Source organism: Pectinophora gossypiella, chromosome 2 (genome assembly GCF_024362695.1).
Source record: "Pectinophora gossypiella chromosome 2, ilPecGoss1.1, whole genome shotgun sequence".
Lineage (NCBI taxonomy): Eukaryota > Metazoa > Arthropoda > Insecta > Lepidoptera > Gelechiidae > Pectinophora > Pectinophora gossypiella.
The window spans coordinates 7,545,252-7,617,340 of record NC_065405.1 but is presented as its reverse complement, the minus strand read 5'-3'; the positions used below and the strand labels follow the sequence as shown (position 1 = coordinate 7,617,340).

The window sequence follows — 72,089 nt, the reverse complement described above, 5'->3', positions numbered from 1 at the left end:
CCTTGGCACCGGCTTCAGATTTATAAAATAATTAACTAATTGAAAATACGTACTAATTACTTTGTGCGAAGTAAATTTATTTATTGCTTTTTAGTTTTGCGTTTGAAGTCGGTTTTTTTTTTGTTAAAAATTTTTCATACCTAAAAAGATACAGAGGAAAATCTGTTCACACTTTTCTGTTCTCTTGTATTTTTAGGCACTGGCTTAGCCGTCCATTGTTCTGCTATGGTTTTTTCTTTTGGTTGCTTAACAAAGGCTTGTTGGAAATGTCAAAGCCGAACAACACAATATGGCTATGATGTAGATACTTATCATAAATGAATTTGATAATAGTACGAATACTATACTATAGAAATCGTTCGGATTACTCCTACACACAAAAACATAATACAATAATATATCTCTTTCATATAAACACCAAAACTAAAGCAAATTTTTGAAGGAACTTTCCCCATTTACCTCATATACTTCGCACGTGTAACTCTACATAGATACTTATGTAGATAAGTTTTATAAAGTAGTGAACCCGTGGAGCACCTCGCATCTACGAAACTGTTCACCTCAAAGGGCTATAGTGAAATTCTGTATCACTTACGCTATCAAGGAACACATTTTCAGGCTTCCAAGATATTCTGTAGAATGGGCGGGTCTTGTAAAATTACTTTCACGAAGACCGCGCGGGTTGTTCGCCTCTTCCTTGATAATATGCGTGATATATGACTCCAAGTGTGCATTGTGATCTAACACCTACTCCCGCTATAAAGTACCCAATTTACTATAAAATATTGTCCTGGGAACCATTATTTGTTTATTTATTATCAACGCGCACGAGCCACTGCTGTGTAAAAATATTATGTGGGCTTTTTAAATTAAATATCAAGGAGATGTAGCTGTCTTTAATGATATTCGCAATCTTCTGAAATCTTACAAGACAGATATGTCAGTGCATCTTCCTACAACTAACGGCTCGAAGCTGCTAAAAATTGTTGACTGTGTATGCTGAGGTCGCGTTCAGAGCAGTGCGGATTTGATGTTCTGTACTGACCGTCCTTGAGGAAAGACACATAAATCACACGAATACTTAGAACATCGTTTCGCCGTAACGACGATTGCTCCGTACTTAGTTCAGCACGCTCCATGCGGAGTCTATGCTCCTCACAAGGATACCTGAGTTTAAATATCTACATTTTCATTCATTGTTTTAATATATCCAGTTAATAGAGCAGCTTTTAAAAGGATTATAAACTTTACGTTTCTCAGAACTAGTAATAAATTCAAACAGAAAAGGCTTAATTCGAACAATAGGATGTAAAATAAAAAGCATTTCTTAATGCGCCGTAAGTCAGAAATTATAGAAAAGTGTAAGTTTCCTAGTAACTAAAGTTTGTTAAGTTTGTATATCTAAATGTACTAGGTATTATAATGTTAACACTGGTTATAAAGGATTTCTGCAGTGTAAAGTGGGGAATGTACCTTCAATCCTTAGCGAGGCATATGTAGAGGTATAAGTAATAAAAAAATGTTTTTTTTTAGTGAGAACCCAATCTCGAACGCGTCTGTGCGTGCATGTGACGCACACATCTGCAATCTGAATTAAATACCTATTTATCTTTCGAACAATATGCACGACGGGCTCTTAAACGTTTTGTATTCATTGATCTGGCCAAACTACATAATGATGTGGCTAACGAGTGCTATTCTATTTCATGAAATGGTCGAGCACATCATGAATTGATCAATTCTAAGATCTGGCCACAATATATACATACATGGCAAGGCATGCGGGGTACGTGGCTCGCAATATGCGTCCGCCGTAACAACCTAACCTAACTCACTCATTATTGAACTCTTACGTCACAACACAAAACTTATTTGTAACCGTGAGCCGAAATTACAATTCATAAGGTTAATTACTTGCAGTCATTGCATATTTGAAGTTCTGAGTAGGATATGACTAACAATGCAAAACAAAAGCTATACGAGTACGTAATTTTGTTGATGTGATTTGACCCTAATGTTAAATGTAAGCTCGTGCAGATTCGGCAAATGCAGCTGTTTGGAAAAGGTTCGCGAACTGCAAGCGTGCATTGTACGTGCCTACGTAGGTTGTGCGATCCGTTCACGGACCGATCGTGCACCGCACGCGCATTGTTTGAAAATCAAAGTTTATAATATATTATAAAAAGATTTAACTGCGTTTGACCTTGATCCAAGCAAGCCTGGTCTAAAGCAGTGATGTGACCTACGGTGGAGCACGCAAACTCAAATAGTGCCTATTCACTATTGCCTTGAAAATCCCCAAATTATATGTATCAGTAAAAAATGACGCAGGAATAGAGTTCCATTCTTTAGCGGTTCGCATAATGAAGGAGGAAGCGAATCTAACGGTTCGAAGAGTGGGAATATCCATATAGGAATATACCATATAATTGGAATTAGAAATAATCAAGTTTACAGAATAATTATAGAGAGCAAAGCTTACGCATGCGCGCAGCACACGCACCGCCCCGACGCGCCACCCGCATGCGTGGATTGCATCAGTTGCGCTAAAGATGCGCACCAAACTATTACCGTATATGCGCGCGTCGCGCGCTGCTCACATGCGACACATTCGCATTGGTTACGCATTTCTCATAGTGTTCAAAAGCAAAAATTATAAGTACTTTGAGTGTAAAAACTTAGGAAATTTTCATTCTACAACGATTTTATTATACGTCACCAAACAATAACGTGTGTAATTTCCCCATGCCAATATTTTGATAATATTAGAATAATATTAGATTAGAATTTCCAAGAAGTTTGTTTAAGTATTAACCTTGGTTTAATAACGTAACAACCGGGCGGGGAAGTTACTAATACAATTACATGATCTTGCTTTTACTTATCAAGCTGTCACTGAAATGGATTATTTTAATATTAAATTACTTCCTGGTTCTGGGTATACAAATAGAATAGAGAGCGTAAATTTTAGCATTTTCGATATTCACACATCTCGGTTTAATCATCACGGATTCATGAAAGCACGAGGATGTTGTGCAGCTAAATATTAGGGTGGATATTATATTTTTTGCATCAATCAACTTATTATGAACATGTTAAATTTACAACTGTAAAGTACTTCCAACTTGTCCAGCTTAAAGAGAACAGGGGGGTTAAAATGGCCACATCGAAGCAATTCATCTAAGAAAGCAATATTGCAATTTGACATTTGCGCATATAAAAGTAAGTGCGCAATGCGAACAAATGTCAAATAGCAATCTTGCTTTTTTAGATGAATTGCTTTGTTGTGACCATTCTAACCCCCCTGATATTAATGGTTACTTTGGAAATGTTCTGTCCCTTCTCAGCAAAATTGTATAATAGTAGCTTGTATAACGTAAACAGCTTTTACCGTTTCGTTATATCTCAAATGAATACGATATAAGTTGACTTCTCTAACAGGTCCGGAAGTATAAACAGCGTGTTACATTGCAATATTTAGTAACTTGAGCAAAATCCCTCTTTGCCTCTATAGAAACAGTCCGCTGGCAACGGAACGTTCACAAATAGCAAAGCACGGACTATGAAACTACAGCAAGTTAAATTGTGATTGAGTGAACTCCACAGCAACCTTAATAACTGATGCTATCAACTGTTGAATATTGCAGCTAGGCTTCATATTCTTGTGAAACTGGTGATCAAGGGGATAGAGCGTAGTGCAACCGACAAAGCGCTCTACAAATTCATGTGAGTACCAGCTTTATTTTAATTGACGTAACCTTCGCATTACAACTGGAGCCTCTATCCATAAATGGAGCATGTACAAATGTCACCGTTACTTAAGAAAGATCTTTCTGACAATACTATTGGATTAGCTCATAACATTAGCTAACATGATACCATATGTTGTCTTAACAAAACAAAGAGCAACACTTTGTAGTTATATAAAGTCACAGACGGTCAGTAGCACCACAACTCCACGATAAACAACTCCACCGAAGTATCGTAACTTTTAAGATCCACAAGAACATTGTACACAACAAATTACCCTGTTTGTAAATACAGGCAATTTGCCTTTATACCTGAAGAGAAAACTGTTTAATAGCATTATCGCGGGGTAGCGTTGATGCCATTATCGAAACGGGACAGCGGCCGGTAATTATAACAATTATGAGGAGCTGCCTCCGTACACAGCTCACGTCTGGCTCGAGCCGTAGGCCCAGCCCGTCAGTTAATAATTCAATCACTCGAGCCCCGAAGGCCCAGCTTAAACGCACAAATATGCAAATTATGCGAGCACACCGCTACATTGCGCCAAACTTTAAAATTAAATTGAGACGAGTTGTCGTCACTGATAGCCGGTGGATATTTTTATTGTTACCTATCGGTACAGCCATGCCCTCCCCTTTCTTTTGTTCGAAACGAGACTTCAGTAAGATTTGTTTCGAGACTGCTTGTGATTGATAAGAATTCGAGGTTCGGTCTTAATCTATTCACAACTTCGTAGAGATAGCTGTGCCCTCACTGGTGCTTGGTTGTATTAAATAGATAAGATAAAACCAACGATGTCAAAAGCGCAAGTCATCGGTTCTAGTACTTGTGGCTTAACATAAACGCTATAAATTATCTATCACACTAGGTATCTCTCAACGTCAACTTGAAAATATTTCCCAGATCCCGGACAATACAAAATACAAAATGCAATATTGATATGCAATTCCGTCAATAACATCTCTCGTAAATATTCCAAACTCTATTGTGAACATTCCGCATAGTAACTCACGGAAAATATAAACTTCAAATTAAACAATAAATCCATTATTAAACACGGCAAGATATCAAAAAGCCATAATATTCTAACGTCTAAAGTTGTTGTAAAATTTTATGTTACGACCCTGTTCGACTAAACCAAACTTTTGTTATGGCAACACCAACATTATATTTGTATCCCTCTTTACATAATACAGGTAAAGTTGCTACGTACATAATTACCACCTACGATAATTAAAGTTATGGTAGGTACCAGTATCATATTTTATTACACCAGTAGTGTTTGTGAAATATGACTTGCTTGTTGGAATTGGCTCTGTTTTCATCACCAGACTACTAAAATACAATTATGAAAACCTTAGTTAGACCAACCGTCGATTATTTATTGTCAGAGCCATTCAATAATTTAATCGTAAAAATGATCCCAACAAAAACATTTTCATGTAAAATGATGCCAAGACGAGATCATATCATATAGAACGCAATATCAAAAATTAACAGATCTCGTGGAGAGCCAAGCTTCTAACTCCACACATCCTAACTATACAAACACTAAGTTCACTAACTCTATACATTAGATTAAACACACAACGACAGTAAGTGGCCATACCTGTACTTTAAGTGAAACTATTTCACAAACACACTCAGTAAGAAAATTAGTAAGTACTGCTAAATAGACGGTGTCTCAAATACCCTAAATGAACAACGTGAGCGGTCAGCAGGCCAGTGTTCGTTTGCGAGCGTGAAACAGGCAATTTTTCTCAACTGCGCACCCTCTTGACTTCCTGGAGTCACCAATTTTCCAAAAGATAGTTCGATTTCACCGTTTACACAGCGTCAAACTACGGCTACAACAAGACAATCTTATCTTTTCACATCGTTCAATACAATTGCTATACAACTTAACCACATTAATAAATTTACCTCTATTTTGGGGATGAAAATTACAAGTTTATAAAAAAATCTTGTTATTGTGTACTAATACTAGCTTACTTACATCCCAAATTTCAGCCTTCTAAGATATCTGGAAGTACCTTATAATTATGATGATCTTGAGAATTTGGTTTTTCTGGTATAATCCAAACCTGAGTTATTAGGATTCAAAAAAATGACGAAACGTTTCGAGAAAAGGTAGGTAGTACTCTGCCCTTTCATTTCGCTTTGTTCATCTTGGCGGGGGCACTCCCGTGCCCCCAGATTTCGATAAATTTATACGCTAAAAGCTTTTCATTTATTTCACAAAATCTTTTGACGCAAAACATTTCCGAAATTTCCGGTCGGCGGTTAATTAAGAATTTAATAAGTTAAAACTAGGTTTTAATTGTATTTTATGGGAAAGTTTAAAAACTGCATAATCAGCGTTTGCCAGGAGGCATCTTGCCAGACTCCTGTAGTGATAAATCTTGGGGGCTTCCATTGAATAGACTCGCGCGAATTGTTAACGCGCCATTAGTCGCCGAACGTCTTTATTTGTACATCGGATCTTATTGAAATACCTATTTCTGTAACTTCTGCAAGTTATAAACGGCTTACGGCAGGGGACTGGCTCACCGGGGCAGGCCGCGGTTTTCCTTGCAAATAAATCAAGTTTCTTGTCCCAGTCAATTGTGTTATAAACTTTGTATATCCAATTTGTTTACTGTTCCTTAAGGAAATATTGATACGAGACCTACATAATACTCATCTATAATAAACAATAAAGAAATTAAATACATAAAGAACACTAAAACACGATCATTTTAGTATCGAAAAATAAAAACAATAGCAGTAAACAGTGGACGCAAAGCTCGATAAATTATCATAAAAGGAAAAAGTCGCTCTTACATCCAGAAACAAGCTACGAGTTCAGCTAAAATAAAAATGTTGTAGGGAAATCGTAAATAAATTTCGCATTTAAAGTGTCGGTAGATTATGCGCGATACAAAGTATATGCAGTCCATAAACTGAACCAAATGTTTACCCGAGGGGCCGGTTGGAACAGGTTGTAAGGATATAAAATATTTAATAGCAGACACTAGTCACAATATAACATAACGTTGGTCCCGCGTATAACAAAATTATTGAAGCGATCGGAATTTATAAAAAATTAAGATCGTAAAAAAATCTGAAGTTAAAATTGTTCGTTCGTAAACTCTAGATAGAAACCGAAACCGAAACCGTGGGTCCGTTGTTACCCACTTTATTTAATATGGTTATCATTTTGCATCTTCTAATTTATTTATTGCGTTGTCTATCAATCATAGCTTGTCAGTTAGTTTCTGAAGCGACAGTGTTCGTTGAACAATGGCCGACAGCTCGTCCCAAAAGACGCTCTGCGCTCTATAATCGACAGTATTTCAGGCAGACAATAAGTGTTCATCCGCCGGGCTGCCAAATAGTCGATGGAATGGAATTATAATTTTAAAATTGTGACTGTAGATCGTCGACGCTATTGGGTTTAGTGTATAAAGCGGTGGTGTGGAACATTTTGTGGAGCCAATGTAATCCGGCGCATAAGACTGGCTCCGTTGAACGCGGCCATTCAGCCCTCGCCCACCACCGTATTTTTACGTTGATTTCTGACCGTCTCGAATAACCACCTAGGGGCACTAACCGTATCCACCGGAATTGATGGCTAAAATAACACTTAGTTTCGTATATGATAACCCAAGAAAAAATGTTCCACATTTATGTGAACGTGAAATAAAGCAAATGAGTAACATCATTATGTTGGCAGTTTGTTTTATAAAATTAATCTGAAATGAAGGCTATTTTAACATTATCGCGTTAACATATTAATCCAATAACTAATTTAGGTCACAATACAAGCTAAAACCCGGAAAATGTAGATTAATTCTAGTTGGTCAATGACGGAAGAGTCGCATTCCATAATTTTGTTTGTTTCGAATTTTACCAAATGAAGGGAAGCATTATCGTAACGTCCCAATGTAATTTGGAATAATGTTTTGTGTAATGGGTCCGCTCAGCAAAGAGATAGCAGTAGGCTTTTGTAGAGTTTCCCACGCCCGGCCGCTGTTACAAGCAAAGCAATCCACAAAAAGATAAATTGAGAGTGAATTTATTACAGCGGAGTGCTCTCAGCAGGACATTCTTAAGAACACTCAGGTATTCCTTTTTATTTTGTAACGTTAATTCTTTTCCCTGATTTTACAAACGTTTCTTTTGTCCTTTAGTACCTATCGAACAACGCATTTTTGCTGTCCCACGATTTCTTTTACAAACGTCTGAACATTTGGAATCGAAATTTTAGGACCGTATCTATCTGAATAAATGGTCCGCTTGATTTGCGAGTGGAGTTGTTTCCAAAAAATTCGGTAGCACTTATACCCGGTGGCGGACGACAGCTATTTTTTAAGAAATCTACACAACGGTATACCATAGAAAGTTATATGTAGAATATATATTGATAAACTATATATGTATAACGGTGAAAGGTTCTTTATCGCCGTGGACGGGATTCATTCCTGTATTAGTACGTTAAGATAAAAGGTATCAATCGCCAATGTTATTACCACTGCGCCCAAATTCTTTATTCTCACTAAAGAATGCTTCCAAGCTTCATTCATTACAGTGTGAATGTAAGAGGACACTGCCACCGGAGATGAGAGTCCTTATTAGAAGAGGATTATCCTTCCATGTGTGGAACTGCTTGTAATGAAAACAATCCTGTGTCTGCTCCATTTCCACTTACAAATATAACTATTTCAGCTGATAGAAACTAACATAAGTAAACAAATAGATAATCAAAACGAGATTTAGAAAATTTAGTGCGGCCTCACACGCGGAGGGTATCGGTGGACATCAATCGCTAGAGTCCTAATAACCGTTTAAATAGGAGAAAGATTTATGGAAAATCCCAACAAAAGGGTCCTCGATCCGCCTGAGCCGATAAATCTACGCACGAAATAATGCGATCCCAGACGATTTGTTCACGGACAAAGAGACAGTGGACGTCCAATAAAAATTAAGGCAAAGAAATTGAGAACATCTGGTGCTTGCAGCCAACCAAGAAGCAAGTGCCCAGGTAAGCCAGGACTAACCTAGGTTTGTCCCTTTATTTTGGCTGCTACAAATAGTAAAAACTATTATTATAGTCATCATCATAAAGTGTTATCAACTTTCAGCACAAACACTTAATAGAAAATATTAAATATATATATATATATATACAAAATCGTTTCATCATCCCCCTAGCATTATCCCGTTTTTCACAAGGTCCGCTTACCTAACCTGAAGATTTGACAGGTCTGGTTTTTTACAGAAATCGCTTCTGTACTTTCCAACCCGCGAAGGGAAAACCAGTCCAATATAGGTTAGGTCACATACCTTCGAAAATGCATTTCTCGGGAATGCATATGTCATGAGGGAAACAGGAACCCAAACTAGGAAAGTCCTGTGTTTTGGGACACCTGGCTTATTATCAATCACATCTCTAAGAAATGGTGAATATAAGTGTTTTTTTCCTTGCCATTCCTTCCAATCCTTCTTTTTTATTCTAATTATTCATAAGATTCTCTTACCACTGTTGACCACCGTCTAAACAAACCGTCAGGTTATCTAACTGTAAACAAACTATGAGCTCAGCTCGAAAACTGAATCCAAAAAAATATACTTATAAAATATTCACAAATTGCCTAATCTTTGAGAGCTTGACAATTCTATTTCCAGACTCAATAACGATTATTTTACCGTCCATGAAAAGTTATATTTTTGTTACCTAGTCTATTTTATTCTCCTTACTCATACGCTAAAACAAAACTTTTTTTTAGATAATGTATGAACGAGGTAAAAATGTAAATGATGTCGGTAGATAGCGTGGCAACCGAAATAGAACCTAAATGATGGCCACTGCGTACTCCCTAGGGACATTCTGGGATTGGAATCGCAAACTAGTCTGTAGTCAGAGCTCCAAGGAAGTTTCTAGAAATAATTTATGACATATGGCGGACTTCGCCCTCTCTTATTCATATTTAAATGTGGGTGTCACATATCGCATAATTGATGCATAAGATAGCGTATTTCTGTACTATTCTGGTCCCACGTGGCGACCTTGGCAAAAACTTCTACGAAATACCTTTCTCCTAATTATATATCCTTCTCGCCGTGAAATGAATATAAAACTGGAGTAGGTATTCTTGGAACAGCTTTGGGCTCACTCTGAAGGTTCGTCAAAATACACGTAAATCCTTTCTCCCTTCAATCAAGCGGAAGAGGTATGAAGCATACTCATCTGTGAATTACTCGTGTTGTCTATCCAGTTGTCAAAGTTTTCAATCCCCTCAAAGGCCTCTGTCTTGGCTAAACGATTATTGACATGGGTCATTCATCGAAACTGGCCGTTTTACCCTACAAAGCACTTAAGTAGTAAATTATTTATAGAATATATTAAATATCATTTATGATATATTTAAATTTTCCTAGAAGGATAGATACTCTTATTAGAAATGACTCTAGAGGCTCAAAAATACGGAAAAAATTCAGCGCAAGAGGAAGTTTTACTTAGATAGCTAACAAATCGGAGTCCACTCACGGCCGACCGACAAAAGAGCTGAGACCACCTTTTTTATCTTCCTCCTTTCGGTTGGACGAGTCTCGGGAGAAGAAAATTATTACCTCGTAGAACCTGTGGAGTTACGGGTCAGTACTGGGAGACAAACCTGCCAAATTGAGGACCCTTCACATAATAAAACGGTCACACTCCACACAGAGTACGGTCCTACGTCCTTCTGAATATATATTATATCACGACGAGTATAAATATGGATAAGTAAATTAAATTTACTTCCTTAATTGATTAGGATTATTTTCTCGAGGACCCTGAAGCTCAATTCTCAGAAATACACTTCTCATCAAAAAAATCGAAACACTTCCGTTTTCATTGTTTCTGTCCGAATTTAACACAAAAAAGAATTCATACGATGAAAAAAAATACATAAATGTATAGCTGGCAGTTTGGCCATTACAGTAATAAGCGAAAATTCTAAATTCAAAATTAGAATTTCATTTGTTTATCTTATAAACGAAATGAATCACTGTTTTGAGACAAATGTGTGTTTAGGGTTGGAGTACATTTAGCGTTTAAAAACTAAAAATTGGCGCCTATCCTTAAACTTTTTGTTTTTTATTTCAATACTGTGACTTTGGGACGTCTGAAAAAAGGTTTTTTTTCTAAAACGTATGGATACTTCGCCCACAGAAGCCGCCCAAGTTGTGGCATTGCTGGATTCTGGCCTTAGTCAGCGTGTTGTGGCTGCAAGACTGCATCTAAGCCTGTCATCTGTTCATAGAGTCTATAAACGTTATCGGGAGACTGGTTTGTTCACGCGCCGTTCAGGATCTGGCAGGAATCGGGTCACGTCTGAGCGAGATGATCGATTTATTGTAACAACTTCTTTAAGAAATCGACGCCTTAACGCTTTTCAACTGCAGCAGCGGCTTCGTGTTGTACGAAGGGTGGCTGTAAGTGACTCTACAATTAGAAGAAGGTTGAAGGATCGTGGACTGGCACCGCATAAGCCAGCAAATGGGCCGAAATTAACTGCATACCATCGAAGAGCGCGCCTTAACTTTGCACGTGAGCACCTAAATTGGTCATACCTACAGTGGAGCAAAGTTCTCTTTTCTGATGAGTGTAAAATTATGCTGTATGGTAACGACGGAAGGAACAAGGTCTACAGAAGAGACAGAGAACGCTATGCACAATGCTGCATTGAAGAAAAGGTCAGCTATGGTGGCGGTTCGTGGACGGTTTGGGGAGGAATCAGCGCCGACGGTAAGACAGAGCTTGCTTTCGTGTCTGGGCCACGTCTGCCTGCACTAAACTGTCATCGGTACGTCGAAGAGTGTCTCGAGCCTCATGTGATGCCCTATGCACATTTTATTGGCAACGGCTTCATATTCATGCACGACAATGCTAGGGCTCACACCGCGGGCGTCGTACGAGATTATCTTAACGAAGTCGATATCTCTATTATGGAATGGCCAGCAAGAAGCCCGGACATGAATCCCATTGAACATCTGTGGGATGAATTAAAGAGACGAATTCGAGCAAGAGATCCTGCCCCAGAAACACTTAGCCAGCTGCAAGATGCAATCCAAGAGGAATGGGACAATATACCACAGCATGTGATCGTGACTCTCATCCGATCGATGAAGAACCGTATGGAAGCAGTAATTAGAGCTCGGGGAGGGAATACAAGTTATTAAATAAACGTTTTTTAGCTTTTTTTTTTCATTTACGTGTGTTGTTTTATCCATTTCCTTTATACTCCATACGGAATAAAAATGACTCATTTAACAAAATACGAAACCTATGAAAAATTCATTTAAATTTAGAACATTAACATTAAGATTTGATAAGCTCATATTACTCACTATTAAACGACATTTAACATTTATTCCTAAATGTACACATTTTTCTGATAATCCTGACAAAACGTAAACTTGCAAGGTGTTTCGATTTTTTTGATGAGAAGTGTATTTTAATGAAATTTTAGCACATTTTTATTTAATAAAGCAGATATACCGAAATAAAAAGCAAGAAGACTGATTTTATCCAATGTACTTACCATCAAAATATGAACAAGCAGAGTGTAGTGCACTTCGCGCATGCAAATGTATTCCAATTGTAACACCATTACACCGGCCCGCAACCCGCAGTTCGCAACGAGCGCTAACTGCGTCTACCTTATCATACTTACACTGGCACTGGAACATATCTTTAGCACGTCTCATTAGGGCTCCGAACTAGCGTGTGGGGTAAACGTACGATTCTCGGCAGTTTAGCAGAAAGCCTTGCCTCGTAATTCGTGGGCGAAAGCTCGAAGGCTCGACGCCCGAAGGCTGCTAACAGAGCGACGGCGGGCATTACTAACGGGCCATTAGCCCTCATTCGACGCTTCGCCGGGATCCGCAAGACTCCCGCACACTATAGACAAGCTCCTATACCATTGTAAACCCGATAATTGTTCGGGCTTTACGTCTTAGTCAGGGCTTTAGCTGTACTTCTAGTACACGCCCTAATTAATTTAGAGCAAAAACCCTTCCCGTTATTTTGTTGCTAAGTGAGAGTCATACACGTTGTAAGAAAAACGGAGACGACTTTATAATTGAAAGTTGAAAACACAGTCTTTACCTGTGTCCATTCCATTTTCTTAAACACAAAAAGAGCAATATAAACAACAAAAGGGGAGTTTAGAGCCGCGAGAATCGGTACTAGATCGAAGAATACACGTTCGCTGGTGTCTCTTTCCCTGTTAAATTGCACAAACAGAAAACTTTGTGTAGACCATCAGCGCCCGCGCGCAATCCTATTCAGCTTCGAATAGAATTCCGAATTTAAAGTTTTCACGCGTCGTATTTCTCTCAGTACTCAACATCCATTCAACACACACCGGTGGTCGTATTCTGTAACTGCGCTAACTTTTATGTAAATACGTCGAAACACATAGCGCATCCCACCTGAGTCTAACATGCTGCTCCCGCTGCCTCCGCTCACTAATTAACGGCCAAAGTTAAGAACAACAAAATACCTAAAGCCATATCTCATTAGGAATTATACGTCGTGAAAAATATAAAACTTTTACTTATCTAGTTTTAAACCGCACTGGTAAAAATATCTGGGTTTTATGGAGTCGAGGTTATTTCAATAATTGTTAAAACATCATAAATCATATGATTTTGAGTCAACAAGTGTGGGGACTATAATGTTCAGTTCTCAGCGGTTCTTGTAGCAACCTGTTTCAGGTAATTCTAGTTAATTACATAATACGGAATCACGAGCAAATTTCTCCAAAATAGCGCCAAGCTCGGTCGCCTTCGTGCACTACAACCTTACTAGGAACATCAAGTTAAGGAGCTTAGTTACCTAGACGGCAACTATTCCTGTTTGAACTTCCACCAACATAACTAAGCAAATTGTTTGTGCACCTCGCCGCGACCGGCCAGTTCGCTCGCTATCTTATTCATTACTTTAAAATTTAAGTTATCTACTTACTTCCATTCCGTGACGTCTGATCTCACGAAACCATTTGGGAAATCAAGAGGTGGTCAGAGTTTCATTTGTATAAAAAAATGCATCAAGCACAGACGATATTCCGAACCTAGAACCAGAATTAGGGGATTAGTTTTCGGGTGAACCACCTCAACGGTCACTTAACAGACACGTAATCTAAGTAAACCATAACTTACATCGATGAAACAAGGGCTTAATTTTGAAGTTTTACCGTATTATATTTCACCGCAACCTCGGTGCCATTACGCAGCAATCTCAATCACATAACAAGGTAACCCCTAACGGGAACAACCCAATTTAGTTGTGTACAAGTTTATTTGGGTATCTGTCCGTAGGGCATTATAATAAATGGAAGGACAAATTCGTGACCTTTCCGTTATTGAAATTTTAGTCAAATGGAAACTTTAATTAATGCAGACACGGCGGCTATTCGGCGTGGATTGAGGAGATAAGCACCGGTGGGCTGATTGCAAGATCAACCTCCCGGAACGGACGTTCGGGTTTTAAAGGAAATTTATTATTTATTAGAAGGAAATTTATACAGCACAGATAGCAATGTGTCCCCACGTACACCGTGAAAATATAATGAAAAACGCATTTAGTATTAAAATCCGATTACCTTTAACAGTGATACGTGGATAGTTTCAAAGCTTGTATCAATGCAAACATTTTCTAATCTGTTTAACACTGGAATCACCTCCGTAGTAAATCTCCAACAGGAAGACATTACAATGATTTACAGGGAAATAAAAGTAAAAAGAAACAACCCTTAAGTATTCTGCTAAGGCGGACACAACAAAATGTTGGCTAAAACAGTTGAGCTATATTCCCAGACAATGCAATATAAACGAGGTTGAAATGAGCATTTCCTTTAATCCAGCTTACGGCTCTATTACCGCCCGAAGAAAACAAGGGATCAGAATTAAAGAAAAGATTAGTAATTCTCCGTCGAGCGACGGCAAAGTGAAGTGGCGCGGACCTGGAGCCATGAAACAACGATAGTGCCTACTACAGGCCTTGAGAGTAACATTATAAAATATACAACCGGTACACGTCGCACTACTGAGCACAGGTGGAGACCTGTGTCAAGTATTAAGGGGAGCCTCAATCAACCAGAGAAGCACACGCTGCTCCACTACAGGTTAACGGAGGTGTATTTTTACTGCTAGTAGCCGTAACCAACAGCTGGTTCAAAGTAAAATAGCAATCTAAAATACATAATCAGTTATCACGCTTACAGTTTCAACAAAGGTAACCAAGCCACATTGCCCATAAGTTATAAAAAACACCTGCAGTTTTTGTGTTACTTTAAGCGTATTCGTATTAAGCAGTCAAGATTATTTCAAACTGCACAATAATTCGAAGAAAGGTATTCAAAAAAATGTTGTGGTAATCAATCAATAAGACAATAACCACAATATAATTGACAACAATCGTTAAGAAAACCGAAAGACTAACTCCACAAAGAAGGCAAGTTGTGACCGCACTGGATGTGGATGAAGATAAAAATTGTAGGTACTTTACCTTCGTAAGGCTATCTGAACAATATGACCTTAAAATAAAATAATATTTTAACCTATCATACTGTGATATTATAGAATAATTCCAGTCCAAACAAAATCTTCTTCCAATTTAAAATTTAAATAAACATTGATTTTACACAATGGAAGATACCCTTTGTGGGTCCATGCAAACTCAAAGAACGTTGGACGTTTATAAATCACGAGAAGCTCCGTTATTTCGGAGATCCGTGGACGCCGACGATAAATCTTGGCCGTTTTCTTCCTGGCCGCTGCAAAAACGGCCACGCGTAATTAATTACTACTCGCCGGTCAGCTTTGGAAAATCCAATCCGTGATTTTGACTTTTTTGGTAACGAGCTAGAACTTCTTCCAGATAGATACTTATATTTGGAAAACATTGCTTTCAAGTCGTGAGTCGGGAAATGTGTTAACATTCAAAGTTATTTATGTAAATAAAAATAATTATTGTAGATAGGGTGACAGCCGTTAGTCCCGGCTATTAGCCGTAAAAACACCTCCACCAACCCGCATTGGAGCAGCGTGGTGGAGTACGGTCACGAGCATTAATATCTATGTACTTTGGTACCACGTCACATTAACATTTTTGACAAATTGAACTGTAAGTCTCACTAAATGTCAAAAATGTTAGTGCGACAGAGTCCTAAAGTGGGTACATTATATTGCTCATGACTGTACGCTCCATACCTTCCCCGGTTGATTGAGGGGAGGCCTGTGCCCAGCAGTGGGACGTATATAGGCTGTTTATGTTTTATGTTATGTATTATAGGTTAGTAAGTGAAGAGTACATGAGTCAATTCGTCAAAAGGTGAAATTATCCAGTGTAAATAAGCATTTAGAAAAAAACGTGAAATATACTAAATATATAAGGTCGGTGGATAAGTAAGTACATATTTTTAAAGAAAAAAATATAAGCAACGAAATACCAACCACCAGCAGACCAAAATATTTTTATATTACTTTCTGAATTATAATAATACCTACTTATTATAAATTGGAACAGTTCACCCGTTGCCCTTTCACGCCCTAGCGAGGGAGACAACGGCTTCAATTTTGACCCCTTGAGGCTAGAGTTGTCATCGCACGACAGAACCCTTCACCAAATGTCAGGCACTCACTTAGCAACCAACAACCCTTACTATTACAATTATAAATATATATTTACTAACAACAAACATTTTATTTTAATATTTGAGAAAAAATACTAGTAAGTACTTAGGTAAAATTCAGTATCTTTACAAATTGTAAAATGTATAAATGTATTGTAAAATGTATGTCGATTACCCGTCCTTCTCTTTTTCAACGGATAAGAAAATGGAAGGTATAACTTAAAAAAATATATATGGTGTGTATAGGATAATTAAAAATATCATAATTAAAACATGATAATTATGATCACGGGATGACTGATCATGGCACTTGCAACAGTGTTGAAATATAGGGAGTCTCATATCCCTGATTTTAACGCAGTGAGAACCCGGTATTACGTGTTTTAATTGAGGCTAAGTATACTTATAAGATTTTATTTATTAAATATGCTCAATGCATTCCACCTGTTTGCTTACCTAGTCTAAAATCCGCTGACTAATATTTAAATTTAATTCATCAAATCGAAGCGTAGCTACTTATTTAAAGAACCCTTAATATCCCGGTATTGCTGCCAGTTTTATTAACTAACTAGGTACCATTAAACCAAGCACGAAAACCATCCCATTACTACGAACGGCATCTGATAGCAAACCGTAAAAAAACTATTAAAACATCGTTGAAGATCGCAGTAATGATCTGCACCGAGCATCGCTTTGAAATTGTTTTCGTTTTCCTTTCACAGTGCCCAGCCTCACAGCGACACGGATTAAGAAGAGTTTTATACTGCAAGTATAAGTCAGTTGGGAATACCCGTAAGTTTCTCTTAAGCTGCGTTTCCATTGACGCGGAGCTGTGCGGAGAGGAGCGGAGATGTGCAAAATGAATCTACCAATCACCGTGAGAGAGAGAGTGACAGAGCGTCTTCCTTTTTCGCTCTCTCGAACGCTGAAATTGGTCAAATCTGCACATCTCCGGTCTTCTCCGCCCATCTCCTCGTAAGTGGAAACCCGGCTTTAACCTGGAAGTCCCTAATTCGGATCTCGTGTGTGAAAATTATTTTTGTACGGATTTACAGGGTTGGTTTGTAAATTACAAGCGATCTATCTTCACTTTGTTAATATCAAAAATATGGCTCGTCCGTTTCATGTATTCTTTTTCTATCTTGTGGGTTATGAGGAGATTCACCAATCTCATCAACCCTGGTGTCAAGGTTATTATTTACCCATCAAACGCGCCTGACATGGCTCACGTAACGACTACTTACTGATGTAAAGTACTTACTTACAAGTACTTACTATCACAGTAGATTTGTTGTAGCTCAACTAAATCCTATGTGACGTGCTTACTGGCTATTTGGCAGAGTAAATAGGAAACACACGCGAACTAGTAACTTGTACTTAATAATTTACATGTACGAATTCTTTACTCACATTTTACCTACCCTACGCGGCGGATACATGCATCACTTATGAATAAAATATGTATTTTTAATATAAATCACGCGATGAGGGTTTTAATACTCTCCACAAATTATATAAGTTTTGCCTTTGTATGAACCACATATCAGGCAATGAATGTGAAACTCGTGCATGTCCCATATATGTATGTCTTTCTTGTTATAGTGTGTCTATGTAAGTACATAAATTCCAATGTGTTTATCGAAAAATAAAAATTAATATCTAATTTTCAGGTACACAGTGAATATACGTTATAGAGCACTGCGGACTATGTGGACACCACATACAAACAATCAACTCAAATACAAATACATACGCCTCGGTCTGAAACCAACCTTAATAAGGTTTCGACTGAAAGTTGAAAATAAATAAGACTTTGGTTGACATAACTCCAGTACGCACGAGTAAGTAAATTACGTGTAATGATAATGTTTGCCAAGGAAATAAACTCGTTCTATCTCCGTACACCTTACTTAAATGAACACAAATGTAAATAATGTATGAAAATTTCACTAATTTGTAACAAAAAATTTCGTCTCAGAAACATAACATAATAAACAAAAAAATAAACGAAAAAACTCAAAATAAAATGTTGCGCCTTTACAAAAACACTAAGCAAATTCAGTATGTTTGCCAAATATTTCTGCGATGCGGACTTTTTAGATTTACTTTACCTAATTTTACGAAAATTATGAGATAAGTTTCATTCGCGCCGGGCCTGGGTTAATTTTGTATAGGCCGTGACCAGTCTCCTTTGTTCGTCCAAAAAAAATAATAAAAAAAAAATATCCCTCGTGGTTACTATTATAAAATATTAGGTTGTCATGATAATATGCGTGCGTTTGTGGCTGTTCGTCCTAGCTTTTATTTATTTAGGTAGGCACCTAAATATTTTGTTTAAACTAGATACACAATGACGTCACGTAATGAACATTCGCATACGCTCAAATAAAAATCAAATATTATAAATATTATTTATAAAAACAATGATTATTGCATATTATACGTAATCAATCAACATGCGCGATCATAATTTCTATTTTTAGTTACAAAAAGATTAATCCATTAATTTTATTTGTAAATGTTAATAAGCAAAAATAATAATTATTAATTATATAAATATATTATTATCATACGTAATATTATCACCTTTCCACCATCTTTTTTTTTTTACTGAGTTTACGTTTTTCTGCGACAATATCTGTGATTCTTACACTAAACGAGGCCTGTATTGTAAGAATCAAGTTCATTACGTTTCAATTAACAACAGGTTAGTATATACTATCTATAATTATCTATTAAGATAATGTCACGATCCAAGAACTCACTTAATTTGAGCTCGTTCTCTCGCTTATCAGTTCTTAACTAACTATACAGTATTCCGTGTACAACAATCATGATTGTCGCTAATTCTTCGCGGTCGTCCAACGACTGTACAGCGCAATAAATTCTCGGCATTCACGCGGCGCATCCATGCGAGAGGACACTGATAAAAACGGGATGACGTGGCTCCTGACACATTTTTTCATAAGAAAACAATTCGGCAGACCTGTGAGGTGTTAAGACGTCAGATATTGATAGGCATTGTCTCGCCGAATTGAAAATTTTCATTGTAAACGTTACTCCGTTGACAAACGTAATTTGATTTTGACACATTTCTTGTGCTTCTGCGGTCTTGTGTTTTCACAAAGAAGGTACCTAATAAACGTGTACTTAACACTTCGCTGATTTTTTGAAACTTGGTAGTTTGATATGAAATATTCAGTGGAAAGGCAAGGAATGTTTAGCGAGATAACACTGTTCTAAGTCTAACTTTAGAAACTTGTAGTTGTTTTGACTAAAATAAAAAGTAAAACTTATTGAGGTTTTTGACGTAAAACATATTTGAAAAGAAAATCCTAATTAGCGTAGTTTCACGCTAAATAAAAGTCGTGTTCGCGTCGTCCGTGACATATTTTGGGCGTAAGCTAATAGTTTTTACCAATAGGTATAATCGCATAGCACATTCCAAATAGAAAAATGTAACAGGAGCCAAATGCCCACACGCTCAATCACCCTTAATTTACTTTTTTTAACATTCACACACAGCATAGAGAGTGATTTCGACTCTTATACATACTATATTACATACCTACACACATATTGGGGAAGGCAAAGATAACGGAATTCCACTAACTACGATCCTAATACACCACTTTCGCTTCATTCCCTCTCATGAAAATGTTAGCTACAATGTGTGTATGTAGCATAACATAACATTATCATAATCATTATCATTAAAAAAATTCACTAGGTAATCTACCTCAAACCCTACATCAACCTTCAAAAATAACCCTCGTTATATGTTTATATTAATATTAAAGTAACATATTTATTTAATCCTGATAAAAAAGTGAAATACAAAAAGAATGTGCAAGTATTCCCGACTTCACTGACAAAGTGTACTTCCCCAAACAATCTTGTACCGTGTCGACCGCATATGAATGTCGGTGGTGGAAATATCAGGACTAGTGCCCATTTACCGCCATCGCGCCCGTACTTCGATAGCCGGTATTTTGAAAGCCGAAAGCGCCCCAATTTTATTTTCACGCCTGCAGCGCGCAGATACGATGAAACTTTCATCGGAGGCTTTCACTAGACGAGCGAAACATAAATTGTGGACGGACGCGAGCAGCCGGGAACGCGTCTTTATTTTTAAAACAACACACATCGCTTTTTTAAAGTGTCTGTCATATTCCGCCCGTGGACAGGCGGTGAATAACTGGGATACTTGCCAGCGGCGAACTGTTAATTATCGTACGCCCCTGGCAAGTGGGTACACCAAGGGTGATGTTAAAGTTTTATTTTTGTATCATCTTTCACAAAATATCTTGTAACACAGAAAGGAAAAATAATATAAGTTGAATTCTGCGGAGAATGTTAATTTCCAGTCTAGTCTAGACTACTATAAGTTAGGTACTTAAGTATCACGACCCCGTAATCGGTTCGATACCTATGCGTGGGATGATAAGCAGCATCAACCATTCTTAATTTATTTTTAACCTCAGGCAGTGCATAAATCGATTAAAATGAATCCTAATTAGTAATTTGGATTATCAAAATAAATAAATTAAGAGTATCCACAACTTCACTGACTTGAAAGAGTTGTCTTCGTCCGAAAGCAATAAAGTATAATGTCCTGGTGGCTACTTCAATCGCGCTCCATCTTATCGAAGGCCCGCAGAGAGTGTTTTGTCATTCTTTTCCCGGAAAATGGACCGTTTTCCTCTCTGTATCGTTTTGTTACACCCGCATCACAGGGTAAACACTTATTTTTTCTGTCTTCAAATTAGGCACCTTCAAATAAAATAAACAAACAAGATGAAACTCTTTGAAATGAAGGTTTTTGGTTAACTTTTAATAGAACAATCCAATTAACAGGAACACAACACTCAAATTATAATTCTGTGGGCACAGTCAATAGGGAGAGCAAACGCAATGAAATTATCATCGTCACAGAATTAATTGAAAATTCGATTACCAAAGCACACACTGCGCGGATGAAGCGGCCGGTGTGCCATAACAAACATTAAATACACACATCATCCGGCCCCCACACCATACACGTCTACTTAACATTCTCATTTTACCAATTCTCAGATATGAAATCCGATTTATTTATTTTAGCTTTTTTAAAACGTGTACCGAAACGCACGCCTATCGTTTTCCCCGTTTATTTACGAAAATATGTAAAAATATCGATTACATCTCTGTTATAACAAAGCCATTGGGGATTCATTCATAAAACCGAGTGTGTAACTCAATAATTTGACTTTAATCCTCATTTTCTCACAGGAAGACATATCCCAAGGGTCACACCGCGGAACAGAAAATAATTTACAGCTTACAGCAACATTGCAGGCTTCAATGATTTGTAGGTTCTCGGAAAGATACAACCGGAGCAAGATGTCTCAGCTTATAAATGTTTCGCGATACTAGACGCAGTGCACTCGAGCACTAGATCTTTTACTTTAAATGTCTTACATCGCATACACGATAGAGGAAACATTGTACTTGGTACCTACTTACTTATATAAATAAATAAGTGGGTAGAAGAAAGGCTACAAATTCACGTCAATAAGAAATCAACAAATGTTTTGTATTGAATTTCACTTTGGTTAAATTACATATCGTCACACTCATAGAATAAAGAATAGTTTATCAATAATAATTGGAAACATTATATTGTACAGCGCCCGCGGCACGGGTTGTGCACCGCGCGCGGCGCGAATTATATCAAGGGCTTCAAACGTTTGTATACGTAGATAGCATTCACTGCATCTACTCGTACTCGTATTGGTGAAAACCACCTGCGCGAAGCGCGCGCGTGAAGTACGCGATGCGCGCGGCGCGAAGAACTTATAAGTAAATTAAAAGTGTACCTAAATACTCTGATGGACTTAATGTGGTGGTTTAGTTACCAGAATTTTGGAAAAATACTCCGCTCTACGCAAACGTCGTATTGTTTTCTTATATTTTCTGACCCTGGGATACCTTCTCCTATAAAATTATACAAGTGTGAGACCGGTATGGCATATGAGTAGGTATGTTTTTCTTTATTCGCTTCTATACCAGACAACAAAACTTGAGTCGAATTTTTTGTCCACCAGTGTATATAGAGATACAAAAGAGCTCATTCAATTTCTTGATTATAAAATACATTGTATTTAAAACTGGGCACAAAATACAAGTTGGTTTAATTTATAGCTTTGCGAGTAGAATGGTAGAAACGTTCTGTAGACAGACACTCGCGGACTAATTCTGTACCGTCCCACCTAATTGAAATGTGTCGCAGGAGTAGCACTCACTCGCATTAATTTACATCCAACAAGAATCCCGAGCCACGAGTGAATTCCCAACTCCCGCCTTGAATACAGTTTATTAGATTACCCTAAAGTTTGCCCCAGTTACATAGTTTACAATCATTTCCCTAATTCTCAAGAAAGGAACCTTACAAATATGTAATGTAAACTTTGTCTATTACAGTTTTTTTTTTTATTCACGTTCGAAGATGAAAAGAAAGCATAGAATGTAGGAACCACATTTGCACCGCACCGCCCCGTAGTCAATGAAATGAGATGGGTCTCATATTATATGAACAAAATAACAGGAAAATAAAGGGTTAAATATTGTATTTAGCACAATATTATTTATTTCGGAGATTTCGAAGTCGGTTTATTTTTAATTTACTTAGTTTTTTACTCTAAGCCAACGTATGTAACGTATTGAGTAGTTTACAAAGTAAAATAAGTAGTTCATTTCCATTGTATTATATGGCTACACTTACCTAGGTATTTAGGCCGTTGTCAGCTAAGCTCCGGCGTCATCGAGATCTCACAGGATTAAGGGATAAGTCTGGATCTATCCCCAATAATCAAGTAATTAAGATGGATATAGAAAATACATTTTTCATTAATTAAATAGATATATAGAAGATATGTGACAGCCTCCGTGGTCTAGTGGTTAGAGCGTTAGGCTCACGATCTGGAAATCCGGGTTCGATTCTCGATGGAGACATTGTCGAAATCACGAAATATGTTAATGTTATTATTAGTAAGATTTTAGCTGCTGAGAAGTTAGCCTCAACAGACTAGATGTTGTTTTCTTTTTATGATAAATGTTGTGTTCACTTGTAATTGGCTTACACTAGTACTGTTTTACTTTGTTTAATAATGTCCTAACTAAATGTTATAATGTGCGTAGCTGTAAGTGATCCATAAATAAATAAATCACTTTGTGAGACTGTCCTTTGTTTGGTAAGGACTTTTCAGGCTTGAATCACCTGATTGTCCGAAGAAATAAGATAATTCCGTGCTTTGGAGGGCACGTTAAACCGTTGGTCCCAGCAATTACCCGTGAAAACACCTCCACCAACCCGCAGTGGAGCAGCGTGGTGGAGTATGCTCCATACCCCCTCCGGTTGATTGAAGGGAGGCCTGTGCGTACGTATATAAGCTGTTTATGTATGAATGTAAGTAGATATGTAAGATCTCACCTGTTAGCTTATTTATCTACGTATATTGATACGGAAAAGCATTATATTTCAGTTTCTAGAGTATTGTAAGAAAACCGACTGTCACGTGAAGATTTCAAACGGCATGTGCCTCCATCAACCCACAATATAACTCGTTGATTGAGAACGGGCTAAAGCTCACTAGGGAGTAGAAAGTAGGTATATACATAGTAGGCTGTATACTCATTTACAAGATATTCATACATATTTACAGTAAAAACCATCAGGCAACCATGGCTATCCACATGCTATAAAATAAATAAAATACGTACAAACATTACAGGCAATGAGCGGATAAGGATTATTTATATAAATAATTGAATATTTTTATTTGTATTTAAGTATTTTAACACACGGATACCAAAAATGAAAAGGCGGCCGGCTTTTTAATTAAGGTTTAGTTTAAGTGTTAATTGATAATTTATTTTATTTTGAGTTTTGTTTATTTGTTTTAGTTTTATTTAATTTTATTTTTGTTTTGTTTCATATTTTTGTTCTGTAACTGTTTTGTGTATGGTGTAAATAAAGTTTTTAAGTATTTTATTTGACAAAAATGAAAAGTGTCAACTTGTTGCTCAGCCTACTGCTATAGAGGTACTGATTTCTACTAAGTAAATCTATTAATTTAGGTACGATAATTATGTTGGTTAAAATACCTTTTGTCATCTTAGTAAGAGAGCGGGCCGTGACATAACCTACGTCATCGACTACCACTATTTACATAACTTGCTCTGTGACAGTTCGAATGTGAACACCAAAAGGTGATACTTTGTAGAAACATGTAGAAGTTATAATTAAATAAAAATAAAATCAATATTTAATCAATATTATATTAATATTTTTATATTTATTCAATGTTTATCTCTAACGGTTCTAATGTTAGCTACAAATAACTGACTAGAAAAAAAATATTCAACTTTATCTTTTCAGTATAGGATTTCAAAAATACGAAGTTGCCGTATTTTCAATTAGTAGGTACACATACATACATAAACTCACGCCTTTTACCCACCGGGGTGAGCAGAGACTATGGAATTACATTCTAAATACTTCGATCCTGACACACTTCTCTTGCTTCCTCCACATTCATCAATCGCTTCATACACCACGCCGGTTCAGAGTAGATCGTACTAAACCTTTTCTAAAGACGTCTCCAATTTGTTCAATGTAAGTCCTTCTAGGTCATCCTCTGCCAGCCCTACCATCAACTAGTAATCCATCAATTAGTAGGTCGGTTAACTATAGTTTATGTATGCACAGAAAATAATATTATAAGCCACTCACATTTACTATTAAGAATAAAGTTAGCTTTCCAACAAATCATTATGAATTCCACGTTGCTGTTAAAAAGCACTTGCATTCATTACTAACTAATGTAGGACTTCTATAAAACAATAGCTGCTAAAATGGTTCCTTTGTACCTTAAGTAGAGTGTGGAATGAACGAGGCGAACTCGAGTTGTATAAAGGTTGAATAACCATTTTTCTAGACCTGAATTTGGCCTTACTTCATTGGAGCTAATGGTGGAGTAAATTAACTGGAATTAATCAATAAAATACTGACAATCAGCATCCTTGACGGAAGGTCAATTTACGATTGCCATACACATCCATGCAATTCATTCAACAATGCTCACATGCGTCCAAGATAAAGCTGCAATAACCATACCAGAGTAGAAAATGTAAGTATTTTGTTTCCTTTTACCTTAGGGTTGGTAAATAAGTATTTATATCAGATTTCACGCTTGTAAGTAAGACCTTTAGTATTATCGTAGTATTTAACGTAGGTGTTAACAACGCCCCAGCAGCCCAGCAGTGGGACATATATAGGCTGTTTATGTTATGTTGTTATGTTAACAACCCAAGTTAACACACCTCTAAGACGTGAGAGGGGCCGGAAGCCAGGCGCGGGACATCACCGCGCTGCCTGCCACTCATACATTACGACAGACGACGTACGGAGAGGACGCGTCATTTACTTGTTCATTCATTGTATTAAGTTTACGCGGTTATTATCATAATTAAAGCACATAATAACGGGTTCTTACCGCGTTTAAATGGGGATATGAGACTCCCGATATTTCGACACTGTTGCAAGTGCCATGATCACGGGATGACTGATGAGATTGGAGTGGAGTAGGTAGATCCATAATTTTCTACGGGCAGACATATCTGTCTACCCTCTTTCTCTGCCGCTTGTTTATGTTTTTGATACCGGAATGTTCGGAACCATCTGAAGTCGCACGAAACTCACTACGACAAACCGCACTCACTGTGTCCTCACGTTTTTTCACCACACGCGCGCGCCACGCGGTAAGAACCCGTTATTATGTGCTTTAATTACTTGTTCATTTTCTTTGTAATCCAACCTACCTAGATTTTTCATTAAAAGTATAATGTTCCTGTAAATTGGTGCCTCATTCCGCCTTCATCATCATCATCGAATCCTGTTGTAAACAGTAGGTAATATAATATATGTATTATAATATCATCTCCCTTTGCGTTATACCGTTTTTCACAGGGTCCGGTTTTTTACAGAAGCGACTGCAACTGAATATATGTATTATATTTCTATAATTTGCAACTAAAAGGCAGAGCTACCTAAAGTTTCAATATTAATGAATTCTACAAACTGTCTTCAAAGGTATCTTGATAAATGATTAAATACGTATACATTTACTACCTGTTAAACTCGGTAAAGGCTAATTTTGTTTAATTTATATTAACGAGCCCCTTTGAAGGAGTCTTCTCTTTTATCTTTTGAGTAAATCAAGTTATTATGCTCGGGTCAAAACTTGGCGATGGTGAATAATGTCGTGTCAACAAAACCTGAAACCGGCCGGTTCCGCGGCTCGATCAACCAATATCAAATCTAACGGTCAATAAAACTGAGAGATATGATCGGCTCCAAATTTATCAGGAGCCCATCAAATACCCGCAAAATTTCACGGGTGGCTTCCGCACAGGAAAATGTTTGCTTAAGGACGATATGAAAGTATCTTGAGGTTTCTCCGGGCAAATAAACATTGCTCCACGATTGAACTAAGGAGGCGCGTTTGTGTATACCTACTTCAGACATCCAATGCGTGTATGAACATAATATACGAGCAAATTGAAAGTTCATCCATAAATATGTAATAAAGCACTGGAATATGGTGGCTTTAACACAACAATCTTCTCATAATACTCGTTGCTCTGACTGCTTGTAAGTATTCGAACAACGCAAAACGCTTCTACTATCTACTCCCATGCTTATTTTAATCTCGATCGTGTATATTACCACTACTAACAACCGCGATTAACTGAACCCTAGTTGTGCGGTACATCTACGTGCCCAGAGATCAACTTAGAATGGCAGTTCCAAATGAGTAAAGTCAGTATATTGTTAGTAAACAACTTACGAGCAAGCGAAGTCACATTCAATCACTAGATATACAATAAACAGGTAAAATAAAAGTAGATCTCAGGTGAGTAAACAGCTCTTACCAAATTCAATATCAATATTTGTTTTTGGATAACAATCTTATATCAGTCATTGCAAATGAGTGTTCTATAATATGAAACATGAAAATTCAATAAGTATCTGGAATATTACTTTTATTCACTTTGTGATCACAGTCAGCAGATTCATCACAATGATCTCTAATAACTTACTTAATAAGTTTCCAAATCCATATTGTTCTTATAAGTATTTTTCATTGTGCAAAAGCATTTGATACCAAATAGCGAAGAGAAACGTGAAACGTGGATACTTAGTTCATCTTGCGATGAATGTGCCTTTGATTACCCCAATTATAATGTAGTTTTACCTAAAGTAGAAATTATTAAATATCTTGATTCCATTCCACGAAAATGAAATTATATTTTTTATTTATTTATAATTTTTGTTCTATTTATCGATGGGTTCTTAAGATATACCAACATAAACCTTAGTATTTCTGAAGGTAACTTACATGCTGTAGGCACTCGTACTTCAACCGTGTGAACATACACCCTACCCCTGTACATTACTAATAATAAAAAGTTTAGAAACGTAAAATCTAGAGATGTTACATTTTATTGTATAACGTACATTTTTACCTAAGTGTACCATCATCACCGTCTGTGAAGTAAGTATTCTTATTAAAAAATAAGCAGTTAAATTATAATTCTTCTTCTATCATGAGGGTTGTGAATAGACCAACCACAGCAACCCCTGTGACAGGTTCATGTAACGACTACATACTTATATCAATAAGTAGTAACCGGGACCAACGGCTTAACGTGACTTCCAAAGCACGGATCATCTTACTTTCGGACAATCGGTTGATCAGGCGGCAATGTGCTAAACTGGGGATGACAGTGATTTTTATGATATGTTCCCACCGAGATTCGAATGATAACATTTTACAATAGTCTCATTACGCGGTATGAAAAACATCTGTCACAGTACGTCAGCCAGTGTTGTGACGTTCATTAGCAAAGGGATGTATTAGTCGATATTAGGTCGATCGATTCTTTTCTATCTAACAGTACCTACCTGGTTACCTGAGAGTTAGTTTCTTCATAACTCTATAAGTATAAAGGCTATTGAAAAACTTGTTCTTTTAACCTTCTAACTTCATGGATAACAGACATATGCATCTTTAATCTTTGTTTTTTGTTTTACACCCAGGCACAATAACATCTTCCACCCATTATTATTCTGATCAAAATAAAGAGAATCAATATAGGTAGCAACATAATTGTATACATAATGTGATCCGAATATTAAGCAACATCTTTTTTAAACCTGCCATCACATTGTCCTGCCATTACATTTTATTTTGGAATAATTATGTAAGTACCTGAGTAATGACAAAATAGGTAATTATCACATTAAAAAAATATATATAGTTTTCGGTGAAAGTCGCCTGGAAAGTCATTGAAAAACCCTCATTGATAAACTCTAGGTACCTCACCTCGTAAAAGTTCGCAAACCCGCAGCGCTACAATAGAGCTTTGGTGTCAAAATTATGTCTATGTGAAGAGCAAGTTAATAACCTACCTACCTAGTTAATACCTAGCTTTGTCTGTCTGCCTCTGTCCCGTGGCTCGCCTTCTGCTTCACGAGTTAAATTTACCTCATTTTGTCGTTATTAGCTTACGTTATTTTAATCGCCATCTTATTAATGTTGCACAAGAAAGTTACCCAATGCATACCGAAATACTATATACCTACTTATACCTATCTTCGTGTCTATTGTTTACAATGAAACAAAATAACATACACACATAAGACCACGCCTATTTTCCGTTGAGGTAGGCAGAGACCTTTTTTTTTGTTTTGGTTTTCCCCGAAGGGCAAGGCAAAGGGAACTATGCCCATAGCCATGTCTTATGTCTTTTTTTTCTTGATGATGATTAATGAAGAAAGAAAGGGGAAAGAGGAAGGGGTAGATCTAGGATAACATTTATGAAACAAATAAAAGAGAAGGTGCAGGACGTGTCGTATCGGGAGGTGAAGGTTTTGGCGGGAAGAAGAGAGGAATGGCGATTACTCCACCGATAAGAGCGCAGCTCTTAAATAGAGAGAGAGAGAGATGATTAATGAAATGATGAAAAGTGATGACGATAAATGATGAAACCTAAGCAGACTCCTACTCCGAACCCCAAACGAATTAACTCAAAAGTCCGCATAAATTGTCCAGTTATAAAGTGGCTTGTTGGCACGAAGCGAAAATAGATAGGTACACTTTGTTTATTGAATATTCCGATATAATAACACTATCACGAATGTTTTCCGACTAACTTAATGCGATCATTAACCACAGAACACCACTTCGTACTAATTATTTAAATTATTCAATGAAGAAAGCAACCGTCCTGTTCCCGTTCCCGATAGGTAGAGACCACGCACTTCCACAAACAAACGAAAATCTTGAGAACATCTTTATGAAAGTGAATTCATCTTTTATAAATGCATATAAATGTCTGGTCATCATCACTAATTTAAGAGCCACGCTCTTGTCGGTGTATCGTTCTCCATGCTACTGTTTCCCTCTTGCCTTCTGCCCAAATGTCAGGTACAAAATACAAAAGTTATGTGTAAAAAAAAATTGTTTGCTATCTTTTTTGCACATTTAATGGTCATTGTAATGTGCTTTTTACAAACCAACCAGTAACACACTAAAAAGACTTTGTTACAATATATTCATATCATAATCACGTGCGAGTCCTACTCGCACATAGCAATAGCAATAGGTATATTTGTGTTGTTTTACAAAGTGAACGCTTAAAAATTGAAAAAAGCCTTTATAGGCAATTTTCAGCGCTGCAGTTAACAAATGCCGTAAAATTTTCATAGGTGACTCCCATGAAAAATAAATTTTAGGCGTGTTAATACTCTAGGGGCAACGACACGGCGAGAGGAATTAGTAAGAGCTGCCAAGTATGTACTTTTGTAAATATTTATGTGACTAGTAAACAACACCACTTTTTATAAATATTACATTTCTAACACTTCAGTATACAAAAACTATAAGTAATTAAAATAACATAATTTTCATGTGTGCTAGTCCACAATACTTACCCCACTGCAATCTTATAAATTCTTCTTTAAGCAAATTTCTTTTTGATTCTTCGATTCTCAAAAATTTATTCTAGTTTACACTTCTTCATATGTATATCAAAAGTAAAACAAAAACTAAGAAATGAAACAAATAAGAGCTCTATACATTTATCGTACGACTAAAAATCTGGTAGGTAACCTACATCGACGGCAGAATTTTTCGGAACATGCGGCCATAAATATGATAACAAGAGAGGGTTCCGTACTCCGTCATCTTACACGTTTACCGTTCTCTCGCATTTATAGCACGCTGCACGTTAGGATGTTCCGCAATACTAGTCATGGAGAAAAATCGATACGGCTAAATTGCTCTTTGACATCAAGGCTTGCTTTTTGGAATAATCTACCTACCTACTTATCCCTAGTTCGTCCTTATTTTAGCTTATTTCATAACAAGCGCGAATGCGTACCTAGCAGAGGTTTGTCCACAGATTAGTTACCTACTTAAGATATCTTCACAGACTTCAGTCTTTTGCTAACTAATAATGAATACGGCTAGAATGAATAAAACTTTGCTAGGTAAACTAGCGTTTTCCACCTTAAGCCACTTCACCATCAGGTGAGTTTATGGTCAAGTGCTATTTAAATAGCAACTTTAGAAGATAAACAGTCTATAATTGTCGCATCGGCCTCTCAATTAATCGCGGAGGTGGTATGGTTCCCAAAGTGGAAATGGTCCTGTTGTAACGACACTGGCTGGTTTTCTTTTTCATATTGTTCTTTCTTTTAGCTTCTCTGATTTTATCTGCCTAAAGGTTAAGTAATAAAGCTCTTTTTACATACATTTTGCACCTTTTTACCGCCGCTTCTCCACTGCCTGCCCGTGCCCGTAGGTTAGAGTGGAGAAATTAAACCTAAATCACTTAAACGTTTACTTTCCTAAATTGATACCGTACCTCGGCTTAGTGACGAAGAGGTCTAGACTAGTCATTAATTACACTAAAGTACACTCCGGACACTTCATACAAAAAAACTCGTTTTACACAGATACTACACATTGGCGTTATCGTACACGCGCACGCAACTGTGTGTGTATCGTCTGACACCCATACGATTGAAGACTATATAGATAGTAAGACCGATGGGAGGTGATGTAAGCCTAGCTCAGTCGCTGGTGGGGAGCGGAGAGTTGCCGTTCTATACGTAGTATTATTCCTTATTCTATGACCAAAGATCGTCATGCTTAGGTACAACTGAGTACAAATGTATAAATTATAGTAGCTACACATTTAGTGGAGTATAATTACCTCCCTGTAATTATAGCAGATGAATGCAGAAGGCCTAGGCTTACACCTAGATTAGGCCGGCGTAATGTACTAAGCTAAACCACGCAGTAATCAACATGAATAACGACCTAGCTCCGATGGTGGTGTGCTAACTGCTGCGCGTCAGGTCTCAGGTTATGTTCCAGACTGATCTTTATGTATTAGATAGAATTACATGTTCATATTTGTCTAGACCAAAAAGTCATGATAGAAAGAAACTTTATTTTCATATTTTTATGTACTACGTTACACGTGATGTGTACCTTTATGTTCTCGTCTGCAATTTCTGTTGCGGTATGCAGAACCTACGTCACCAGTCGCCAGAAGACAATTCTTCTGCCACTTTTGAAATAATTACTGCCTTACAGCTAACAGGCTACTTCCTACATGGGACCACAGGTAAAAGGAGGATTTTTATGTGCTTCCTATATGATAAGCCACATTATACGTAGGTATATTCTGTTACGTATATTATTCTTGTTGTCTCTAATCATGATCAGGACCAACGGGAAGGTATTTTATAGTAAGTAAGTAGTAAGTAAAATATTTATATACAAGCAAACTATATCAAGAAAATACTAAAACAAATCTTTACAGCATATGACACCCATTGCTTACTGATGAAAATAACTATTAGCGATCTTCCCCAGGGTTCAAATTATGTCTCACGATTTAAGGCCGAGACACCCTATACGGTGTAATCGTAGAGCAGCTGGCAGTAAAAATAGCATTAACTGGACAAATGGCGATAAACCTCGTAATTTAGATAGCGGAATGGATACAAATGTAAATAAATCTCCCTTCAGCGATAAATTACTGTGGCCATGAGAGGAGCCCCGTTGTATAGCCCTTATTATCGCTATATTTTCATTATTACTTACTAGCACTTTGCTTCGTATGATCTGTGCTTCGGAAATAATCGGAAGGCGCGTTAAGCCGTTGATCCCGGTTACTGGGTATTTACTGTTGTAAAATTTTAAGTGATGTTATTGTCTTGTCTTTGTGTGTGGCGTCCTTTTATAATAAACAATTTCAATTCTATTCTACAGTAAGTAGTCGTTATATGAACCATGTCAGTGGCCCTTTGCGGCTCATAAACCCTGACACCAGGGTTGATAAGATTGGTAATCCACATCAAAGGTACGACCCAATAGATAAGAAAAATAAGAAGCACTTTGCTCATCTTTTTATTGCTCCCTAGATAATCCTGGAAGTGCATAGGTGGCTATTTCTTTCACTAGTTACATTACTAACTAATGCATAGAGGTAGTACGAAGAGCGTTCTCTAAGAAGCATGAGTTTGTATTGAAACATTACAACGTGGCGCGCAGTTTTCTATGTGGACGGGTGCATACCAATTCGAACATTACAAAAAAACAAAGTTAGGCAGGTACTTATAACACTTCATGCAGACTCCATACAGTCACTGCAGCTTAAAAGTGTCATAGAATAAAGAAGAATATTACGTATAGAACGATAACTCTTCGCCCCGCACCATTTCGGCGCCGACACCCCCTCTGGAGACTTGAATGGCCGTAAACCGCTAAAGAGTAAAGGGGAAAGGGCGAGTGTGTCTCCCTCGCACTTAGGTACGCGTTAGGTGACACATGGTAAGAATGAGATCTTTGCATAGGGCTTATTACACCCAACTGTCCGATAGACTAGATGCGTCAATGTCACGTTGGTTACCATAGTTACTCCCCACCAAGCCCCGTTTCCCGATCAGGGGCCTGTTTCATAAAACTTAAAATTGTAAATTACAACGACAATTTGGTGTTCATTACGTAGCTAATTTGAAACTGCAAAATATTTGTGATCACACACTCCGCAATGTACATCAAATTGTCTTTGTAATTTACAATTTTAAGTTTTATGAAATAGGCCCCAGATCGTGTAGTCTAATAGCAAATCAGCGGGGAGTAACCATGGTTACCACCCGCGACCTTGACACATCTAACGTGTCGGACAGGTATGTGTAATATGCCCTTATGGAGTGTCTGGATTGCGACAGTGCGTTCTTTAGCTACTACTGGACACTTGTACTGGGAGATTTGGAGAATACTGACAGAATACCATATTCATCTTCAAATAAACATTTATTTAAAAACGCCTTGTGAAATAATCTTATTTTTTGAGTAACATTCATCATCTCCCTTTTTCACAGGGTCCGCTTACCTAACCTGAAGATTTGACAGGTCCGGTTTTTTATAAAAGCGACTGCCTGTCTGACCTTTCAACCCGCGAAGGGAAAACCAGCCCAATATAGGTTAGATCACATACCCCCGAAAATGCATTTCAAGGGAATTTGGGATTTCTCACGATGTTTTCCTTCACCGCTGAGCACGTGATTATCATTTATGATCCAAACATGAATTTCGAAAACAAATTCGACAATCATTGGTTTAGGTCTGTGCTGGATTCGAACCTGCTACCTCAAAGTGAGAGGCAAGCGTTTTACCAACAGGGCTACCACGGCAATTTCTTCGGTAACATTATCCTTCAATAATATTTTACTTACATCAATGTCCAACAAATAGAAAGATCCAGTTTCTTAATTAGAAATAGGAACGATTACAATCTCCACGTTTTCCATCTTCAGTTAACTAAATTAGGTTGGTATAACAAAATTCTGTGGAATTATTTATTTGACATAAAATTGTCAATGAGATGGCAATCTGTAGGATATCTTTAACCTAATTGAACTTCAATTTGGGAATAAACGTTATTGAAAATTTCAGTAAGTGAATACGCAAGACTATTCCAAAATGGTACTCAACATATTTATTAAAGGGTTTTCTTAAGCTTTGTATTGGAGTGTGAAATAGTCTGAAATTATGTACAAAGCTTGTAGGAGGTAGGAAGTTAAGTCGACGAAATCTTAATAACCGTGCCTAATTAGATTTCAAAGTTACTGAGAATAACTTTTAGCAGCCTCGAGTGATGAATAAGTACCAACAAGGAATAGAAATTCGTACAGTCAAAAGCAAATCGCATTCACGGGAGATCATTAGTGTCATGACCTCGCTTTAGAAGCCAATTGTTGGTCAGAAATAGCATTATAGCGTTACGCCTGTATCCCTAAAGGGGTAAGCAGAGGTGTAGGTGACCTAAGAGCTGGAATCGTTTTTGGTTAAAAAGTACCTACCTACCAATAAAAACTTATTTACTTATTCATTTTAAAATACACTAGAAACATGCGTCATTCCTAACTGTGTTGAAGAACTAATATGACCATGTTAAGAGATGTAATCTTATTTTTCGGTGGGTAGGTATATTATTTTAAGGCAAGCCTGGGCTAGGCTGTTTAGTTTGGGGACCCCTGTTTATTTAACCATTGTATTGTTTCATTGATTTAAATGAAACTATGCTTTATGCTTTATGCTATGCTTTTTTTCGCGGGAAGCCGCTGGATGCGGGCAGCGCAGGACCGATCGTCGTGGAGATCCTTGGGGGAGGCCTATGCCCAGCAGTGGGCGTCGTACGGCTGATGATGATGATGCTTTATTGAATAAGCTTGATTAGAATGATAGCTGGATATTAGTACTAGGTGTACGAATACCTGCCTACAAGCTATATTTAATAGAGTACCTATAGGGAAAATCTCCAAAAGTGCACCTTACTCGATTTACCCTGCGATTAGGGTTGGCTACTATAGTCGGGTCACGTGTGCAGTGTCGATGCGCTAATGATACAAACATACTCGTAATGCGCACAGGCACCTGTGTGACAACGCCCTTTCCTACATGGACATCACAGTGCCCAGTAGCTAATAAAATAATAATAGGTATAAAGAAATAGAACCTAAAAATATAGGTACCTAATTTGTTTTTACCCACGACGGAACGGAGCAGGTATATGCGTTTAGGGTGAGAGATGTTTGTGTGTGCGTTTGTGCAAAGAAATGTTACTAATTATCTTCTAAACTAATAATCCGATTTTGATGCGGTTTTCAATAACGGGTTTGTGTTTCATGAGTTCATGTTATTAGACAGGTGTCATGTCTGTAACTCACTAGGGGGCGCCACAATATTAGTGTTTAGAATAAATATTATTCGAAACGCCTCTTCAATTTATAATAGCAATTTATTTGCAATAGTTTTTATTAGTTAATTGTTTTTGACAGGCGTTTTTTTTTCGGTTCCATTGATTACACGTAATTACGTCGAACACGGTGCTGTTTCATTGCTACCTAAATCCCTTAAAAATCAGTAAAAAGGCATATCAGGCATATTCATGGTCCTTCGAGCCAGATTTCAGAGAAGATCACAATCAATAAATTGTAGATCAATTAATACGAAGTGATTGGCGAAGATTAAAGAAAAATCAAGATCGACTATAAGTGGCACGTGGATTGTGTGGTCAAGTGAATCAAATTCATCCAATTAATCCTCATTTAATTCATAAAGTTGAACCCATCACTCAATAATCAGGTAGGTATTAAGTAAACAGCCTCCGTGGTCTAGTGGTTAGAGCGTTAGGCTCACGATCTGGTGGTCCGGGTTCGATTCCCGATGGGGATATTGTCGAAATCACTTTGTGAGACTATCCTTTGTTTGGTAAGGACTTTTCAGGCTTGAATCACCTGATTGTTCGAAAAAGTAAGATGATTCCGTGCTTCGGAGGGCACGTTAAGCCGTTGGTCCCGGCTATTAGCCGTAAAAACCGGAGGGGGTATGGAGCATACTCCACCACGCAGTGGAGCAGCGTGGTGGAGTATGCTCCATACCCCCTCCGGTTGATTGAGGGGAGGCCTGTGCCCAGCAGTGGGACGTATATAGGCAGTTTATGTATGTTATGTATTAAGTAAAGCAAAGTGTTGTTAATTACGGTTAGTATAATTTTAATTACATTTATTACCCACGACGGAACGGAGCAGGTATATGCGTTTAGGGTGAGAGATGTTTGTGTGTGCGTTTGTGCAAAGTAATGTTACCACCTATCTTTTAAACTAATGATCCGATTTTGAGCCGGTTTTCAATAACGGGTTTGTGTTTGATGAGTTCATGTTCTTAGACAGGTGTCATGGCTGTAACTCACTAGGGGGCGCCACAATATTAGTGCAAAACAATGTTGCAATATAATCAAAACGAAATGTCCGATTACAATTCTGTTTTCGGCAATGTGTACGTGGTAGCTTATTGCATGTTCCCAAATAATAAAAATTACGTCTTTAACTCACTAGAGGGTGCTACAATATTAGTGAAAAATAGTATTGCAATAATATTAAAACGAATTGTCCAATTTCAATGCGGTTTTCAGCAATGGGTTCGTAGTTGAATGGTGCATGGTCTAAAATAAGTCTTATGATATTAACTCACTAGGAGGCGCTGCTATATTAGTGTGAAACGTTTATATTGCAATATTATTAAAATTAAAACGTATTGTCTGATTTCCATGCGGATTTCAGGAATGAGTTCGTGGGTGATTGGTGCATGTTCTCAGACGAGTGTTATAGAGGTAACTTTAAACAGAAAGCAACTGTATAATATATAATAAGGGACTTAATATTATGTGGTAGGATGAATCACACTTATTGTTTTGCGAGATCTTACCTACACATTATATAGATTATAATTCGTATATGCTCTCTAAAAAGTCTGAAATAAAATTAAGCAAAATTAAAATTTTTTAAAAAACCCACGACGGTAAAAATCTCATCGAAAAAGAATAAAATAACTCAAAACCCCCGACTTAACCCAATTATTATGTAACGAAATATTATATTAGACTTAAAAATACTTTCTAAAAAAGAGTTGATATCTCGAGACATCGGTAATAGATATACTTAAGTACCTAAACAATGAATATGGAAGTTTACAGTTTTTTCCTAACGTGTCTGTTTCTCGAAGATATACTTAAATGTAGCGATAATAATTTTACCATAATACATAACCGAGGAATATCCGTCGGGGGCTGCCATTAACCCAGCTAAAGTTTTTCTAGTGACGTGAATACAATTATTGAAGAATTGTAGATGTTTAACGACGACATAAAATACACTTATGAGTATGATTAAATTTTTGTTGAAATTTCATATAGAAAAGGCAGCCCCCGACGGATATTCCTCGGTTATGTATTATGGTAAAATTATTATCGCTACATTTAAGTATATCTTCGAGAAACAGACACGTTAGGAAAAAACTGTAAACATCCATATTCATTGTTTAGGTACTTAAGTATATCTATTACCGATGTCTCGAGATATCAACTCTTTTTTAGAAAGTATTTTTAAGTCTAATATAATATTTCGTTACATAATAATTGGGTTAAGTCGGGGGTTTTGAGTTATTTTATTCTTTTTCGATGAGATTTTTACCGCCGTGGGTTTTTTAAAAATTTTTAATTTTGCTTAATTTTTTTTTCTTCTTCTTCTATCGTGTGGGTTGTGAGTTGAATTACCAACCTCAACCCTGGTGTCAGGGTGGCTATTGAGCCGCCAAAGGCCCCTGACATGACTCATATAACTACTACGTACTTACATCACTAAGCAGTAACCGGGACCAACGGCTTAACATGCCTTCCGAAGCACGGATCGTCTTACTTTCGGACAATCAGGAGAACATGTCCTAACCAAACTAGGGACCACAAAGTAATTTTTGTGATATGTCCCCACTGGGAATCGAACCCAGGACCTACGGATCGTGACCCCAACGCTCAGCCACTGGACCACGGAGGCCGGTAGTTTTTCTGATATACTGATAGCCTATATCGATAATCTACCTACGCTAAGATATTTTGACGAAAATCTTGCTTTGACTTTACGACGATTCTGTACTTCAACGAAAGAGGGCCGCGGACCTACCCTATTCTAAATGACTGCGCGCGTAACCATCGATGCTAAAGGGCCCGGGGGCCGGAGTTTCCCTTCATGTGGTGCTGTTGTTTCGAGATCACAGCCTTCATTCTGAATTCTGACCTGTGATTGTGACACATAATGGCGCTGATTCCAGTACACACCAATTAATTTTATTTGAAGTGGTAATCTATTTTAGGCAGAAATTTAAAAAACTTTCCTAAAATATTGTATTGGCCAATACTCCGACAGAATTAAGTGCACGGGACTCGAGAAACTTGTTGCATGACAGCGAGATGCCCATAAAATTCGCCCGGGCCGTCCCTGGTGGTATAACTTAAAATAAAATTTGGAGATATCTACAGGAATCGGGGCCAATAATAGCCAAGCGTCTTTTAATTTGACGCAGTGCCTTAAAACTTTTCGATACGTTCAACATACGTAAAAAAGTACGAGGTGAATCTTTGATTAGAAGCCATATACACGAACACATGGTAAATAGGTTCCGATACTACTTGCAATACAAGGCTATATAATAAAGTAACGGAAACTGTGTCCGCTATTGGTTATTAGGACCTCATATCGCCGTCCAACTGCGGTCCTGGCGGGACCCAATACAGGAGGGTGGACGCGGCGCATCCAATTTTGCGTTTACATTATCTCTGTTGTTGCAGCCCATTTCGACGCCTTCAATTTCCCAAGGCGGTTTGTGCACAAAATGTTTATTCGAAACATCATACCGAACGAGTACGCTCCATAACGGTGTAGTTTCGAAACAACCTAAATATAGATATAGCTAGTTAGTAGCAGCGAAGAGAGAAGACAAATGATTCATTTCGAAAACTATTACCTACTTCTTTCTCTAACAGGCTTTTAATGAAATTAAATGACATGCAAATGATTCAAATAAGAAGAGAGTTTGAATATTTTGAAATAGATCGCGTATAAAAGAACTTGAAATTGAGCGGATGATAGTGCAAATATTAGTGATTTATTAGCGAGCACTATTGGCGGTATTCGTTAGCCACAGGGTTACCATCCGCCAGGCGACGCGATACCACACGTACTAATCTATCCTTGAACATGTTAGATGTGATTTAGACAAGCAGGTACTTCACGATTAGGTAGGACAGTAGTCGATTTTAAACGTAAAATCAAACGCGAACTTCTCCGTAAAAACCCGTTACACTACACACCGCACTATCGGTAGTGTCTTGTGTGTATTAGGTTCAGTCATATCATCATTAACAAAATCACATCATCATCACTAATTTAAGAGCCACGCTCTTGTCAGTGTAGCATTCTCGGTATAGCATGGATGCTACTTTTTAGGGAAAAATAGGGCAGTGGTTTCCCTCTTGCCTTCCGCCCCGCAGTACTCAGTTTAACGTAAGTGGGATGGAGCCCAGAGTACCTAGTCTATGCATGCATTGCCGTACCGATGGCTCCCGTCACAATACGCGACACAATAGTTTACTTATTTATGCTGTTGAATCAAGATAATGCGACATATTTCCTGGATTGATACGGGGCCTCTATAATGAAACACGTAATAAAATCCAATAAGGATCATAATTTATTTATAAAACGATATAATACACTTTACAATTGACCAAGCCTCCATCAGTGTTAACGGACTGTCGTGATATCTGCCACTAGGGATATTACTTAAATTAAAAGACCGAATTATTGTCCCGTGATTTAAACTTTACAAGGTGTATAGAAGATATATAATTGACGGATGTCCTAATAAAAATATCAGCTTAAATAGGTACCTTAATAAAATACCAAGTATTAGAGACACAGAGCTATCTTCCCATTGTGTTGCAGATTGTACGTCGTTCCATCCACACTGATGGCCGCATTACTGATGCGTCGAAGCATCCTACAAGTACATTTTTCATTGGTAATAACACGATCCTATATTTACAGCGATATTTACATATCTTAACACAATTTTACCGTCATTTTGCACGTAACAACACTCGTAATCTTCTAATAATAAATTCATATTGCTTCCTTTACATTCACAAGTTCAATATATAAGACACAAAATGACAGGAAAAACTGGTCCATTTTGATCAACACTCGGAAATTTGTTGGTCAGAGGATAAAACCTCGAGACTTCAGAATCATAAATAATAATGTAGTACAGTGCAAAAAATAAATGCTCCAAATTAATTTTACAGATTAAGCCGAATGTGGAACAGACTAGGAAAGCATTTTTCTTACAAACTATGGTATGTCTCCCTATTTATTGGCATAATTTCAAAGAAACATTTTAACACTTTCTCCTACATTTAGGCGGAAATCTTTCTCTTGATACAACTAATTTATCAAGCAAATATTTGAGTCTGTTGTCTAACACGGATGTAAATGTACGTAATGACTACATACTGAACGAAGTTGTCCCTTCACAATCAATTTGGAACAGAAGAAAAAATATGTACCTTGACCAATCGTGTTTGAGCTTAAGACGAACTGGTTCACATGTCACAATGTTCGTGTTAGAGGGGCATCGTCCACGCGACGCGCGGCGACCACTAGCTGTGATTGTTCGTCGCACTGTAGACAGAGTTAGCGAGCCGCTTCATACCGACCGTCGAGGCACTACTTCCGTTCTTCTCTAGACCCACTAAAAAGTCCTCCAACAGTTTCGCAAGCGCTTTTCTCTTAAACCTTAACGACTCGTTTATTATTTCACGAACCACTTCCTTTTTAATGTCCACACCACCTTTTAACAGTTTTAATTGCTCGAAAAGTTTTGTGAAATCTGCAAAAGAAAGAAAGCGTTAGTTTTCCGATTTGAAATATCGATACAAATAATTGTTTCAATAATATAGTTAGGTATGTGTACCTTTCCCCGGACGACGCACGGCTCGATACACCTCGGAGCGCACGGTGAGGTTGTGTTTGCGGATGTCGGCGAGCTCCTTGCGTGTCGGCTGCGGAGGCACCACCACAGGAGGGGGTGGCTCCGGCTTCTCGTTCTAGACAAGAAAACGCTTGATTAATTACCATAATATTTATTAAAATAGGAATAACTTAATTTACATATAAGACGAATGAAGTCATGGCAATTAGAGAGATAATATGAGATTCAATTACTTAACCTAAATAACTTTCGTTAGCGAATAAGACATACCTTCTTTTTCCTTTTTTTGGCCCGCGCGTTGGAATTGTTCTCAGCCGCAATGCCTTGCAGGATCGCGTTGATCTGCAACTCCTGCGTGTCGTGAGCGACCACGGGACTGGGCAGCGTGGGTACATTGGCCACGCCCACGCCCGCACCTGCGGCTGCTGACGTCACCGCTGGCGTGACCACGATGGGAGGTGGGACCACCTCGTTTGGAGGAGACGGCGACCGTGGCATCTTGCTGCCCATTGTTGTGTACGCGTCTGTAAATGGATTATTGATTGTCAAGATATATTCTATGTAAGTTGATATGCAATGAAATGCGTGAGCGTAAGTTATTCGAAGACTATTATTTTGATTATTCATGATAACAATTACAAATTACAACTCATAATACTCGTGTGAAGGTTCTCTTATGATCATCTTTATGAAATAAATATGAAAATCTTAGGACAACAATACCAAATGTGACTACAATTTGTTTTGAGAACTCTTGACTGTCCTGAGATTCCTTTCTCCGCATCCCACATCATTTGGGATCACGGGACTCAGGTGATCAAATGACAAACTCATTTTTCGTTCTGACAATGACCTTGACCTCATACAAATACGAACACTATATAGACTGACGTTTCAAAAAAAGTATCTCATTTGACTAGGTTGTCACCTAGACTTGGCATCATGGCCAGCCGATCGAAGGATTTTTATCCTCTTGCCGAATATACCAACCTCCATTGAGAAAGGGTTTGACAACAGGCGGCAGATTGGGCGGCGCTATAGGCGGCGGCGTCGACGGCGGAGACACGGGGCCGCTCACAGCACCGCCGGTGTCCACGATCGGAGGCTCCTGGGAATAATAACGAAAATAAATATAAAAATGGGAATAATATAAATTGTGTTGATGCAACTGAAGATGGTAACCACACGGTTACCCCCACCAATTTGCATTAGACTACACGATTCCGATCGCCGAGCCCAATGGATTGGTAAGTCTAATACCGGCGGCATGAATGAAATAAGGTTGTTACCTCCGGCGGTCTCCCCGACGGTACGTCGGAAGGCACGGGCGCGAGCGGCGAGGTGGGCCGACGCACAGTGACGGGGGACAACGGCGCGGCCGGCGGCGTCGGCGGCGCGGCTGGGGCCGCCGGTGGGATCACCTACGTGGACATTAAAGTATTATATTAAAGTATTGATATTGAAACAAAAAAGCTGTGCATTAATTAATATCAGATTTCGTCGTATAGAACGATAACTCTCTGCCCCGCACCAATTCGTATCAGGTGCCGACCTCATCCCGGCAAATGGTCTCCGTGGTCCAGTAGTCAGTTATCACTTTGTGAGCCCTGGTATGATTAGGACATTGCAGGCTGATCAACCGACTGTCTGAGAGATGATCCGTGATTCGCAAGGTAACGTGCCTAGCCTTCGCAAGGTAGCCGTTGGTTACTACTTATCGATGTGAGTACGTAGTCGTTACATTAGCCATGTCAGGGGCTTTTGGCAGTTCAATAGTAACCCTGACACCAGTGTTGATGCGGTTGGTAATCCACCTCACAACCCACACGATAGAAGAGACTTGCGGGCTCGAGTTGCGGTTTGCGTTTAAGTCCGTGTGTAAAAAAACAAAACACTAACCAGCGGCGGGGGGATGACGCGCGGCATGGGCGGCGCGGGCGGCGCGGAGGGCGCGGAGGGCGCGGGCGGCGGCGTGGGCGTGGAGGGCCGGCGCGCCACCACGTGGTGCGGCAGCGGGCCGGCCTTGCGCTTGGGGGGCTGCGCCCGCGGGCTCTCGGCGCCGCGCTTGCCGCCCGCGCCGCCGCCGCCTGCGCCGCGCACCGCGCCCAGCGGGTCCATGTCCGCTTCGTCCACCATCATGCGCTACAACAATATTACAAAGTGTTACTATGCGTTTGACTATTACAGAGAGTAGTTTGATAAATAAAGAACCCCTGCTGGGCTCAGAAGATATACAGAGCATCCTCAACTGCCTATTGGTGGAGTGGGTGGAGTTAGTAACCAACTCATTAGCCAATTTTCAAGCCAGGGGGGGGGGGGGTTAAAAAGGCCACATCGAAGCAACACGCGCATATAAAAGTGCACAGTGAAATCAAATGTCAAATAGCAATATTGCTTTTTAAGATGAACTGCTTCTATGTGGCCTTTTTAACCCCCCTGTACCCCTCCCGAAGGATTTGGCTTTATCTTGGCGACTTAAATTTTGAAACGGAGCACAAAAATCAAATATATGCGTATGATATTAGAAATCAGAAACTAAATAGCTTGTCGCCATACAAAACTTACTTTGTCTATCTTGAAGGGGTTGCCGAACATATGCTGCCTGACTGGCTGCGACTCTATCTCCCGTAGTTGCGGCGTCATACGTTTGAGATACTCCTGGTAGTTGCCCATCTGAGCCACCGGCATAGAGTGCACGCTGTCCTCGTCTACCAGGCGCGTGTGGGCTAGCGATGGTTGGAGGAAGTTCGCGCGCATTCTGACCACCTGGGGGATAGAAGAAACGTACAGTTATAAATAGCTCGTTATGAATATATTGGCATTGAGAGTGGAAATTATGATGATGGATAACACAGACGAAACAAAAAATGTATCCTTTTCCATTCATCTAAACAAGTTGCTATTATAGATGTCGTGGGAGCATAGGCGGTGGGACCGAAATACAAAACGATTAATTGCTGGTTTCTTACGGTGCAATCACGAGTGCTTGTTATTACGCAATGAACGGCGGGTAAATTGATATAGCAATACAGTCAGAAATATCTTGGTGCGTCCGTTTCACATGACGTGAGTTAAAAGGCGACATGTGGCGTGTAATGTAGTGTAATGTGCTAAGGGCGTATCTCACTTGTTTCTATGATCTGTGGTACACAGTTCTAGTACACATTACTAGACAACCAGACTTCTTATCAGTATACTTATGTGATTGATTACTTCTTGGCCTATTCCACCAGGTAGGTTAAAAAGGCCACATCGAAGTAATTCATCTAAAAAAGCAATATTGCAATTTGATAAAATGACTTTGACGTGGCCTTTTTAACCCCCCAGTACTTGCCACATCGTTTTACATAAAAATGATATCTATGTATCCTGTTCTAAGACAATGTAACATGCCACTTACTTGATCAAGCAGATCTCTCCGTTGTATATCGAAAGGGTTCCTGTAAGTATGCGCTTGCGCCTTGTGCCGTCCGCGTGACAATCCGACGACGAACCCGCCGAACTCATTCAGCTGGTCCCGCAGTTGTGAGAACTTGTCTTGGAGGGACGGATGCGTTGTCAGGTCCTTCTTGAGAGGTGACCGTGGCATTACTCGCACGCTTTCCGCAACCTAAAAAATATGGGAAGAAAGCGTTATGTCGGTTAGCAAAGGTTACATTAATAATTATTTCATTAATTATAACATCGTGACTAGAACATCGTGGAGTCTTTATCGCTATCGCCCAGAATATACATCACTAATCAGCGAAAGAGTCTAACAAAACTGTGTAAGCTATTGCTAGTTTAGATTTTTCAATAATAGTTTTTTTTTTCGATGCCTATTCCTTTACATTAGTCTCTATATCAGTTCATATTCAGATGTAATACTACGCAAGGCAGAAAACATCCCAAAGGCATCAAAGGAGGTAGTTCACTACGTAAACAAAAGACGTATCAAGCCATAAAAAATATAGATTAGGGAAATCAAATACGAGTACATTACGCAAAGCCTCACCTTCTGATTGTTAGCGCTAGAAGCTTTATTGATGACGTCAGCACACAACTTGTCGAACTCGATCTTGGCTTGGTTCTTCAGTCTCTTCAGGTAGTTGAGCACGGAGAAGCTCAGAGAGTTGTCCTGTGTATCCGGGATCAGGCTCTGGACCAGCGGCGCCGAAGCACCCATCTTGGCGAGCGCCCGTCTTAGAGGCTGAAGGGAATAGACGGGAATAAATGTACTGTTATGATGGGAATGTACGTATGTTGTTTTTTCAAAAGGTGAATGAACTTTCATCATTTGGGGCTAGATGTTTATAAAGTTTCTGGTAGTAGCGTGGGGGATATTTGTAGTAAGACAATTATAAACATACTTTAACAGTTAAATAAGCTGTGTGGAAAAGTTTTGCTTGGGGCACAGTAATAAATCTATTTTATAAATATGATCATAAAAGTGGCAGAGTTACATTTATATTTTTAATAGACGATAATTGAATGTAACAAATTCATTTCGCGCATTAACAATACAGTACTGCACGTGGCAGTTAGAAAAACATTATCAACAAGTACCACAGCATTATCAACTTTCATTGTAAACGTACGCGACTAACGGTTCTAGAAAATTTCCGTCTGAGCGACCACAAACTATAACTTCTGAAATACTAGGAAACCATAATGAGTATCTAGTTGCCAATGTTCGTAGCTGTGAAGCTGCCACTTAGCGCTTTCTTGCTTGTTTACCAGCGTTGTGAAATGTAGGCGTGTTCGTTTATTTTAAGAAAAGATGCTTGCAGGCGAGGTCGCATGCTATGCTATAATAAATAAACTTCTATTTTTTTATTTTATCGCGTACTAGGCACTGACTGATAAAGCAAACAATATAAAAGTTATCTCGCTAATTGTCGATAAAAACTTAATTGTATAAACAAACCAACATTAACATATTACGCTTTTTACGATTATCTCAAGATATTGTGACAATGATTATATTTGTACCCATGACGTCATTAGGCACGTATGTGAGGAAACCTTGAGGAACTCGGTGCAGCGCTACTTTGAGCTTGTAGTGACTCAGTCGAAAATTTATAGATATGATTCATAAGTGGATTTGTCGAAATACATGTATAAACATGTCCTTTATGTAGCTTCTTATAAAGCTATAGTACGCAGGATTTGTTGGTAAACAAACACATCGGTTATAAAGATAACACGGTCATTATTGTAATAAATTAGGGGAACCTATTAGACGTAAATGTTTTACATAAATGAAGAACTAATGCAGCCACTCATTAAATAATTTGCCATTCAAACACTCAATTATTCACTATTTTCATTATTTAGAGCTGATTTGCATATTATGTAGTAATTAAATAACACATAAATACTGTCATTTTTCGAGTTTATTTAATATAAAAAATGATTACGTGGAATGAATGAATTCTGATTAGTTTTGTAAAATGCGAACACAAGGTCTTTCGAATGGGTGTACTTATCTATAAATCTATGGCGGAAATATGTTCATTTCGAACGTAAGATATTTCGTCTTTACTTTTCATATAATCGCCATGTACAGTAAAGCCGCAATAGATAAGATCAATCTACCTCTCCGAGTACCAACAAGAGGTCGTTACACTCTTACAACCTACTTTTATTTAAGGTTATTACAAACATATTTTTGACATTCAAGCCTTCATTATTTCCGTTCTGTTGTTCCTGTTACGTTTTCATTCTCGGCTCCAGTTTATTTAACCGGGTAATTGGGTAGTTTCCTAGGTTAATGATAAATTATTAAATTCCGATTAGTGAATAAAGACAGATCTAAAAGTGACAAAAAAACGTTTTCTTTTTTCTATTTAAATTATGAATTTTATTAAACAAAATTGTAATAAAAAGTGCGACATTTTTTCACGTCACAGGTTGCTTTTTCATACAAATTTTATAGTTTCATGTTTTAACGTTTAGTAGAAAGTAACTGATTTGACTAGTTGGAAAATACCCTATTGCACAGGGAGTGTACAATTAACGGTCACGTTGAAGCAATTTATCTAAAATACATTATTCCAGTTTGACATTTGCGCATATACGGTATTTTTAACCCAGCAGAACTGCAAAGCGACTAGTACTATCGCCTATCCATGAAATAACAGCTAGAATTGAAACATTTATTTTTTCACTGCACTGCGATCTGCCATCGACTTGAAAGGCTTTATCACATCATGGTTTGTGGTTTTTATATTTATTTAAAGGTCCAGTAACAGCTATCTTCAAGGCTATGTTTTACCGGAATTTGATGAGTATGGAAACATATTACACATCGTTACATTGAGTCTCTATCCATGGGAACAAGTTACGGAAAAAAACCTTACTCAACATAACATAACATCACCCCTTTACCCCCAAAGAGGTATATCCAAGTCCCGTGTAATAGGGGGCGAGCCTATCGCCATTAACCGGGTACAAATCCTGGAAACCACGTGATATCAATTATCTAAACAAATCAATCATAATCTACTCACCTGAACATAGTATGATGGCATCCGATCCAGGTATTGCTGGAAGGCGAGCTTCCAATCAGGCGTGGGCTTACATCGGTGCACTTTGAACAGGTCGTCTAACAACGGCAGCAGAACGGGGTAGTTGTACGGTAAAACGAATAAGTTCACACATGTCAGGTTGGTTGAAGCCTTCAGGTAGCCGAATGGATGGCTCACTTCAGAGTTCTTGCACCCGCTGTTTGCTACGAACACCTGGAAAATATAGAATATGGTGTTGATAGAATATTTCACAGCGTAAAGAGATAGTTAAAAGAAAACATCTCATTTGAACTTGAAACCGCTGCTGCTGTGAAGTCGGGACAAGCGTGTTAACAAGTACACCACTGGGTACTCATCCTGTCCATGCGCATTTTTCGATCTATAGTCACTATGACACCCGTCATTAAGTCATGATTCTACAGCGTAAAAGCGTTGTGGAATAGAATAAGGAATAATACTATGTGTTGTGGGCTCACACCAGCGAAATAAAGAATAATACTTATTATTGCACACATTTGTAATGGTTTTTGTCATATTCCTGCCAGCGAACTTTCTAAATAATTTAGACAATCTCGGCGGGAGGTCCTATACCCAAGATTTAGTATACCAATGGCGCTCTTAGATGAAAATTCCTTGGCAATATTCTGTACATAAGTACAAATCCTGTCCTTACGCGAGTCCAACACTAGCTAGAAGTAGACTAGTGGCTACTTCTTCTTCTATCCTGTGGGTTGTAAGATGGATGACTAACTGAGCTGCTGAGGTCAGCAGCCCTGGTGTCAGGGTCATTATTAACCAGCGATAGGCCCCTGACATGGGTCATGTAACGACTACGTACTTACATCAGTAAGTAGTAACCGAGACCAACGGCTTATCGTGCTAACACTGGTAAAAACTGATAAATTTGGACATTACCAACCTGCCAGCAAATAGTGGGCTGTTTCCTAGCGAGGATGAACTGGGTCAGTGGGCTAGGCTCCAACTCGTACTTGTCGAAGGGCAGATTGTCGATCACCATCGGCTCCTGGCTCGAGCATGTGAACTTCACCACAGGGTGGGCTGAGCGAGGTGGCTGGAAAGAAACGGAAGATATATTTACTCTTTGATTCTATTCTCATTTAAAATTTTATCAACTTTTTAAAAAATGCGACGTTTATAGTCTTAGAGAGATTAGGAAGTATGAGCTAGCTAACACCAATGCTTTACCATTCTATATACATCTATTTACCTAGTCAAGGCATATACTATAACCTACTTGAATTGCTTGTTTAGGTACATCCTGCATTATGCAGATTACAAAACCAAATGTTATAAATTCTATTACTGTAAAATCAAGGAAAAAGTTGGAACATTTTCAGTACTTACCAATGCAGGGGCATTAGGGTCAGGCCTAAAACTCTCAGGTATGGGCCAGAAGCCGACAGCAAAGCCCTTCTGCGCGACAGTGCGAGGCACGTAGATGAGGCGCCGACATGAGTGCCACGCCTGCGGGGCGCTCGCGCCCTGCGTCGCTGACATACTGCTCTGGTACGAACCGCCGTTCCATCGCTGGAAAGAAAATATCAACATCAAGTTACACATACATTCATACATAACCTTACACCCGTAATCAGATAAATGGGTGGACAGAGCTACATGTAAACATAAGACTACAAAACTGCAAAAATCATGATATATTTTGTTAAATAAGTTAGTCCGCCACTTCGTCTACATGGAAATCTCTCTTCGAGGTAAATTTTAAGTCTGTGTCTCGAAAATACCTTATGTTTAATCCATGCTTATAAAATAATGGCCCAGATTCCTGCAGACACCTCCTAATTGTATTTTAAGTTATACCCGTCGTTTTCTTATCCGAAAAGGAAAGGGACGGCTGATTGACAACTGTTACTGTTAAAATGTATGAATAACCCGAGGGAATAAAATAGGCATCTCGCTAATATGCAACATATTTGACGTGTGCTGTCAACTTAATTCTGTCGGGTTGTTGGCCAATTTATAAATTTGGGAGGGCTTTTAAAATTCCTGCCTAAAATTGACGTGTATTCCATAAATTTTATGCCTGTCGATTATCCGTCCGTAAGAAAATGACAAGCATAACTTAAAATGAAATTAGATGGTGTCTACAGGAATCAGCACTATTGTATAGGTAATAAGGTATTTAAAATGACTTAAAACACATTAGCTACGTAATCGTATTTAATAGTACCTTCTTAATCCTTTGAAGTTAAAAATACGACATTTTGAAATTCAGTACCATATTACAATAGAATATTTTTTACACAAAGTAACAAGAGATAATATTTCCCCTTTCAAATTCTAGTAACTATGAGCGTGTATGAAAAGGTCAAATGTGAGTGCGCCGTGCATCCCGCTACCAATTCTAGATATAATCAGGCAAAAATAACTCGTATCTAAAAGGCTTTACATGCTATTGATACACTGCCATTCATATGAAGTGATTTATCATAAAATACCAAAGTTCACGCTTCTCAAACATTTATTTGTTCCAAGTAGTGCAATATCATTTTCTGTAAGTTTCAATAACAAATAGTCGACGAATATTACCCATAAAATTTACTTTAAATTAAATGATAATACCTTAAATGTTTACGATTTACATATTTTTAATGTGGTAATTAGATATTCCCTTGATCTCAGTCTCGGCCGATGGAAATCGACGATAAGGTTGATGACGATGGACTTCGGCCAGAAGATTCAGTAGCCTATTCAATGGTTTCTTTAAACAAAATATTGGGTTGAATCAAACGAAAGAACGCTGTCAAACAGTTCCGTAACTAATCCTAACACGGCTAGCCAATCTGGCTGAAGTTCTTACCCTATAAGGAATTTAGTGTTAACAGCATCGCTAAGCAATTATTCGAAAAACGTTACAACTTACCCCATTCCGTTCGGCTTCCCCTTCAATGTCCTTGTCTGGTTCGTGGTTTATGTCCTCGCCCTCGCCGCCCTCGCGGGCGGTACCCCCGTCGATAGGCGGCGGGTCCGGGCCGATCTTCTCGAAGTTTATTACCACACCGCTCTGCACTTTCTGCACTAAGCTGTCGATGCATTGCATCAACATACGATGCGACGTAATGCAGTACGAACGACCTGTAATGTGCAAACAGTCTTTTAACACCTTAAAACTGATAAAGCACGTTATGGTAACCGCGGGTTGGGTTCCACAACTAAACGTTTACCGCCTATTTTGCGTGTGTCACTGCTGATTATCCCTAAGAATGCAAGTTTTAGTGTAATCTAGCTGGCAACTGAAACCAGAAACATTCATGTTCCATATTGTGTTATCTTTCATTCACATTATCATACTGCCCATTTTAAAACAACGAATGCGCGCACTGAAACTTTACGGGATCGTAGTTTGATTGAACCATTTGATTTCATTATTTTAATTTTATGAAGAATTCTGTAGATTTGTGTTATGTACATTTTTGATTCGTCTATTATTTACTTACAAAAACAACGGCCAAAATTAATCAAGTTTCCTATTACTTCATTTTAATGCGGCTAGCTGCACTGTAGAAGCCTTGATATGGAGTTACTTACATTAACATCGTAAAAAGTAGTCAAACATGTTTTCTAAAGAGCTTAATAATTATCCTGACTTATTGTTACTGATAATCTTGTTTTCCCTCGTACGTATTTTATTTTTATTTTTAAGAGGACATCACATCAAAGATAAGGACCTAAATTTTGCAGTTAAGTATTTTTTCTTGACAGGTACCTACATAACATTTATGTAGAAGGTTTAATGGAGGTTTTTGAGGGAATGTACCATTTACATTTATCTATCAAACAACGACAACTATACTATCTATATATCAACTATAAATAAAAAAGCAACAAACACACATGTAAAGTTACAAACATAAAAAGGAATCAAATAGTAGCTCAAATAATTAAAGTCAGATTCAAGTGACATTTGAATAATAATAAGGGACTTTCCAATCTACGTTCACCAAAATCAATATAGATGGAGTTATACAGCTTTAACATGATAATTACCTGTTTTCTTATTACTTGGGTACATAATTATTAAAAAATACAATGTAACGGAAGAAGGATCACATTATGTATCAAATTATGTTGCTACATTACTGCTTCTCTTTATTTTGATCAGAATAATAATGGGTGGAAAATGAAATTGTGCCTAGGTGTGATAAAAAGGGTCATCACGTTATCCATGAAATTACAAGGTGAAATGAAGAAAAAGCTTAACAGCGCCATCTATATTGTTTTTGAGTAATGTAGCCTGGAAAGTCCCACATTGTAAGGGGCTTCTTTTTCTCTTTTACTTACCGCCAGTGACTTCGCACATCGCGTCGATGGGCGACGAATCCGAGGGCACAAGACCGGTGTCCCGCTCCACTGCTGGAGTGCCAGCCAACCGCAACACCAAAGAAAACAACCTTTGGTCCCATCGGAAGGGTTCACGAGTCAACTCAGACCCAGGAATCGGGCAGTTCATCGGCAAATTGAACTGAAATAAATCATGTTTTACTAGTTAGTTATATCACAAAGATGTAAAAATTTTTGAACACTTATTATTAAGTAAATTGGTTTTCATTTATTTTATGAACGGTTGGCTGACAGGACCACATCCAACAAAGTGCAAGTATTAAGTAATCTCTAGTAACTACCTACATGCATTTTATGGCTGCAATGACATAGATAAGAAAAACTTGCATGCATGTTTTGTTTACATATTTTAAATTAAAAAAGATATATAAAAAAAAATATATTAGACCAGCATTCACAATACAGAAACTCATCTGCAATAGATATATTTATTTGATAAAATATTAAAATGTAGTAGGTACATGAGTTAGTATCTAATTTGAAATGTGAGTTATTTGTAACCCACACCATTGGTTAAATTAAAAGTCAGTCAAATGTGTGTGTGAACCAACTTTAGATAAGATATGGATAGTACCTAAATACATTTTCAAATGCACATTATTACAGTTCCCAAAAAACTCCTCATTATTTATTTATTTATTTACTTCATTTTTATACATTCTGCAAAAAGAGTATCAGCTTAAAAATGAGCTCTCAAACTAAAATAAAATATATTTAGTGCCTGCCACAATTGCCACATGTAGCCATTGATGTATAATATTGCCTTGTAACTAACAAATTTAAAATTAAGATAATTTATAGTGTTTTCCATTTTGTTAAGTTCAATATTAGAATAACTGATCGTAATTTAGAACATGTCTGAAATATGTATATTAATATTATGAAATTCATATTCGAAAAAAGTGTGATATGTAGTAAAACATAGTAGTATCTGTAATCCTGTTAATAAAACCATAATAGTTTACTCACTTCTTCCTGAATGCCAGCATTACTGGAAAGCTTTCCTCCATCAGTGATAACAACTATGACCGAAGGCTCCAGGTAGAAGGGGCAACGACCCTGACCATATGTATCAATGCCTGTTTGCATTCGGTTTATGTTTAGTACATCAAATGCATGTTTTAGAGCAGCACCCATCGTTGTCAAACCAAGGCATTGTAAGTTCTTCAACTCATTGATGAATGTTGCTAAATTCTCTTTCCAACCAGCCTGAAATAAATAGTAATAAATAGTAAATATTAAAAAACCAAAAATTTTAATAGGTAGGTAGTGGAATGTAGGTAATTAGCTGTCGCGTCGTAACTCAACAGCACTTTGTCATTTATATTTGTTTACAACAGCTGCTAATAAGAATGCAATAAGATATTCATGTATGGGATTTTAATCGATTTAGCTCAAATATCAGATTGTAGACAGCGCGATGTTTGTATTTCCCCCCAAATCGCCATTTCGTTATTACGAGCTGGCTTAGCCAATGAGCGCGCGACGAGCACGCAGTCGCGAGCGCTATCGCGAAGGCAGCAACGGCGGCGGCTCGTCCTGTTTACGTCGTGCTGCCTATTTCAGTAAATTTCGCACTTTAGCAGTATGTAAATGTTTTGGATTGCAGATTAAAGTGCTTAACACAAGGACATCACAGAACCGGCGTAAATATGCTTGTTTATGCATATTCTATGGGAAAATAATCAAAAACGTGTTCACTTTGCCACACTAACCTTGATGTTCGCGGGAGGCTCTTCGAAAGTTAGAAGCATATACCTGTCGCCTCTGCTTTCAGGAACACGCTGACGAACCTACGAATAATCATTTCCACACATTAACACGCGATAAACAATTCGATCACAAAAACGAAGCGATTGAAGAGTCGATGACACTGCACCTACCTTTACGAACGTTTCCACAGCGCCCTTGGCTACATCGAGCAATGTTGGGCGTCCGCCCAAATAAGCTCTTTGGTTCATAGAAGCTGAAGTATCTATTAGAAAGACTATAATAGTCATCGTGAAAATTCCCTAAATATCCGTTTAAATACATAAATAAGCGCACGTTATTATGAACTAAGAACAAAAATGGCCGCTACATCGTACGCAGACTCGCTGGGAGGCGACCGTCCGACAGCCGCTTCGACGAGCAGCTGAACAAGCTACGCCACGAAGACTCAAAAGTACCACGTGACCTAATCAAACGTTCGGCTGTTTTCGGTGGCCAACAGAAAAACGTTCGGTTAAACTCGTAACCTGGCCATAATGTTGCCATTTTATAATAACCATTACCACCATTGTATTCTTAACGTCATTTTCGTGTAACATAACTATGTCATAATGTCATTGCATGAATGACAATAGTATTTTATGCAACAGTTGTATAAGAAGGGTCAAAAAATGCGAGTGGCGTGAGTTGCGATGTGAGCCTTGGCGAACATCGCAATAAGAGACGCCACGAGCATTTTTTGACCTAGTTATACAACGTTGCATACAATACTTTTTCTACGACGACGTAATTTTAAATGAAACAAAAATTATACAAAGAAATATTTTATTTATAAAAATGAAGATGTAAATTTTGAATGGTATTGTGTGATATGGTAATCAATAGTTCTTCATCCATTTTTCCTTTTTATTTTATACTTTTTAGTGTTTTGAAACGAAACACAAAAATTTTCCAATTTATTTTCCAACGCGCGGGAAAATGGCGGCAAATGTAAACTTTTTTTATAGTATATCTATGGCACCAAACAAAGTAAAGGTGCCAGTTTCCAGGTCAAAAAAAAAAAAAACAACAACAATGCTTTTTTGGCGACATTATAGTACAGTTACACTTTGTAAACAATGCTTTTATAGGCCATAGAGCGTACACTTTTTCAAAGAGTTTAATTATGTATGTACTTATATTAGACTTTTTGGTTATTTAAATGCCAGATTAAAGTAGAGGAGTAGAAAAAGTAATTATTTGTTATTGTACAATATTTATTTCATGTACATACGTTACGTAAAACATGAGGAATTTATATTTCTTATTCATCTTTCATTATTTGATTGAAACAATCCATTCAAAGCGTTCTTTATATTGTATTTAAATGGACTGTATAATAAAATACAATAAGGGACTTTCTAGGCTACGTTCCCCAATAAAAATATAGATGGCGCTGTACAGATTTAACGTAGTAATTACCTATTATCTCATTGCTCGGGTACATAATTATTCAAAAATACATGAAAATAATGAATGATTTTTGGATCATATATTATAATTATGATCCAAAAATCAAGCAATCATTATTTTAAAGAATTATGATGCTACGCAATCTTCTCTTTATTTTGATCGGAATAATAATGAATGTAAGATGTGTTGTGCGTGGATCTATTAACAAGGGTCATCATTTTACCCAAATATTTTACAAAGATATAGGATGCATAAAATTAAACAGTTAATTTCTACATTTTCAGCAAGTGCGCAACAATTTTAACAAGTCCTTACAAATCTGGTAAAACTATAAAATAGCAACATCAATGCAGAAAATATTTTATAATAATAATGCTAATAATGTAATAAAAAAATATAAATAATGATCAGAATTATATTTTCCCTAGACTAATATAATATTTGTATAGCAATAAATATAATCAAAATAATTAAAACAAGAAAACAAACATTAACATTGTTTCCTCATTATATTTATAGTGCAGAAGTAGCCTCATAAATTACCGCGAAGTTTTAAACTGTAGAATTTATTATGATGTACATTGGCAGCAGTAGGTACCTACCTATGCAGATTGTGCAGTGACTTGACTGCACTGAGCAGTCTAAACGGATTGATCTGCTTCTTGTGTCGTGTTGATTGTGAGGTCAATGACCGACCTCACCAATTCTAATTTCAGGGTTATGTATAAACCCCCAGAGGTCCCTGACCCCTGACAAGCCTCATAACGTCTATTTACTAGTCTTACTAAATATTTTATTTAATTCGGTAGGTATGTAGTACATCGCATAGTTACTTATATAAATAGAAATGAGAGTATTGAGACGAACTTTCAATGCATTGGATAGTCTTAATTTTCAAACAATCAAAAGTTGTTTTATTTATACTTCTTTATAAGGGACTAACTAACTGTATGGGCAAGTAGAACATGCATTACATCACTTATTTTTAAATTATTTTGATTTATATTTCTCCCTTAAGCTCTCGGGTAGATCCGTGAAGAAAGCATTCTTTATCATTTCCTTTGCCATTCCCCGTGTAGATAACAAGTTAAAAAACTCAACTGTCAAGTAAGCCTGCAGTGCAGAGTTGCCAGTTTGTGGGGAACTCCTCAAAGTGCGGGGAATCCCAAGTTGATCGGGGAATGACATTCAGGGAAAGGAGCCCGGGCCTGACCAGACTACGTTCCCAAAAAAATATATAGATGGCGCTGTAAAAACTTAGCGTGATAATTACCTATTTTCTCCTTGCTTGAGTACATAATTTAATAAAAAATATTGTAATGGCAGAGGCGTATATAAAAATAATTGTAGCTTGATATTTGGGTCAGATGTGTATAGCATTATGTTTCTATTATTGCCTCTTTTTATTATGTGCCTGGGTGTAATAACAAAGATAAAAGATGCATTATGTCTGTTATCCATGAAATTAGAGGTTAAACAAAGGCAATACGGTTCACCACTTATCAAGTTGGTCTAACAGAAAGCTCGGTTAGGCGTGGGTACTTAGGGTGGTATTAATAAACTAATCTCAGCTTCGTGACTGCCCTCAAGATCACGTCAAAGTAACAGTTCTTATATAAAAACAGGGACTTGAGCATGATCTTGAGGGCAGTCTCAGCTGAGATTCGTTTATTAATACCACCCTTAGTTCGTCTTGCGATGGATGTACCTCTGACTACCCCAATTGGGACCAAGACATTTACCGATTCTGACAATATAATTATGTCGTTTTGTCGATTGGTGCTAATATGTGGACCCAAATTTTAATAAGTCATGTCGTTCTGTCAAAATACGAACAAAATGACATGGCACGCATGTTAGGGAAAAAAGCAAACTAATCGATTTCGACAAGATTTATTGAATCGATCGATAATTTTATCACGGTGCGCATGTTAGCCCTGCTGGCTCTGCTAATACTTTGGATTTCCCTATGAAACTATTGAAAACAGATGACTAATTGATGACAAATAATCGTAAGATGAGGAGCTCGGTGGCGCAGCGGTTACGTAGCCTGTAATGTCTCTCATTGCGGGGATTTTGATCCCTCACCGATAGGGATATTAATGCATTAGATCGCCACGCGAGTCAAATAACGATTAATAAGATAAACATTGGTGCTAATTCCTGCAAACGCCATCTCATTTTATTTTAAGTTATACCTGTCTTTTCTTATCCCCTGAAAAAGAAAGGGTCGGGTAATCGACAGGCATAAAAATTATGGAACACATGTCAATTTTAAGCAGAAATCTAAAACAACCGTCTAAAAATTTTACATCGGCCAATAATCCGACAGAGTTAGGTAGACAGCACGTCAAACGGATTGCAAACCAGCGAGATGCCTATTTTATTCGCCCGGTTTATTTATTCGTTTTAAAATTAACTTGTTGGAAATCAGGAATCAGGAATCGGAACCATTATACGACATCTTGTTACCTATTTGTTTAAAAATATATCAATTAAGTTTTTTTTCTTATATTTATATTATTTGCTTATAACCACAGATCATATAATACTAACGTCTTATAACTAATTGTAGTCTAATGATTACAGCGTTGGGCTTACGATTTAGGGCCGGGTTCGATTACCACATAAATATCGAAATCACTTTGTGACAGTTATTTTATTTGTAGAGGATATTGCAGGCCTATGATTCTGAGTTAGGAGGGACGATAAGCAATTGGTCCTGGCGGGTTAAAAAGGCCACATTGAAGCAATCCATCTGAAAAAGCAATATGGCTATTTGACATATGTTTGCATTGCGCACTTACTTTTTCATGCGCAAATATCAAATTGCAATATTGTTTTTTTAGATGAATTGCTTCGATGTAGCCTTTTTAACTCCCCTGGTTTTTAGTCGTAAATTACCTCCACCGACCGAGGTATCGACAGCATACTCCATTTACATACATCCTCCGGTTGATTGAGGGGAGGCAGTGGAAGGTTGGAAGGTTTAGGTATAGGCTGTTAGTATAGGTATGTATTTAGTTATTTATTATTTTCTCTTTACTCGGGTAGATATACAATTATTAAAAAATATGATAATATAATGGTAGACATAGAACATACTTATAAAAATAAATATTGCTGGATATTTTGACCAGTTGGATAGTAATGTGTGGAAGACGTATTGTGCCTTGGTTTATAAAAGGGGTCATCATTTTATACCCATACTAAGATAAAAAATGCATAATTATATATGAAATCCATAAAATTAGAAGGTTAAACCAAGGCAGCGTAATACGGCGTCATTTATTATTTATTAGAGAACATGCCTCGGGGAAAGTCCCTCGTCACAGTGTGCACAAACAAGTAAACAACAAAAAATAATAAAATATTTTAGAAATTAACAAAAGTAAACTTTTGTGGGAAATCGGCAAATTTTCTGACTTATATATTTAATATGGGGAATTTGACAAATTATCACTGGCAACCCTTTCCTTTGAAATTTGTATTGGATTGACAAGAGGCTTTTTGGCGGGAAACGGGAACGGGACAGTTGCTTTCTTCATTGAGTAATCTAAATAATTAATACGAAGTGGTGTTTTGTGGTTAATGATCGCATTAAGTTAGTCGGAAGACATTCGCGAGTGTTATTATATTGGAGTATTCAATGAACAAAGTGTATCTGCCTATTTTCGCTTCGTGTCAGGAAGCCGCTTCATAACTCAAAAGTTTATGCGGACTTTTGAGTTAATTCGTTTGGGGTTCGGAGTAGGAGTCTACTCCGAGGGTGGGGGCTTAGGTTTCATCATCATCACCTTTCATAATTTCATTAATCATCAAGAAAAAAAATACGTCAGACATGGCTGTATGGGCATAGTTCCCTTTGCCTTACCCTTCGGGGAAAACCAAAACAAAAAAAAAATGGATTGACAAGATATTTTTAATATTTTTGTGCTGAATCTGGTTAAGCATTGATGTAGAAAATGGATGAAGTGCTTGAAATATTTGAGAAAACTCTCGTCGCAGAGACCCAGAATGGATCGAAAAGCAACTTTGTGGAACTGTATAAGTATGATGGTACGTCGAAATTTGACAACCAAGAACAGCGGCGAAAAGAACTTTTGGAAATGCAGAAAACGTGAGTGACCGATAAAGTGAAACTAGATTCTTTTCAAATATTTACCCCTTGTACTTAAATATTCTATATCAGTTGTGAGTAATTTTAAAATTAAATACCATTAACTTAGTGTTATACTTAGATACTTTGTTTGTACACAGGAGCCGCCAAACCAAATTGGACAAATTTAGGGGTATTTTAGAACTTGTGAATGCTGTGGAAGAGCAAGATTTATTTCATCAGAAGAAAAAAGTAAATATAAATTTAATGACCATTTTAATAAATTTATACCTTTATAGGATTTGACGGATTCCACATGTAAGACTTTTTTGTGTTTTTCTTGGTTTCCAGGTTTACTATCGACCCAACATATATGTAGCTGGGTTCAATAAAACATCACTTTCATATAGTAACGTACTTATGATGTCAGAATGGATGGTTGAGAAGCCCGAAGATTTTAATGAAAATTGGTTTGTAGTGCCCTGCCCTAAAGGAGTAAGAATGCTGGTGGTGGCCAATCGGGTAAACAACTTTATGTTACATACAGGGTGCCAGTGACATTGTAACGAAAACTTTGAGGGATGATTCAGACCATGATTCTGATTTGACATCAAGTGGAATTTTCCATTACAAAAGTATGGAATGGAAAATTTAATTTAATTTTCTGACAGGAAATGCTTCTTGATATTAACTCAAGATCATCCCCCTCGGTATTAGTTACGGTGTCACTAACACCTATTCGAACTTGTACATACTTATATGGGATGTAAGTGACATCGTAACAAATAGTGAACAGGGTTATTCAGCTTATTGTTGTGAGTTAATATGAAGTGGACATATCCATTGCGATGGTATAAAATTAAAAATAATTTAAAGAAAAAACATGATATTAACTCAGAATCAAGGGATGAATCATCCCTCTCAATATTTGTTACAATGTCACTCACACCTTATATATTTGAATATTACAATAGAAAAATTGCTTGTAAACTGCAGTGCAGTATTGTAATAAATAAGTTATTTCTGATATGGAACAAAACATAAATAATATAATATACTGCTATACTCGGATCTCCAATCATCAAACAGAAGGGTACTTATATGAATGTAAAAGTTATATTTTGTCTTTTTCAGGGTGTAACAAAATGTTACACAAAACAAGGCCATTTCAGGTTTGAAAGGAGCACAGCCTTGCCTGGAGGTTTTTATCACAGCACAAGATCAAGTGACTGCTGTGTCCTGGACTGCTTCTATAATGAGAAGATAAATACAATGTTTATTCTAGACTTACTAGCATGGAAAAACCAACCTATGACTGATGGAGAGGTGAGAATATAGTTTTCATCAACCTTTTGTTAGAGTCTGCATAATAATGCAATACACAAAAGAATCTCCTGAAATGGACAACATACATCCATAACCATAACTTTGTTTACTAAATAAATACATTTTCTTTTTTTCTATTTAACTTATTAATATCTAGTTTTAGAGCTCCAATAGGATGTTTAGCTGCAAATTATCTCCATGCGGTTTATGGCTCTGCCTACCTCTGCAGGAAAAGGGTAGTTTTCAACTAGGCAAATCAGTTACTATTTACTAAACGTCAAAACATGAAATTACTATGCAATTTGTATAAAAAAGCAAGCTTGTGATGTCATTGAAAAACATGACAAAATGACTCACTTATTATTAAATTTTTCTTTATTAAATTTCATTAATAGGTTAAATAGAAAAAGGAAAACGTTTTTTGTCACCTTTAGATCTGTCTTTATTTAGAAATCAGAATTTCATAATTTTTTGACAATGATTTTATATCAATTTTTGTTTCAGACCGAATTTCGTCATTTCTGGTTGGTATCACAATTAGCAGAACTGCCGGGTATAAATGTTTTGAGTAAAAGAAATCAGTTAAATTTCAAAGTACTGCCAAAAGTACCTTGTGCACCAGATTCTTTCAACAAGTAAGTTTTCTTTTAATATTAAGCTCTATACCTGTAGAAAATGTTTCATGACATACCAATTCCTGTAAAGCATGAACGAAAAATAAAGAACATTAAACAGCCTATAGAGCAGCTATTGTAGGCTATGGTGCATATTCCATCTCTCTCTGCATGCACTTGAGCAGTGTGGTGGAGTATGCTTCATATCCCCTCTGGTTGTATAAAGTAACAATATTTTTGTTTCACTCATATACAGCCATGAGCAATATCACGTACCCACTTTAGAACCCTGTCGCACTATTATATATTTTCACATAATGAGACTTACGGTTTAATTTGTCAAAAAAAATTATGTGACATGGTTGTAAAGTATATACATACATATTAGTACCCATGACCATACGTACACACATGCATAAACATACGTAATCCCCGTTGGGTAGGCACAGAAATAATCGGTATAAAAGACATTTTATACTCATTTTTTACACAAATTCCTAAGTTAGAAACCATATTGCGATAGGTGATCCCATTTGTATCCAAAATGTTAAAAACCTTCTTCTTTTTCGAAGTCGGTTAAAAAAGACTATCCCTGTCTGTTTTTACCACAAGCCCGGGAAGATAGCAGCTGATCATGTTGTTTTTTATTCACTCCTACTTCAGCGAAGAAGTACCTCGACGTTGGTCTAACAGAAAGCTCGGTGAAGTGCAGGTACTTTGTTCATCTTGCGATGGACGTACCTCTGATTACGCCAATTGGAATATAGTAGTGAGCTTATGTTGTTACCAATACTTCTCCTAAAAAGTGACACTGTCTCAAAGATAACCAGGAGCAACTAGATTTGGTACTTGACTCAGATGTTTCATTACAGGTTCATGATGTCATACCCGGCGTTTACAAACAACTCGCCGCCATTGGACGGGTTGTTGTTTTACCACAAGCGAGCGCCTTACTACGCCGGGTCGACACCCCTCGTCGGCTGGCTGTACCCTTACATGGTTCCTGAAGTACTGGGAGCAGGTAATGTTTACAATTTACATACTCATACAATGGTGCTAATTCCTGTAGACACCAGCTAATTTTAAGTCATTTTCTTATCCATGAAAAGGAAAGGGGCATACACGTAAATTTTAAGCACAAATCTAAAACAACCCTATAAAAAATGTACATTGGCTAATAACTCGACAGAATTAAGTTGACAGCACACGTCAAATGGTTAGCATACTTTATTTACTCATACATACATAACATAAATAGCCTATATACGTCCCACTTCTGGGAACAGGCCTCGCTTCAATCAACCGGAGGGCGTATGGAGCATACTCCACCACACTGCTCCACTGCGGGTTAGTGGAGGTATTTTTACAGCTAATAGCCGGGACCAACGGCTTAACGTGCCCTCTGAAGCACGGAGTCTATTTTTTTCAGACATTCAATCGGACAATCGGTCAATTCATTTACTCATTCTTCCTAAAATTAAAAGCTGTCAATCATCCGTCCCTTACCTTCTCGGCGGAAAAATAAATGACAGGTATAACTTAAAGTAAAATTGGGAGGTGTCTGCAGGAATCGAGGCCACAATGTATATATATTATTATATCGTCTGAACCTACCTAGTTTAGAAACCAGTAACCTACCTTACAAGGCACTAGACTATTGTTTTTCTAATGCCAACTGTATTCAATTATATACTTTTTGCACAATAAACATACTCATCTTACCCAAAAGGATTGCAAATAATCTCTCACAAATACTTTTCTACATGTCTGTTTTTGTGAAATCTGTTTTGTCTTTTAATTACAGATATTAAAATCAATGAATCTTTTGCCAAGGAAAAGCCGGATTCGTATGTGAATCAGCATGATTTCATTGAGATCTTCGAAGCCAAATACAATAAGAAACACAACCGAAGCCGAAAGTCGTCAAACTCTATGGAGATGGGAGAGCCTGATAAGAAAGAGGTAACATTTGGGATGGTTTTCTACGTAAAAATATAATTTACAAGTTTTGATATTTCTCTTTTCTTTTATAAAACACGACGCTCGCTGTGAAAAAGGATCTGAAAAACTGATGTCTGAATATGATCCTTTTAAGAGTTCTGTCCGATTTTTTCTTTAGAGCTGTAACTGTAAAAAGTATTTTGTTGTAAGAAATTGTGAAATATTCTAAATATACTTATAAAATTTGTTTTTACCCGACTATGGCGAAGCAAAAAGGAGGGTTATGTGTTTTAACGTTATGTATGTATGTATGTACGTGTGTATACACATCTATTCCAACCTAACTTCGAAACAACTTGTCAGAATTAAACAAATGAGATGCCATTAGAAGTGTCTTGATTATAGGTGGTTATAGGCTATGTGACATCACACTAAATGCAATGTCTAAATGCATTTGTATACTTCTGAACTAGTACAATAGCACTAGTCATATTCTCTTTCTTAAGAAGTCATACTCTCTTTCTTAAAAAGATTTTTTTTTTAATAAGACCTATCAAGAATAAGAATATGGCCCTGCGCAGACGACAGACTATCCGTGACGCACTTTTTAGTCTGTGAAAATATAACCTATGCAATTATATGCAGTAACGCGCCGGACTTTTTGCGCGTCGTGTGCGTTACTGCATATAATTGCATAGGTTATATTTTCACAGACTAAAAAGTGCGTCACGGATAGTCTGTCGTCTGCGCAGGGCCTAAGAATAAAATAAATTTATTGCCAGTAACAATTTACATTTGTTATATGAACTAGATAATAATGAATATTGCGAATACGGGCAAAAGGAAATGTCTCAGCTTGTGCTGCGATGGAGCCATGCTATGGCGCCATCCAGCGCTGGTTTTCAGTCATTTCCTCTTCCTGGGATATTGTGCGGAAGTAATTGTCATCAAATATATATTATAGCGTCATAGTCTAAGTACAGCTAGGCTGTGACTTTTGCTGAGCTGAAGCCGTTTCGGCATTAAGTATAATAATTATTAAGTAATTTAATTGGCTCTAAGGGTTGTATTAATAAACGAATCTCAGCTGAGACTGCCCTCAAGATCATGCTCAAGTCTCTGTTTTTATATGAGAACTGTCACATTGACATGATCTTGAGGGCAGTCTCGAAGCTGAAATTAGTTTATTAATACCACCCTAAGTAATGTTAATTTATGTTATGCTGATAAATATAGTTTATCTCTTTCTTCTTCTTTCAAATAGTACACTAGTTAAATAGATCTAAGAAAATGGAATTTCAACAGTAAGTAATTGGTCCCGCCATGTTGACGCTAATAATTATTAAATAGCAAGCCATTGTTATGTTATGAAGTATAAAAGTAGTTATTGTTTTTATTTTCGACTAAATTCCGTGATGTTTTCAGGGTAAGCCGAATAAGAAGACTCATTCCAAACCAAAGAAGGGAGAGAAAGGGACAGAAGCAGAAACAATGGAAGCCGAGGACCTTATAGAAATTAGCAAGGAAGAAGTAGAAGTTCTGGATAAAATGGATACAATAACGGAAGCAACCACTCCAGGCAATCAAGGTAACTTCACCCCTAAAGCTGCACAAGAGAAAAGAGAAGATATTCCTGAGAACATGGATACAATAAATGGTAAATCAGGACCGGTAGATGATAAAAAGAAGTAATTTTGAATTATTAGATTTGATTTTTTATGAAGAGAAATTGAACACAATGACTCCGATTCCTGCAAACACGACGTAATTTCATTTTAAGTTTAACTTGTCATTGTCTTATCCGCCGAAAAGAAAAGGGACGAATAATTGACAACTGTTAACTTTAAAAGGAATGAGTGAATGAATGAATAACCCGGGCGAAAAAATAGGCATCTTGCTTATATGCAATCCAATGGACGTGTGTTGTTAACTCAATTCTGTCGGGTTATTGGGCAATATACAATTTTGGAAGGGTATTTATTGTAAATTTTATGCCTGTCGATTACCCGTCTCTTTCCTTTTTGGCGGATAAGAAATAGACAGCTATAACTTAAAATTAAAATAGATGGTGTGTACTGGAGTCAGCACCAATAATCATAATTTTAATTCTAAAAGATCTTATAGAACATTTTTTAGACTTTATTGATTATTAAAATACTTTTTATATAAACTTAAGGTGTTCTGATTACTTGTGGCTCTGTACATTATATTCTTGTTGATTAGATTCTCTTTCTAATTATTTAATCCGTACGTAATCTCTTTTTATTAAATCCGATGTGGACAGTGACGTCACTGTCCACACGCATGCGCCCTTGTGTGTGTATGTTTGAGTAGAAACTGCCCTTAAACAATAATATAAAAATCCACAGGGATTGACTACAAAGTATACCTACAATACTTATTTATTACATTAACTATTAAGATAGTTTGCGTAATTTTAATACTTGTTAGTATACTTCTTATATGTTTTTCTTTGATATTGGTACAATGTACAGTAGTTTTTTGATGGCTTCCAAATTACACATTTAATAAGTAATGAAGCTAGTCCTTCATAATGTTTTTACGTTTTTATTTTTAATTATTACTTTTAAATAAATTCCGCTGTAGATAGAAGAAATTTAGGAAAATAATGATCACTGACTTGTTTGTTATTTTTTTTTTTAATTTTTCGTTAGCAATCTTGCATGGGAACTTTGATTATAGTTTGATTATAACTATAATTAATATAATTACTTTGCTTAGTAAATGCAGAACCAAAATATCCAGATAGCATGTCACCTTATGCCTTTAATTGTTTAAATTATAATTAATAATGATCTCTTCACACATAGTTTCTTCCACTTAATTGTACTAGCGTAAGTAATGTTTCATAGGTAAGTTGCTACTACATGTTATTTGTGATACTAGGTATTTTATTACTATTTGTTTGTAATAATTATAATACAAATAGTACAAAAATAAATGTTGATTATCATAACTGCGTGTTTTTAAATTTCTTAGTAATATGTAGCTATTATAACGTACATATTTTTGTATATAGTATAGATAGTAATAGCTGTAAGGTAGGTAAATGATGAATTTAAAACATGCCTACATTTTTGCCTTGCGAAGTATTTCGATTTTCTTGATGAGAAATGTTTGCGTCATGGCAATAAAATACTTACCTAATTTTTGTACTTATGCTTTCTGAAATTAATATCTTCAATACTTCACTTAAGAAATTGAAGTTTATAAATTAGGTACTTTAGCACACCACGGAAACTATACGTAGTTCTACTTATACGCAGTATTATTCCTTATTCTATGACTTTAGCCAGAAGCTTACAAAGTAATGCGATAAAGAAAGTTCTAGAAGTCATTAACATAGAAGCAAAGAGATTGCATACAATTAGCAAAGAAGCTTCTCGTGAACTAACTTCTGAAGTTAAACCGTGTAGAGAGAGGTAAGGTAAGGAGGGATAAGTTAACCTGAGCCTTATATAATTAACGTGAGGGTGCACGTACGATTTTCCGATGTGTCGAGTATTTATATAACACGTCATAGGAGAGTTAATAAATGGCAGGAAATGTGACATCTATATCGAGGAAGGCGAGCAATAAAATCTCACTGGATGATTATTTGCCCGCCATAAATTGGAAAATATACCTAATTCATATCGACAGAAAGATATTTACTGAAACAACGAACTCGTTAAATTAACAATCGTCGCGCGAGATTAGGTCAAGATTAATTTTCACGTTGATAACTGGAAAAATTAGTAAAAAACTTGAGCAGTTGATTGAGTGAAAGAACGGATATACAAAACAAACCCATGATTTGACTTTAGGTGTAAGTAGGTATATCTACAAAGTCCCCTTAGAGGTTTGCGCCTATTTTTCGGAATTCGTCTGACCCTACCATAAGGCTGCTTTTCCACCAGAGCTGTGCGAGGTAGCTAAGCGGTGTGCGAGGAAAAAATCCACCAATAGAATCAGTTTATTTTCCTATCATCGCTCAGCTCAGCTCTGATGGAAAAGGGTTTAGCGAAGCGAGGTAATTCTACATACAAAAGCGAGATATGTGTGCGAAGGATGTGTTGCGACGGATGTGTTGCGAGAAATGTGCTGCGAAGAATATATATTTTGCGAGGTTTGCGACGATTTCACAGCTTCGCAACGCATCCTCGCATCGCAAATTGCACATTTTGACAGCTCCGCTACACTTCATCGTACGAGACATTTACCTCGCACAGCTCTGGTCGAAACCCCTACACATTTCCACAGCACAGCTACACATCCTCGTACGACACATTTCACTCGCACAGCTCTGGTGGAAAAGCAGCCTTACGAAGAGTTCGCTATGCGAAGTCGAACTTAAGTAGGGACAGCAAAAAAAAAAAACCTTACGAAATCCTTAATAGTTATATGTAAAGTGTGACCTTTCGGGAATGTTGCTCCCGATCCTTGTCTGAAGTGAAATCCTTAAGTAAGATAGATATACGTATTTTCACCTGTGCTATTCAGGTCGTGTGCAAATTTTTGATTTAGTACTTTAGGGGATGTTATGACCCGTAAACTGCGATAAATCCTGTAATAAATCCATTGGATTTCTAGGTCTCACATTAATATTTTTATGAATTTATATGATGAGCTAAGTACGTCTGTCGAGGGCTGGAAACTCAACTGAACTTAAGCAGCCGGAGTGGTGCAACGTTTCTTTCATAGTCGCTGATACAAGCGCGTAAATATCCTAGGTAGGTAATTAATATTTAAGTAGAAACTTTAGCAACAGGAAATTACAAGCAAAACTCCAACAAAACATGGTGATTCGGCACTTATTGCTTGCTATTGAATAAACCGGACAGATTCTCTGGCCCGCAGCCAGTCTGGCCAACCTGATCGTTGGCCCCGGTCCGAGATATAGGTACCTATTCGACATGACGGACGATGTTTTCGCGCAAAAAAGTGCGAACAAAACTAATAGTCATCGGGCACCGGGCCGCGGCCGCCCGCCTTTTTTACAGCAGCCTTCAGAATAAGTTCATTCATATTAAACTTTCCGCTGATTCATTTTATGTATGCTATATTTATTTGGCCAAGCACTTTTATTGAGGCGATTTAGGTTACCAAAACTATCAAAAATACATTGGAATACCTAGTCATAGCTTTTATTATTCTTTTGCTCTGTTTCCAGTCTAGACTGTAACTGAAAATATTCCACGTTATCTAGCTACTTAAGTTTTTGTAGCCGCGATAGATAATTCAGTACCTAGGTAGGTAACTTCTCTTTCCAATTATGTGACCATCCTACTTCTGACAGATAGACAGTATCTCTACAGCTCAATAATTAGCTAGGTGAGAGGAAGTAGGTAGGTAGGTGTCTTTAAAAGTGTTATGTGATGTATTGAGTTCAAATTAGTTGGTTGACATTCTGCTACTAACTGGAAAATTTTGTAGATTTATTCGACTCACCAAATTATTGTATGTAGGCACCTACCAAATCCAGATCTTTGTGGGTAGCAAAAAGAAAGCGTACCTACGTAATGTAAAACACGCATGTTTAAGGTTTTGTTGTATGTAGGTTAACTGTCTCAGGTGTATAAAGCCAAATTTCTCTTATTACACACACCGCCCGCCGCCTGATAAATTCAGCTTAATAGCAGGAATTTCTTTTAAAAGAATTTTTACTGCCTCCATATTCTTTCTTTATAACTTCTATCTACTTAATTCGAAGACATTTTATCAAAAATGTCTCCGTTGAATTCTGAAATGATCCGAAATATTTTTTTACGAAAACAAAGAAAACCTTTTCTGCCAACTAGAGATGAGTAGAAGGAACTTTGGAGAAAATCTTTTAAGAAATATCGGTGTAATTTGGCACGTTTAGTTTAAACCTCGAGTCAAGTAGGTGTTCATTCTCTACTCCCAGACATTTGTGCTATCTCGGACGAACATTCGTAGGTGAGATCGCAATAGAAAAGATCTTATTGAATTCAATAGTTGGCTTCCATGACATTTGCTAAGGAATAAGCACTCGAACTCGCCGAGTTACGAATGTATTCATGACTTGGATTGGTTTCAGTGCTTGGATGGGACGAATTCGTTCAAGATTCATGAAAATCTTATCTATACGACATTTTGACAAAAGTCAAAGGTAGGTATTTCACAGACAGACACACACTGATGTGAGTGAATTGAGATTGATATCTCAATTCACTCCTTTAATCCTTTTCAGGATGGGCGTTACCACAGATTATCAGAAAACAACTGCAACTAAACTTGTCCTTAGATGGCAATGGAAATGATGAATCAAGCACTCACTTCAATACATGCACCTACCTATATACGTATAATATTATATACTTACAATAATACGTGTAGGAAATGTTATATACACTTGCAATAAATATTTTTAGTAGGTCTGAAAAAAGACATCATAAAAAGGTGCTTCATACGAATTTGTAGTAAAATAGAAGCTCGTTTTTCTACAGGGGCAAAGAACTTGACGATCCTGTTATATTATAGGCAAGAAACATTATTCATGGCGCTCCTCGCGTTATTACCATAATAAAATCTGCGGAAATAAAAAGTGTAATTTGACACAAACGTCTTGCGGCGTATCCAGCACTTAGCTGCGCTATATGGGCGCAATAAAAGTGCCCTTGTTTTTATTATTTATGCTCACAGCTATGACTTTTTAATGCAGTGAGAGACCGGGTGTTATCGGCCATTTATGTAAGGAAACCGAATGGGATATGTGCACATGAAATACGAGCCAAAATGTTCTTGTAAACCCACTAGCTATTTTTGATGCCGAGTCCCGCAGATGGTTCTATCTGAGTGTTTATTTTTCTCGTCGCTTCGCTTCCCTCGCATTTTATGACGCGGAATATAGGAAACACGTTACATACTGTGTATATAGATATATTATTGACAAATATTTGCCACTTGTATTTCTAGATCTCCATCGGCCAAGGGCGTCGATCAAATCAATCAGCAGAGTAAGTAGGTACCTATCTACTAATTCTATTTCTGCTTGCTTTTGTTACATTGCAGTTTATCTAGCTAACCTAATGAAACTGGCCACGGATGTGTCCCTGCGGGGAAGCAAAAGGTTTCTGTCTTTGTGGTATAAAACTATTCATTGAACTGTTAGAGAATTGTTATACTTAAGTATGTTTTTTCTCTATATGGTTATAATGAGTGTGGATAACGGGATGCTTCGGTTATTGGCACCGCGGGCGCATCTGGGTTAATGAAGCCGGGATCCGACGCGCCCGCAGGGAGTTCGGCGACGCCTACCCAGTTGATAGCTGTCATCACTGTTTTACTGAAATGATAAATTCGCTAATGTATTTCAGTAGTTAGCGTATAAAATTTTGTTTAAAAAATAAATAATAGTAAACAACCGGGTACTTAGATACTAGACTCACTTCTTCGATCGGAAATCGAACCCAGGTTCACCTGTTTTTCTATAGGTACTTACCATAAAAATCGGTATCATTCCACTGCATTAAGTTTTAAATTACCTAAGTATATCAATTTTATGATCATAAAACACAATGACGACAATCGACGTTTTAGAGCGTAGATAGATAGGTACCTACTAATTAAAGGGGTGTGTGGAGATCCATCTGTCGCCGAATTGTAACGAATGATGTAATTTACTCATGGCGGACTGAGCTCAACCCATTTCTCAGGATCCAACTTATCGTGCTTTCACAAACTCGCGACAGCACTCCCATTTGCATTAAGTTATTTTTACGGTTGCCCACGAAGGAACGTGTTGAGGTGTTACATTCCGCTCGGATGATAGATGGCAAGATGAAATTGCTCAGATACGTTGTAAGGGATGGAAGGACTATGTATCACCTAAACAGTTTTTTTAATAACGTTAAAATAAAGTCTATATCTTACAAGTTTACAATAGGTATAAAATATTATACATTTAATACATTGAAGCACAAAATGAACCCTAATTTCGACCCTGTAGTCTCACTTATCACATTATTTACTAAGTACCCTGGCGCTCCTCTGTCACAAAACATGATAAAGTGCTCGTGTAAATAGGAATGCCATGATACCAGTATAACCCGCCTGCGTTTATACGATAGCTACATTAATACGGTCCTTAAAATAAACGATCTTACCCTCAATCCCCTCAGATGACTGAGCTCTTACAATTCAATTAGGTAAATTCGAATGCGTTGCGAATACAATTCATAATAATTTTCGGGGGGATCCGTACAATGCTGATATTTTAATATGATTAAAGTATTAAATGCCCGAATTTGGAGGTATTTACCAGTAAAAGGGGAAGGATTGTGTCGAAGGAAGGAAAACGTTGTGGTGTCTTTTATTGTCCATAGTTATCTTCTGTGAATAAAAGCCAATTACGCGAATAATCGACGTACACTCCCACGGTTCAGATGCGAATAATAGGCTTCGTGCTGAGTATTTTCACAAAACACGATGTTTCTATTTTGGACGTTTCAATACTATTATATGGTGAACTTCCGTGAGACATCAAGCTGAAGGATCCCTAAAAGAAGACAGTAAAAACTAAGCTATTCATTTGAGACTAGCGAATAGCGCAGCTTATGGTTGAGCAGTCCTAAATCCTACACTCACAAAGTTATAGACTGCTTAAGAATTTGAAT

At 37.4% G+C, this 72,089-nt stretch overlaps 2 protein-coding genes across 2 annotated transcripts; one reads left to right on the top strand and one right to left on the bottom strand.

Annotated features, from left to right (window-relative positions):
* Positions 1–40,100: 40,100 nt before the first annotated feature.
* Positions 40,101–54,466, bottom strand: LOC126376879 (integrator complex subunit 6). The gene is made up of 17 exons (XM_050024439.1): positions 54,192–54,466; positions 54,024–54,101; positions 53,278–53,517; positions 52,249–52,429; positions 50,831–51,042; positions 49,297–49,479; positions 48,851–49,003; positions 47,914–48,144; positions 45,417–45,611; positions 44,823–45,032; positions 43,988–44,188; positions 43,322–43,564; positions 42,712–42,843; positions 42,413–42,530; positions 41,693–41,946; positions 41,405–41,537; positions 40,101–41,320 (listed from the first exon to the last, which is right to left on the bottom strand). The coding sequence occupies exons 1-17, from the start codon at positions 54,306–54,308 to the stop codon at positions 41,091–41,093; spliced, it is 3,111 nt and encodes a 1,036-aa protein (XP_049880396.1). The 5' UTR covers positions 54,309–54,466; the 3' UTR covers positions 40,101–41,090.
* A 4,557-nt stretch (positions 54,467–59,023) lies between these two features.
* On the top strand, positions 59,024–66,427 carry LOC126377125 (snurportin-1). Its single transcript, XM_050024804.1, has 8 exons — positions 59,024–59,590; positions 59,731–59,821; positions 59,921–60,091; positions 60,704–60,895; positions 61,400–61,530; positions 62,382–62,530; positions 63,314–63,471; positions 64,876–66,427. The coding sequence occupies exons 1-8, from the start codon at positions 59,436–59,438 to the stop codon at positions 65,140–65,142; spliced, it is 1,314 nt and encodes a 437-aa protein (XP_049880761.1). The 5' UTR covers positions 59,024–59,435; the 3' UTR covers positions 65,143–66,427.
* The last annotated feature ends 5,662 nt before the right edge of the window (positions 66,428–72,089 follow it).

Coding starts and splice junctions, on each gene's coding strand:
- LOC126376879 (XM_050024439.1), bottom strand. CDS start 54,308: ATGACTATTATAGTCTTTCTAATAGATACTTCAGCTTCTATGAACCAA. Junction 53,518..54,023: donor AGCCTCCCGCGAACATCAAG/GTTAGTGTGGCA, acceptor TATTTATTTCAG/GCTGGTTGGAAAGAGAATTT. Junction 45,033..45,416: donor CTAGCGCTAACAATCAGAAG/GTGAGGCTTTGC, acceptor CATATTTTTTAG/GTTGCGGAAAGCGTGCGAGT.
- LOC126377125 (XM_050024804.1), top strand. CDS start 59,436: ATGGATGAAGTGCTTGAAATATTTGAGAAAACTCTCGTCGCAGAGACC. Junction 60,896..61,399: donor AACCTATGACTGATGGAGAG/GTGAGAATATAG, acceptor TTTTTGTTTCAG/ACCGAATTTCGTCATTTCTG. Junction 63,472..64,875: donor GAGAGCCTGATAAGAAAGAG/GTAACATTTGGG, acceptor TGATGTTTTCAG/GGTAAGCCGAATAAGAAGAC.